General features: G+C 35.3%; 1 protein-coding gene across 1 annotated transcript; it reads left to right on the top strand.

Annotated features, from left to right (window-relative positions):
• The first annotated feature begins 11,959 nt into the window (after nucleotides 1-11,959).
• On the top strand, nucleotides 11,960-54,812 carry LOC129360249 (GDNF family receptor alpha-4-like). Its single transcript, XM_055030349.1, has 8 exons — nucleotides 11,960-12,313; nucleotides 44,712-44,987; nucleotides 45,186-45,266; nucleotides 46,150-46,495; nucleotides 47,037-47,146; nucleotides 47,863-47,997; nucleotides 51,955-52,106; nucleotides 53,652-54,812. Exons 1-8 carry the CDS (start codon nucleotides 12,271-12,273, stop codon nucleotides 53,790-53,792), a joined length of 1,284 nt encoding a protein of 427 aa, XP_054886324.1. The 5' UTR covers nucleotides 11,960-12,270; the 3' UTR covers nucleotides 53,793-54,812.
• Nucleotides 54,813-63,057: the final 8,245 nt, after the last annotated feature.

Genomic DNA, 63,057 nt, shown 5'->3' on the forward strand with positions numbered 1-63,057 from the left:
CAATGTATTATCCAGGACATTTAGGCCCAAATGGGTCAAGGAAATGAAAAGATCACTGAAATGTTTTCCCCAAATCATACAATGTGGAAAGCAATTTAATCAAATATCAAAGACATTTATGAGTTTTTAAAAGAAAAAACAGATCTATAAAAAAATATTATTATTCTGACAAATAGAAAAAAAATGTTGGTTATTTTAATAGAGCTGATTTAATGAGACATTATAGCAACAAGGGTACATACATCTTCATACGGTGTATATGGCTTCAGTAGGAATACTTCTTAAGTCCCTGTAGACACGTATCAACAGACAGCATTGTCACATCAACTAGCACTTGGACAGCTTGAAAATGACTTTGTGTACTTTCAGCGTTGCACCCATCCGCACTGCCAAAGGAGGCTAATTTTCTAAAAAAAATGAATTCATTTTCCTGATGAAAACTGACTCTAGAGATCAGTCGCTCACTTTGAAGCCTATTAAATAAGGACACAAAGTAAATTAATACTTCGGCTTGTTTCAGTAGCAATGACAGTGATGATGACAGTACACGGTCTGGGACAGAATGAATGAAAAATGAAAATCTATATGAGAAACCTGCCTGTGCTGAAACTCTCTTCAGCTTTGTCCTAAGAGTGCTGGCTTTTTAAAAGAAAGAATTAAAAACAATAAACCTGTGCTGTCAAAGTAATTGTGTTTTCAGTTTAAACCACTAGAAATAACACCACTGCTCAGCTGTTTATTTTACAAGAAACATTGTGAAAAGCATTAGTTTGTATTTTAACCTTTGTCCTTGCCAGATCTTGTCTTCTAATTAGTCAAATTGTGGTTATTATGTCTCTGGGGACACAAATGACCTGTGTGGACAACATCAGTGAAACAGTGTCCAGGTCAGGTCAGTGTCAGGACACAGCTCATTGTCTAACAGGAGTCCATTTTTTTATGCGATCCAGTAATAACTGTTCTGCACAGCATACTGACTGGAATCAGCACTCAGGTTTCTCTGGAGTTAAAAAAAAAAAAAAAAACAAGAAGCCTGTGAGGTGAGTAAAGGCTGTCATTACATCTTTCAGATTTTACACTGTCATGTTAGACTGTTCAGAGTTTTTCTCCATTTTATTCACTGTTGATAATGTGAAAGGAACTTTTGTTTTCAGCTTGTGCAAATATATACAGCTTCAGTCAGAAGCTTGATACAATGCACCAATGTCATCACATTGGTGCATTGTAATGACTTATCTCTTTATTGCATTTTAACAAGACATATCAGGTGCACAAGTTTAAATTTACAGTGGATTTTCTCAGTTTAAAGAAACAAACAGTGTGAAAAACTGAAATTCTCCCTTTGATATTCAAATGAAAGTCCCTTAGAAATTTGAAAAGAAGACAATTATTTCTAACAACAAAGTTGTGGAATAATTTACCTGGATGTTTGACCTCTTTTTTTAACTATGATAACATACTTTCAATACATTTAGTTTTTTAGCTGTAGTTCAGGAACTATCAACAGGACTGGGGTAAAAACCATTCTAGGAAAAAATAAAAACAATAATAATAATAATGATAATACAGACCTTTGGGCACTTAAATAACTTAGAAACATCATAATATGTAGGAGAAAACATAAAATACAGAAACCCTTCAGCTGTGAGTTTGACAATGTCTGATTTTAACTGGGATTCATCATACTGTGGTGGTTTAAAAATGTCAAACACTTCATCCAGCTTTCACACATTGTCAAAAGAAGGAATAAAAACATCTGAAAGGCTTTCAAAAGGCCAGTCCTGCTTGCACAGCATTTTATTTATTTACAGGAGACAAGATTTCAAGTCTGCTTCATGAAATCTGATATCCTTATAATGTTCATCTGAGACATATTTAAACATTCAACGTCACTAAAGTTTCTCTCCTTTGTGACAAATGGTAATAATGAACACAAGAGTGAACATAATTCAAAATTACACAAAGAACCCTGACTAATAAATGAACATCTGCTACGGAACTGAGGTTTGACTTAAAAGCATGGCTTCCACATAAGTCAGCCAAATGCCTTCTGGAGAAAAGTTTTTGGTTAACTAGGACAAGGATATTTGGCTATGGTGATAAAGAAATAAGTCTGGAGTCTATATGACACTTTCAAACCTAAGAAAGTGTCTTACCAATTGTCAATCATTGCAGCGTCTCAATCCTGTTCCTCAGTGTCTCCTGCCCTGCATATTTTAGATGTGTTTTTTCTCCAGCACACCTGCTTCAAATGATAGTATTAGGTCCTGCATGCCATCAAGTGCTGCAGAAGTCTGTTAATGATCAATTTATTCAGGTCAGGTGTGTGGCAGAAGGGAAACATCTTAAACATGCAGGGCGGTGGTCCCTGAAGACCAGCATTGAGAAACAATGTCATAATGACATGCGCCACTGCTGTTGGTATTTGGTGGATTGCAACAATTTAAAGTGCAATAATGGAAAAAATTCTTTAGCTTCTCTTCAAATAGCTAGATGAAAGAATCTTGGACACAGTTGGATGATTCAAACCGATAATGATCTCAAACAAACATGAGAACTGGTTTTGGTTTGGGTAAATAAGACTGACATCAAGCCTCTGGAATGTCCTTCATAAGTCCACTTTGCACATTTTACCAATTCTATATTCTTTCTTCTGAGGTGACCCTTCAGGTTGTGTAAGTAAACTTTTTAATTTAATGAATCTTTCAACAGGATACTGAAGCCAAAAAGGTCATATCTATGTTCAGAATGAAACTAAAGGCCTAGATTTATGATAAGATGGGCTACATGTTGAGTGTATGAAAAAAAGTGACTGTTATTGTAATGTATGTTATTGTAATATCCTGCTTAAACTGCAGATGTTAGGACAACTTGCTATTAAAGTTGTTTTTGTAGCCCTTAAATAAATAAATATTCCTTTACAAAGACTTGGAATGTGTGTGTAAAACAAAAAAACAACTTTTTATCCTAACACAAGGAGGCATAAAAAGACATGGGATGTGATCAAAAAAATAACAAGTCAAAACTAATATTATGCTGCTCTAAGAAGCCATTTGGCAAGATGTAGCACTGACAAAAATATGGCAGCACATTTCACATCTTTCAAGATGAGTGGATAAGCCAAAAGAGTTGAGGTTGCATTGAGAAAGGCATTTAACAAAAAAAATAGTTTCCAGTCAAATTTCCAACCCAGAGGGTTGCTCCTAAAAAAACATGTGGTCTTTAGTTATGTCTTAGTCTCGTTTGTTCTGTCAAGCAGCGAAATATAGTTTAGTACTTGGAGTTTCCAAGTGCAGTACCTTCAGATACAGTTTCACAGTGTTGAAAACTCTTTAACTTTAAACACACTGCCCTAACTCAGCTCACTGGATTGTATTTCATTGGTTCAGGGTTATTTACAACATGGTTGAACACATGCAGGTGTTTTCTGTCTGATTTCCAACAGCGGAGAAGATAACACCCGAAAACTTAACAGAACAATGTTTTTCAGGTTTAGTTACTTAAAAAAAAACCTTAAAGATTAAACATTGTATTTTCTCATTTAAATTATTCATTCTATTGTCACTTCAACTTTCCTACAAGTAAAAAACTTTCATTCTATTTAATGAAATTAGAATAAAACCAGCATTTAAATAAGTCAGTCACCCTCGGTGGCCCCATCAATTGGTGTTACCAAAATGAGATGTGGCAGCTGAGCGTCAGAGCCAGAGGCGAAGAGATGACAAGCACAAGCTTAAATTCGGCCTAATCAAGTTTACTGAGGTGCTTTTGTGCTGGAGCACATCTCTTCTCATTCTTCACATCCATTTTAATTCCTTAGCCTTTTCTACCCACAATGAAAACACCAAACATGAAGTTCACTCTGCAAGTCAGGAAACAAGATGTCACAGTTTTTAACACAGATAAGTTTAGTTGTCAAAGAATTTCAGCAATTCTGAAAATGTCTTGCTTAGCAGTGTAACAATTTTTGAAACATGTCAAACTCAACAAAATCAACCTGAATAGACAGGAAAAAGCTAAGATTTTATTTTAGTTTTGTTAAATGTGCAAAGAATATTTGCATGAAGGAGGAGGTTGGAAAAATAATAAAATATTATATGGATAAAAAAAAAATACTCTATAAAAAGTAGGTGCACCATTATCCCATCAGCATCAAGCAAACAAAACAAAAACAACAGCAATGATTTTCACTTTAATAGAAAGTATATTACCATGTTTCTCTCTTTGCCATTTTGAATTTTTTAATGACATATTTAGTATTTAAACTGATATGCAATAAAATTTCTGTTCATGAGAGCCGACAAAGTTCAGAGCAGATGACTAAGATCCTGACTTTTCGTTGCTTTTGAGTATTGCCAGTTTGCTTGATTTTGAAGAAAATCTTCCTTTGAGTGAAACTTTATGGAAGAAACCAGAACTGTGGTCATGTTTTCTGTGCCATGCATGACTGTGAGTTTATGGGATTCCTGTGTGGCCCTTGTTGCATAAGTTTTATCAGCAGAACGCATGCAACACTCTGTCTGCTGCAGCGTGTTCTGCAATGTGTTCTAACCATATGGACTTGTCTGCTGAATTTATATGTTGTAATTTGATGTTAGAGCATGAGCAGAATGCCTCCGTCTGGAAGCTGAACTGTGTCAAAAGATGGAATACATCTTTTATGGCATTCTGTGATGATCAGACATCAAGCAAACCCCCACAGACAGGAGACAAGAACAAAATTGGGACAGCTGCAAATATGTCAGGAGAAATGAAAAGACCTTGTGCCACTAAACTGCGTAACTTTAAAGTGTTGCCAAATGAAGGCTGTGAGAGGAAAATGGACATCACTTTTTTTTCACTGAATAAGCATGCCATTAACGCCTTTAAAAAATTGCAATGCTTTCAGTTGATAAATTGCACATTTTAAGAAGTTGAATCACTGTGTAGATAGTACTAAAAGAATAATAAATCAAAGAACAAATCTGTTGTTTTTGACCAAGAACAAGGACTCTTGGAGAATTGTGCTTTTGTATTCATAATGCTTGAACCTTTTCTTCCCTACAATTTTTCCTCATTAAACTAAAACCTGAGGTGTATTTTTAGGGATTTTTTAAAATAGACCAACACAAAGTAGTTTATAATTGTGAAGTGAATGGAAAAGCAAACATAAGTTAATTTTTTTATGGATAATATCGGTAATAAATTGGTCATGCCACCCTCCTGTCCCCATCTTTACTCTATAGAATCACCTGGCAGTTTTTCAGATTTAGTTTTAGAAAATTTTCTCCACCTTATGTTTCCGAAATAGCTCATGCCTAGTCATATTGCAGGGGGAGTATCTGTGAACATGAATCATAAACTCTTGCCATTTATTCCAAATTTGATTTGGGTCTAGATGTTGTCTGGCCATTCTAAGACATGAAAATTTTTTGGTGTACAGCATTTCTTTTAGACAGGTTCAATGTTTAGATCTGCTGTAACCCTGGAAGTGTGAACCTCTGTGCAAGTCTCAAGTCTTTTTCAGCCTCTTCTAGGATTTTCCCTGGATTTACCTCTTCCAATCCTCCTATCAAGTCCAGCCACCTCTTGGTTGCTTATTTAATTCTGTCTTTTCTGACCTGTAAGTTTAGGTTAACATCCATGTCTTGGTAGGTCTGCAGATAGTTTTTTCATATTATGAAAATGGATTGAACAGGCAATGTAAAAATCTATAATGATGCTTTACAACAAAAACTTACTTCAAACTTTCTCACAACTTTATTCCTAATTGTGTGCTTCTCTGTCTTTGTGAATTGCGTTCTTCACTAATAGTTGACACGAAGTCTCTGAGGCCTTAATGAATTTACATATTTAATTTAAACAGGTCGACTGTTTATTCAATGTGACTTCTGGAAGAAGTGATTGCAAAGCAGATCAGCATAGTTTTTATTTGTATTGGTACATAAGATCTTAATAAAATATATTGACACTTATGACGACAACCTGTTTTGCATAGAACTATATAATTTTCAAGTGTTTTAAATATATTTTTATTTATTTAGTAGAACTTTTTGAATGAACATTACACATAAAATCTTTACCCAAATACACCCACTACAACATTTTAAAAACAAAAACTGTTCATTTTAACCAGATGTACTTGCGGTAAAGCTGAATTTTGCTGTACAGTTTAAAGCTTTTCACTCTTCATAAATCCGTCGCTACTTGTTTTGAATGTGGTAGTGAGTATTTATTGAGTTTATCCCAAACACATTGCACACACTTCGAGAGCGTCTCGATATGTAGCGTGTATCACAGTTTATTTCCACATCACCACCTCTTCCTGTACACATCTGTTTAGGGCCTCTAACTTGAAAAGACAAGCGCTGTAAATTCACCCTGAAAAGTTGGAGGAAACTTCAGCTCATGCACTTACACTCACCCACACATTTTACTGTTTTCACTCACATTCACCAAACCCCTGGAGATAACTTAAAACAGAAAGCTGTTGATCCAGGTGCTATCTAATTGTTTTTGTCCGCTGGGAGTGACAGGAAATCAGTGATAGATGTTCCTGGATAACCTTATCACCCCCTTAAACCCACCACAGAGATGGATGGTCTCGTCTGAAAAAGTGGGAATGGATACATAAATTCTGCTGAAGTCAAAGGAAGCCGATTCTTCTGCTCCAGTGAACAGTAATGCTTGAACTGTAATGTGACATGAAAATTTGATTTAAAACATGTAAACACACCATCGAAACAATAGATCTGAGTTTATGGACTTGGCTGAGGGTTTAACCTCACACAGTTGGTGTGACAAAACATGTTTTTTTTTTGTTATCTCTCTGAGAAATTAATGCAAATGTATAAAATGTTTCCATTTCCTTTTTTTTTTTGCACCAATTTGTGTATCTGCTTCAGCGTGTCTCGGCACCTGTGTGCTCCAAATTAAGTTAGGAATCCACAGGGTAATGACACATTCTTCCACAGAGTCTGCAGCACCATCTGTTGCTGTGAGAAGTCACCAAGTCGCTGTCTGTGCACATAACCCACCCCACAGGCGGGTTCCAACTGAGCATTGTTCTGCTTGGCAGGGAACCTATATGATCGCTGCAACTACTTCCACCTAATTCTACATTAATTCCTACTTAGCCACATTAAACTTTTTGGAATATTTCATAAATCAACCATTAATTTACAAGCCTGACCAATATGAAGCCACTCAGCTGAATGGGAAAGGGGAATGGGGGAACAACCACCACTCTGTTTGCAGTCAAGCGTAGACAAGACGTCACCACCCTGGGAGCTGCATGCACGCGCTGTGACTGTTTCGGAGTGCACAGCCAAGTTTTGGACACATGTCAGTGGCGGCATTATTACAGCATGAATCACTTGTTACCCACCTATAGATCTTTAAGAGAATGGTCCTTGAGCTACTTTTTTCCCTTTCCCTGACAGCCAACAGAGGTGCCTTATTTATAACAATATTAACTAATAGAAGGTGAAGTAACGATTTTTTTTTTTTTGGTACATAATTCCCAGCTTGAAATATCCAATTTTTTTCCAGAAAACATCAGATGATTGAATGATTAAATAACTATCTTCTTTTTTCCCTATGAAACTGATGACTGAGTTGGAATACGGACACATTTGGATGTTTTTAACATCCAATGTTAAAAACATTGGATGGAACAACTACATCAGGTCAAATTAATCTTTTAGAATGGTCTAGCTGACTTAAAAAAATAAACCATTAAAACCCCCAAATAGATATGACATTCTTGCATCTTATTAGGACATCTGACTACAACTGAAAATCAAATGTTATTATATATTTGATAGCAAATGCAACGACATGGTAAACTGCAGATGAGGTGGGAATAACACTGTAAAATAGGAACTAGTCAGTGATGCAGTGTTAAAGGCAGAGGTATTATGTGTTTTAATTTTAAGATGTGCTATTGTGGCTCTTGGATCACTGTGTGGGCTTGCTGCTCCATGCAGTTATCTCAAGAGACACATTTTCATGCTAACAACAACAGCCGCTGCTTTCTTGTGTCTGACTAATTAAAAGGATGATATGCAACATTTACGATGGCTAAACTATATGTAGCTCAGGGGGTGTAGCTGTCACTTCTTCTGGAATACTAAAGCAACACATTGCCGAAAACATAGGTTTGCTTTGTGCACAAGATACAACTACCAATCAAACTTAAGGCTTGATTTTTGGTTGTAATTTATCATTTTACTAATATGCCAAAGTATTTTTTGTTCTTGTTTTTATCAGCTAGGAAATATTGGTCAAATGAGTGTTACAACAGCCAATGCAGGGGTGTAAAAGTATTATTTATGCTTTTATTTTCTCCTGCATATGTTATTGTAATAAAAATTTTATTTGCCACAATAAAACTTCTCTGAATCCATTGAAGCATGTCCAAATGCAGTTGAAACACTTTTATTGAGGCCCTTTAAGCGCTCCCATGTTACACCTTCACTGATTTCTCTGCACCATCTCTCTGTTCAGTGCATAATTTAGTTTCATTTGCTTATTTGAAGTTTTAAAGCCCGGTCCTGCTTTCTTATTCATTTCTGTACTAGCTGTATGTTATCACTGATCAACTGATCAGTGTTTTAATCTGTGGTGAAATTAAGTCTAAAAGTTAAAGTTGACAGAATGTTTGCTGTTGTTAGCCATCTCAAACTTTTCACCATTTCTTCTACTGTCTAAGAACTCAGTAGATCAAGATGCAATATAATACTCGTCTTTGAATTTGGCCGTTTTATTGATTTTATCTTTGCTTTTTTGTTACTTTTATTTGAATTTGCAAAATATTCATATGCTTGAACATTTGAACATAATATTTTTACCATTTATTTCATAAGATGCACAACTTTGTCTTGACTTTACATTATAGTTTGTAGCTGTAATACACTAAAGTTCAAAAGATTTAGATTGTTTTCCATTGTACTGCATGTTATTCAGCTGTTAGGCAATTTGTGACCAACCATCTGTTGGTCAGTAGCATTATCCATTTTCTACAAAAACAAATTGTCCTTGACTTTTTTATGCACAATTGGCCATCTTGAAATTTAACACGCTGGGTGTTATACCAGTCAGATTAAAGATAAATGGTAAAAATGTATTGTTAAATCAGTCAGTGGCATACTTCTGAATTGAAAAAGCCAATTTATAAAACACATTGGAAGAGTTTCTCTCTTCAGTGATTTTATCTCCAATATACTATTTTTAGATCCTGTAGTGACTTTTATTAAACATGTTTCATCTGCCACATGTTTGGGTTTGTCTTTTCTTTTTTAAATACTGATGGTTTCCAGGTGGATCTACAGCTTGAACCATTTGCTTTATCAGGTCATCCTAACTGTGTCCTGATTTATGATTAAAAAAAAAAGGACATCTACAAAAATGTGACTCTTTCATTTAAGGAGAAGAACATATTTGGATTCTGACAAGAAAGAGCAATAAATTTGAAAAACAATTTTAAGTGACTAATTTTTAGAAATTGTCAAACCTTCAAGAGGTATCAACGAATGAAAACATAGGAAGATTTATTGTTTCCTGCTCTTGTGGTTGAACACATACAAATATGTAAAATTACTAATCCTCTCTCCTTATTGCTGTGGCTCACAGAAATAGATAATCAATGTGAGTTTGCCTAAAGCAAGAGCTGAGAATCGTCCAATTAAAACTTTTATAGAGCATCTTGTTTTTAATTGAGAAATTATTAGGAGAGGAAGAAAATATGCTGGCATATGGATAACAAAATGTTTATTTCAAAACCCTCAGATTTCCAGCTTGATAAATATCCTGCAAAAGAGCTGGAGGTTATTCAGACCACGTCTGTTCTGCAGCTCTCTGCAACACAAATCCAGTGGGAAGATGCCAAAGTCTTTTAACGGGTTGAAGGCAAATGAAAACTTCCTCTTTAGTTTTCACTATATGTGCGTTTTCAATGTTTTGCACATTTTAATGTTTTAAATTACAGATGCACAGTGCAAATATGTGCTTTTCTGAGAGATTCCCAATGGGACTGAGTTGCTCTTTTAAGATTCAAAGAGCAGTTTCAGAATGTATCTCCCCTTGTTTAAGCACTTCAAGTCCCAACAGAGATGTTAATATATTGTTTCTGATATTCTTACAGAGAGCTTGTTAACGTGAAAATTACAACTACTGAGGCATAAAAAGTTTGTACAGTTACAATTCTCCCAATTTGATTCCTCAGCAAAAAAGTAAAACACAAACTTCAAATGATGAGACGTAAATTGGTTTGATTTAATGTCCCCAAAGTTGTTCAATGGAAAAGTACAGCAGAGCAGCCATGCAGGGTGTTGGGAATAACAATACAATTGACAGGCCAAAATGGCTTTTCTGGTGTCTTCAGTCTGTCTTTGGATAAAGCTGGATCATCCTTTTGGGCCTCTGGGTTGATCTGCAGGCAACATGCACATGCATACAGCAAAGCACACACTCTGAGCCTGGGTGATCCAACATGGAGACCAGCTGTTATCTGCTCCTCAGCAGCTTTGTGTATATTTACAAACTCCGCTGGCCATCAACTTTTTGAGAGGCAATAAAGAAATACACCAAAAACCATTGTGTGAAACAATGTTTGTGTCTAAAAGATTTTCTTGCTTCTCCAATAGATTTGTCCCCTTCTCAATAGAGACCTGCAGAGAGCAATACTCATTTATGTATACAGTTCTGTGCAAAAGTCTTCGCTCAGTTAATTTTTTTGTAACTTTACAACCAAAGCTATTCATTAATTTTATTGGATTTTTTTTTATTATAGTTCTTTAAAATAAAATGAATAAAAATATAAGTCTGGATGAGATTATGTGGCATTATTTTAAACCGGTTATTATATATGAAACCCCCCCAAAGAGGCTGAATTGAAGCAGCTCTGCAAAAATGTGGGGGCCCAAAAACGTTGCCAATTTTCACACCTGAAGGCGGTTGTGCCTCTAAAAATCTGCTTTTAGAGCTAGAGTTGGTTTGGATGTTTTTTTCCCCTTTAATAAATACAGAAAATGTAAACAGTTTATTTGGTTTATTTTTGTTTGATATTAAAATGTGTTTGATTATCTGAAAATGTGACAAAAAAGCAAAAAGCACAAGACATAAAAGGGAGCAAAAACTATTGTCCAACACTTTACAATCTGACCGTAGCTTTTGAACAAACATTTGTAATTGTAGTCTCATCTCAGACATGTTTTGAAACCCTAATAGAGGCTTGCCTTTTCATTATCATTGCCATTCCTTCTTTTATCTCTGTTGTCAACTCAAGGTCCACCATAAGTCATTCAGTTCACTTACATAAAATGATTCTTTGCTAAGAAAAATAGCCAAAGAAATAAAAAAAAGAGTTTGGTTCATTGTAAGTATAAGGATATACATACTGTCAAAAGACTTATTCTATGACAGTTTTTGTGCATATTTGTTTTTCTTTGCTATTTGACTCCCAACCCCCAATGTTGCACTTTGTGCTGACAGAGGTCTTACAGGGCACCCAGAAAACTAAACAGATGATTAATGACAACACAAGATAAAGCAGAACTATCGCCACAGACTTTCTTGACAAAAAGCACACTTTTTAAGCTTTTCTGTACTTTTTTAAACTGTGATTTAAAAAATACCTCTCAATAGAAAAAGGAGAACATACTTAATTGTAGATGATAACTTATAAGGCCTTGGAAAATTATCCACGTCCTTTAAGAATCTCAGGAATACCCAGTAGCAGCACACGTCAAAGGTTGGTATTCTTCAATGAAGAACTGCAGAATTCAGGAATTTTAAGATAAGCTACTTTTTGGATCAAAAAAGAAAATCGCGGCTAAGCAATCATTGTGACCAGAATGCCTAATGCCTCTCCAGCACAACCTCCTCTCCCTGCCTCCTCTCCCTGCCTCTCTGCCCCCTCCCTCCCGGCTGCTCCCTGCGCTCAGCTTCTCCTCAGCAGCGGACTCAAGGACTTCAGCGACCACGAAGACGCGCAACAGAAGGCTCTCCAATACCAGCGGACTGTTCAGCGCACAAGACAACTTTCTCTCGCAGCATCACGCATGGCTGTACCTTTGCGCAAAACTGAGAGAGCAGCTCGAAAGGAACTGGTGAGACTCTGAGATATAAAACGATTTTTACAAAATCAAGCGACAAACTACATTAGAGTGGCTGAGGACTGAGGAGGGGGGAAAAAAAAGCTCTTTGCGCAAACAAGGATACCCAAATGCGCATGAGGAATATTCCGCTGTAGATTTAAGCTCTGAGGTATAACCTGAAATTCCGACAGAGATGGATCAGTGGGGAGTTTATCTGTCTATGCTCCTAACTTTTGGTAAGTATTAACTTCTTCTTTTTGGCCTGTTTTGTAACCCGCTCCATTCGGGTGTAATGAAAAATATTTTTGCAACATTTTGCAACGTAAGCTTAAAATTGTACTAATGCAAATGTATAAGTGCGGCGTTGAAATGCGTCGCTAAAACGAGGAATCTGTGAAACTGATCCATGGCACAGTGTAATATGGAAAACCACGCAAAATAGTTGACTTGCAAGTGCATATGCTGAAGAGTGAGCAAGTCTGCCTCGGGTGCTTGTGTGCAGGGATGGTTTGACTGTGTGTTGTTGAATCGAATGAGTTGCTCGGAGAAATATTTGTTCTAATATATTTTCTGTCATTCTTTACACTCAAACTAAATATCAAGTGCACAGCTTTACATTTTATGTTGTAATTGCTTTATTATTTAGCAAATCCTTCACAAGCTTCCACTGGCAGCAGAACATCAGTCATCTGTGAAATATTGCTCTCTAACTGAATGAAGCTAGAATATTGATTTTTGTGGCAACCACAGTTGGGAGGAGAGAAACTGGTTCATATTTTCATCTGTTTTGTTTGGAAATATAAAGTTTTTGCTGCCTGACCACTGTGACGTCTTCTTTTCTCTCTTTACCTGGCTCCAGCTTTCCTTCTTAACAAAGGCTGGAAAATGCATTAATGTATTTCTAACCTTTGACATTAATTATTAATGCTTTTTGTTTGTGGAAGTCATTCGTTGAATAAATGAAAGGATATTCCAAGAAATGCTGAATGGAAGAATGTACTACTTGAATCAGCTGCTATGTGCGAAGTGAAATCAAATTAAAAACTTTTGCATGCTTTCATTGTTGTCAAATAGCTTGAAAAAGACAGACCCACAAATGATGTCTGGTGATGTGCTTAGAAACTGTGCCTTCAGAATGCATTCTCACCTGTTAACCTTTTCAGAGAACCACTTTCACTAGGTTTTTCCGTGACTTCATTCACATTTTAAGATTATTAAATGGAACCTGCCTTTGTGTTCACACCCTTTACTCAGATACTTTTGAATAAATGGCCTTCTTACAAGGACCCACCTACGTATAATTTCTTTTATGTCCTGTGAATGCCTCAAAGCTTTGTTTGGACATATCAAACAAACAGATGAAGACAGAGAAAACAGTTTCAAATGAATTTCCCAAACTTGCAATGTCTCCCAGAAGACCAAAAATGAAAAGAGTATGAAACAACTTTAAACCTGCTGAGACAGGGGGATCCATCTGAACTGACCTGTGGAAGAGCTGCAGTGATCCACAGCTGATCACATCAGTTTGTCCTTTTCCCACAAATTTAATCTTCGTAGGAACATGGAAAATGAAAATGATTGTTGAAAGAAAGTCACGAGAGGTCTACTATGCAGTTAATCCCAAAATTATTCATACACTTGGCAGATTTAGATTTAAAAATATTTTCACTTAGCCAGCTAGTTTGGTTCTGATTGAAAATTTGACAAGTATATCTGAAATTATAATAAAAGATAACACTTTTTAAATGACCATTTCACCATTTAATCCCGATTTGTAATTATTTACCATCTTTTTGCATTTTTTCTTTTCATTGGTGGTTGGTGGCCCTAAGTAGGGCGATAGTTTCTCTATCAGAATGATCCATCTCAAAACATAATAATTTAGATTCTAACATATTTATGGGTCAGCCAAAATCCACGCTAAAGTTCAACTGAGAAACTGTGGCAACGTTTGAACTTTGTTAAAACATCTAGCTGTACAAAAATGTAAAAAAAAAAAAAAATCACATTTTATGAACAGCTTTGGAAGGCACATTTACATATTTGTTTTTAAACATGCAGATTTTTGTGGAATCACAGTAGATATGATAATCCTCCTTATTTAGCTGTTTACTGGGATCAGTTACTATGACTATAAATTTAATGGTCAGTTTGTGTAACCTGTCTGGATTACCAAGCTTGTTTTTGCACCTTTCTGCGCAGTTCCTCTGCAATCTATATTTTATCTGGACAGATGAAATAAAATCACACATTTCCCCCACTCTCTTAACTACTTCAGTCACCTGCAGGCCACAACAAAATGGCCACAATTTTCCAGATCCAACTCTGAAGGCAAACATCAAGACTGCTGTTGTAAAAAGTGTCCAATAAATGTTGGTATTGAATACTGCGTTTCAGGAGAGCTCAAAGTCAGACTTCACTGTGTTCGCTTGTGCCAACAATGCTGCTGAAGGAACCCCCAAAACATTAACATTAAGAAAACATTTTCAGGGATTTCTTGCTATTTATCTTAAAATTGGAAAACGACTACCTGAAGTTATACAAGAGCTTTAAAAAGTTCCAGTTTTGATATAGTATCATGCTAATTTTTAATGATACTATTCTCATTGTTTAATTTAAAGTGATGCCAGAAAAAAATGTGTTCCCATCCCGTTTCTATCTCTGGCCAAGTAATTGGTACATTTATTGTAAGCTTTTGTCTTACAATCAAAGATCAATAAAGAAATGATATTGAATAACCTAAAAATGTTATGTTATTAGTTTCACATCTGTAGGCACTGAATCAAAATATGTTTGAACAATTTTCCTTTCAGTTTGTCAGTAACTGTTGTTATACCATCAACTCATCATAAAAATTTCATAACTAATTTAGGTCGATTACAAACACTTGTAGGACACCTAATGAGATCATTCTCTATGCTTAGATTATACCTATTTGTATTTCAATGTAGCTATCAAATAAAATAATTTGCTGCTCTGCCAGTTTTATCCATTAAGCCTGCATTCAAACTGCACTTCTTTATTATAGAGGTTAATCTCTAAATTGGCTGCAGAAAGGAGTGAGAGTCATCTGGAATTATATCTTATTTCCATCACTTTGAGCCTCTATGGTTGTTTTCATCCTCATGTGATGTGGTTGGAGCTGAAAACTTTAGCACTCGTGATGCTCAGACCAGGTTTGTGGGTCTTCAAGAAGACATTGAAGGGTTAACCTGTCCATTTAAATAAGCTGTAGTGTCAAACTGAATCAATGCTGCATCCAATGTTGTACGAAATAATAGCAAATAATCTGAGATAACTAGTGGACTGCCCAGGCTTTGATCTTATCTGCATGATAAATTTACACTGGGACTCACTTTGACAGATTCACACTGAAGCTAATAATTGTTTGAAATCGAGTTCAACTGTTCAGAGTACCTCATTTTTTATGGTTGATGAAGCATTTTTGTGCAACGTTAACTTAATGGAACTTTCACCAGTCAGATCATGTTTCACATCACAATGCAAGACCTATTCGTAGCACAAAGCTGATCACATTAATACTCCACAATAATCTAAACCAAAAGCAAAGCGAACATATTTAAATGGCACAAAAACCATTAAATACCTTGTAGGAGTTGCCAGCAGTATTTGCATTCGTCATTAGTCCTTTTAGTGTTAAGTTCAATCAAGATCAAGTGTTTTTTTATTTATTTTATGAAGTCCTGTCAGAGCTTTTTATCGTGATTTCAGCGTTTCTTAAGGATATAAGAATAACTATTTTCAACCCCATGTTTTTACAACAAAAGGCTTTGTCACTGCATTCTGCTTCAGCCATGCTGCTGACTTATTTCACTGAATGTTGTTGGTGTTGCGGGATTAAACTTTTTCTTCCCTTAACAAACACATATATGCATTGTTTGGTATTGTACTTCATCATAAACTAACTCTTGCATGGGGATTTGTTACAAAACCTAAACCATGCATTTTGTTTCATACACACAACCCAATACATGCTCATGCTGTGTGTGGGGACAAAAACAGATTTCTGCTTTTATAAAACTATGACACATGACAACTTCAAACCACTTTTCAGCCTTCAAACCACATTTTAGTGAATTATGTAAACATTTGATTTTCAGAAATCCGCTTAATTTAAATCTGTGCATAATAACTGATTATGCAGGATCTTACATAAGGCTTAAATGTGTTTTGTTTCTTTCAGCATTGTATAAATTATTGCTGCCATTATTTACCACACTTGTGTTAACAGTAAATACTATTTCTAAAGATTCCTTTTTGACCTTCTGAAAAATAAGTGCCGCAGCTCCCTTCCTGAAGGCATATTTCAGTGATTATGTGACTGAAATGAGCAGAAGTTATGAACCAATGGAAGAAATTATGGTTCCTGGTTTGTTTTGTCGGGTTTGAACAGTATGTATTTCTTTTAGCTTGACTTTGTCTTTTGTTTTGTAATTCTTTTGCTGTTTTGATTAGTGATTATTGATTTCTTTCCCAGTTGTTTTTCTCCTTTTTGCCAATTTGTCCTCTTACATAATTGGTTAATTTTTCTGATGTTCCTCATCTTTGTGTCTTTGTTCTGTGTTGTATCATTATTCCAAGATGAATTTCCTACTTTAATTATCCCAGTTTACAGGCCATGTTTGCAACTGAACCTCACATTATGCATCGCTGCTCTTATTTTATTAGATCCTTGTATCCGGATATATTTCAAGACAAAAACTGCATTGTTCTTCTTATTTGTGGAAACACCTGGCTTGTTCTCCATTGAAAAGCGAGTCTATAAAAAATGATAAAAAATAAAAAAACTATGATGAGTAATATCAAATCAGTACAGAAATAAAGAGCAATCTTAACATGTTGTGGATAAGTAGAATCTACACTACGGAGTGAGGTGACTGAAAAATTGACTTTATGATGGCAGAGGGGCTTTCTGTGTGTTATGCATGTTACTCTGTCTACCTGTGTGGGATTTCTCCAAGAACTAGTGGTCTCCCACCATCCAAACAGCTGCATGCCAGGCTAATTGGTGTGTCCAAATGTGCTGTGAGTGTAAACCCCATGGTGAAGCTTGATGGCCTTTGTCAGCTTGTCTCCAGGACCTTTTTGCAAAAAAAAAAAAAGAGTGAAAAAGGAGTAGAAATGTATTTCTGCAATAATACTTGGAACTACAGTTTAATTAAGCAGTTCTAACAAGTATTTTGGTGAAGGTTTTGAAGTGATTGACTACAAAGTGTAAATAATGCATCATACACAGAAGGTAAAACTCAAATTTAAATCCGAAAAAATGTCTTGTCTAAGAGCCCGGCTGCCGCAGTGTGTCTGCAGAACCTTATGTTTTTCTACCTTTCTCTTTAATTATTGAAATTTTTGAATCTGCACATTGAGATTCAGCTGATATCAATCAGTCTGATGTCTCTGACCTTTAATGGTGACATTTTTCAGTTTCTGACTTCCCTGTCTGTGTGTGATGTTAAAATATAACTTTAAACAGATAAAGTTTGGAAGTCAGAAGCTGCTTCCTGTTTTCAGTATGAAACACATAGACTGTTTGGGTGTGGGTGTGCGTGTGTGTGAAAGTCATAGACATGCTATTGAGTGGGAGTGATGCATAGCAGTGAAAAAAAAAGAGGTTTCTTCCCTAATCCATTATTGTAATAGTGTCAGTTAAATCAGTGTTCACTAATCAGTGAGAGTGTTTTGAGATTCATGTGATCAAATATGTTGTAATATAAGAAAATGAAAGGTGTATGAAAGATGGACAACACGTAGTTTATTAGGATTTTTAATTTTACTTAAATCTGCTCTAACCAATATTTTTATTTAGTTGGACAAATAAACCTTATTCAGATGAACTGTTTCTGAAAAATTATCACATACACAATCATGTATTATAGGCTTTTTATTAGCACTTTAATAGTTTTTCATTCTCTTTTAATTTTCCAGCCCTGAAAGAAAAAAGTCTAAGGTGATATTTTACAATTAATTATAAAGGACTTTAGATATTACCAGAAGATTTACTTTAAATTAGGAGAACTGAGGGTGATTTAAATGCTGAGGTTCCATTTACGTTTAACAGACTGACAGAAACTAGACTTCAAATTAAACACTTTGTTTTTTGGTATCTACTAAATGCATTTATAACCCTTATGGGATTGTAAAACCAGGCAATAAAGTTACAGAAGCATGGCTCAGTGGAAAGTTTTAGGAGCTCATTTTCCTCACAGCAGTGAATATTACAGATGCACACATTATTATTCATGCAAATGTTATTTCACAGCCTTTATGAGAAACCTTCTGTAACCTTTTGTAACCCATTCTTTCTTTCAGGAGTCAAAAATTTGCCTCTACGTTTCTATTAAAGATAGGGACAGAAATGTTACCCTGCTGTAAGAGGCACTGGGGATTTGATTAACAACAGTGTAATTTTCAGTCACTTACCAAAAGTATTTATACCCTTTGAAGAGAAAAGATTGTGGCACAACGACAAACCTACTAATGCACGGCCTTCAACTGCAACGCATATTTCGGCAGGAAAGGAGAACATTTATCAAAGAAAAGCCAAGAGGCCAATTTTGACCTCTGAAGGAGCTGGAAAGCCTGTTCCAAGCTGTAAAAGGCCTTGACTCAGACTAAGGTACACTTTCCAAAAGGATGATGCCCTGGTGAGAATGGCCTATCTAAAGTCAAGACCTCATTTTTTCCAAGCCTTCCCTATTTTGCTAACAGATTAACTCACAAATTTTATACTGTAATATTTTTATTTAGGGAATATCAAAGTAAAGAGACCTGACTTTTTATGCATGGCACATTTTTGTTTTGTTTGCACATAACAAACAAAACAAAACCAGTGTGTTTCTCTGCTACATAAAATTCACATAAAAGTCACTGTAAATTTTGAATGTAATAGGACAACAAGTAATTGTAAATGAATACTTGCAAAAAATGTGGCTTCGGGTTCAGCTCAGCTATAAATTACGGTTACTAAATTTAGTTGATCACAGAACAGGTAGCCTAGATACATGTGCATAAAATTAGAAGCTGTAAAGCATTGAAGATACTTGAACTGTTTTGTTTTACTTTTGAAAAATTCACTTCTGAGGATCTGCTTGAGGTTCACCAAAGCAGAAAAGTAGCATACCACATATTCTAATATTGTCTATTGTGCTGTAGTGAGATCTTCAGTCATGTTGATTTTTCTGTAATTAAAAATTGAAAACCTTGACTGGTTTTGAACAAAGCCAGCAGTTTGTTGGATCAAGTCTGGGTCATGCAACAACAACCACTGACAAAGGTTTTGGCCAGAACAGCCACTGTGGTTAAAATTGGAAGAGCAGTCGGGCTCCTGGTGAAATGTTCTGTTTGTGTAGGAAAGACTGAACATTCTGCGGTTTGTGCATGCATCTTCGAAAAAGCACAGTCTGTTTTGTTTGCATGATTTCCTTTTAAAGCTTACATCGTGCTGATATCCTTGGACTCCTAGTTGTTATGCAGCGTGAGATAGTGGAGATTTAGTATAATAAAACAGTGAAACTTCAGGCATACACACTGAGAATAAATATTTCATATTGCAACATTTCATGGAAATGTAGAACTGGCTTTACCCAATTGTGCTTTTTGGCCAGCGATTTAGATCTCTCTCTGTATTTCTCAATTGAGCAACCATTCAAAAGAAATCTAATTTAGATATATATGAAATCAATATTCAGAAATATATCAGATATGCAATCATAAAGATGTAAATTAATGTACATGCATTCTATTTTGATTCAGTTTAGAAAACAACTGAATCTAGTTTACTATGCAGAACATCACATTTTTGTGATTCTATTGAGTCATTGATTTTGCAGCAAACGCTCCTGTGCAATCATGTAGCATCAGCGGAAGGGAAGAGACTCTTCCTTATAAAGAAGAAACTTCATTTTTCGCTCTACCAAGAAGCATTGATTTGATGCTAGCATTTAAAATTCAGGGACTGCTGACCCTTAATGTTTGAATCTTTCAAATTGGCCAACAAACCAATCAAAGCCTGATGATTTTAATTGTTTCAGAAAGGAGGTTAAAACTATACAGTAGTTGCTCTCATATTTCATATCTAATTGGATAGAGGCCATCAGAAAACATTGTTTCCATCAAAAAGTATTTGCAACAAATATAAAGCTTTGATAAGTGGGATGTGTTAAAGAAACATCTATGAATGGCACCGCCCAAGGTTTTCTATCCGAATGTTACCAGACTGCTTTTGCCATTTTCCAATAGTCCAGCTTTGTGTAAAGTGTTGTCCAGCTAAATGACACACACACACACACACCTGACCATTCATGTAATATACAGTTTATTAATCCAGGAAACCTTCTTCCATTACTTTTGGCCTAGTGATCATAACATACTCATTTTAGATTCAGGGTCAGCCTGACTGGGCTGGAGAAACAACAAATTGAGATTCAGTGTGTCTTCTGACACCACCTTTCTATCAGAACCAGCATTAACTTGTTCAGCAATTTAAGCTTCAGCAGTTCATCCAATGGATCAGACCACACAGGCCAGGCTTTGCCCCCTTTGTGCATCAGTGAGTCTTTTCTCCCCGTGACAATATCTGTGGGTCACTTTTCCTCTTTGAGCCACATTTTATAAACTGGTAACATCCCACGGGAGTTCTGGTTTTGGAAATGCACTAACCCAATTATTATATTTGCTCTATTTAGTTGATTTAATAAGCTTTTTTTTCCATGTGAAATATTTTTGTGGTAACTTGGACCAAAAACAGCAGTTGTGTCGAAGACATATTTTGCTCTAATTTTGTAATACTTTAAGACAAATTTGAATTTGACTTTGATTAACAGTGGCTTCTTTCTTAGCTGGGAAATATGTTCTTGTATCTTCTGTCCCCTTTTTTGTTTTCCAGTGAGTGAAACAGAAGGAAAATACATTCCTATTCATTTTTATTAGTGTTGTGGTGCAGCACATCCATATGCATGAATTGCAAAAAAAAGCATGTCTCATAGGCCATAAAAGAGCTATGATAGCATTGCTTTTACATGAGGGATGCTGATTTTATTTTTCTGGCTGGCAGCCGGGGAGGCAGGAGAAGCTCACAGACTGAACTGTTTGATACATCTGCAATTAACACGATTCAAACAATGGCAGTGCAATGTATTTAATTAATATTTAGTTGTTTATTTACATTGTCAGGGAAGTGAATTACTGCAAATTGGATATTTTGTTATCATAGTTCTCATTTTGAAGTGTGTCAGCTGAGTTATGGCAGCAAGCAGCTTGTATACAAAAATTGATTTATGAATCATTTTGGTATGGCATGTCTGGAAGGATCTCTTCAGAGGAAGCAGTTTATGGTTTTATCTTCACCACAATGGTTAAAAAAAAAGAAATGACTGGTGATGGATGTTCGCACATTACATAAAACTTAATTATAATAAGGGCTTTTTCACACAACTGCTGCATGCTGGATATTTTCTTTCCTTTTTTTTGCTGTAAACCAGAGATTACAATTTGTGAAATTTCCACTGTTTATGCTGTTTATTTATCTATGCAGAGCCAGTGTACGATATTTTATAAATTTTTTAAAAGGAGAGATGTTATAGGTTATAGCAAAACATTTTTATTTCCACCCATTGTCCCTGAACAGGTTTATGTGATCACATATAATTTAAATTTGTGAAAAGTCAGTTTAGTAATTTATTACATGCATTTTTGGTAAGATCCTCAATGTCTGAATACTTGAACCAGCCTCTCTGTCCTTTCAGCATTCTGATTTTAGATTTGACCTGCATCACAATTCAACTACAGAAGTTACCTTCACCATATTTCCATTCTAAATACTCAGAGTTGCTACCAAGAGATTTTCTGACTGACTTTTTTGTTAGCAAGTAATAGAGAATGCTTACAAATGGCTCATATCAAAATGGATTAGTTATTTTACTTGGGTGCATGTCTGGTTTCAGTTTATTTTTCCATGTATGCTGAATTCAATGCTAATTTTCCAGTGGCTAATTCTTATCTAGATTTTTTATTTCCGAAATATCTTAAATTTTATTGTCTTCAATAGTAAAGTTGTATCTCAAAGTCACATGTAGGGGACAAAATCTTTTCTAAACTTCATCAAAATATTCAAAGCACATTTAGGCTACAAACATGTTATTCTACAGAGAGTCCTCTTTTGGTCATTAATCAGGCTTTGTTGTACAACCTTATAATGAGGAGAACATAACAGCTGGACCGAGTGTTGCTCAAGAAGGAAACACTAAGCAACAGAGAGGAACCACCTGGAGGGCACCTGTCTGAGTGAGCTGCAGTAGATTTACAACATCTGCTTCATGCAGGATAGGATGTCACCTCCGTTCAGCGCCGCTTGATTAACCGCCTCAGACGAGGGTGTGACACTGACAAAATTGCTGCAAATTGCAAATAGATCTCATTTAGAAGGTAGACTAAGACAATAAAAGTTAGGAAATCCTTGTTTAGGAGTTTTTGCTTAAGCTATGCGTCTTCTTGGGAGAAATTACTTAGTACATGATGATTCAGAAGGATTATATCTGTTTAATGGTTAGTTTGAGGTAAAACATTGGCTTAATTTGAAGAGAGCTTTGATTCTGTCACTACTTAGTAGTAGCAAATCCCTTTCCTCTCCATGTCTTATTAGGAGCTAATTAATTGGATCAACAGAATGCCACTAAGCATCTGACAGTCTGTGTGAGTGATAGCTGTGAAACCTGAGCCAATTTCACATGTATGTGCCCCAAGAGAGGAAGCACTCCATATTAGGTCCATTGACTCGATGCCTCAATGGTTCCTGAGGGATTCAACACTACTGTTGTTGCGTATGTGTGAGATTATGTCTTCAAGTTATTTCCATTCCAATACACTTCAGTCTTTTTGTTTTTCTTTTGGCAGACCTGATAAAGAAGTGTGAAAATAATCTTAAAATTAATTCAGCTTTATTGCAATAGCAAAATGCAACTTTATCATACATTTGTTTTTTTTTCATTTTGGAAATGAAATTGATGTTTCAAGTCATACATTATCCAGCCCATGCATAACCCTTACTTTAAAATTGACTCTTTTTTAAAGACATCTGAATCTCTAACCTAAGCACATTTATCCCACAAATGTAAGAACTGATTTTGCTGCTTTTCAAAAAAATTACCAGCTTTACGCTGATCTCTTTAGGTCAAGCAAAATCCTGAGTCCTTTCAAAGAATTTTTCCTTTTTCACTCACAGCACAAGTTTTCTACAAAACTTTGTCCTTGTGAACTATTTCTTGCTTGATTTGGATTTTTAGAGTTTGTAAAGAGGTTATGAAAAAGTGTACATGCATTGGCACACTAAAAATATCTAACAGTGGCATGACTAACACTGGACATTTCTTTATTGAAAATGCAATATAGAAGCGGTCAGGAAGGCTGCCAAGTACTTGGTAGTTGCAGTGAAGGAGCTTTGGGAATTACAACTTAGATATAATTTTTTTAACCTATGATGCATGACATATTGACTACAGTATACAGTTTTCTATGAGTGAGTCTTTTTGGACCCGTGTTTAAATCAGTGTGTTTCTATGCTACTTTTGTCATTTTGATTCAAAATAATGTTTAGTGTGATACTTTCTGCTGTGTTTTATTTCACACAAGTACTATTTCATGTTTGAAATATTTTCATTTTTCACTTTTTAAGCCTTTTTAGAAGAAATTGTAGAACATTTGTGACGATTTGTAGAACATTTTTAAAACAAATTGACAACAACAGCAAGTTTACAACAGCAATGTTGGAACAATGTCAGTGTCCGTCCGTCCGTCCATCCATCCATCCATCCATCCATCTTTCATTTATCCAGGTTGTGGGGTAGCAGCCTAAGTAGTGAGGCCCACAGTTAGCTCTCCCCAGCCACTTGTTGCAGCTCCTCCGGGGAAATCACAAGGCGTTCCTTGGTCAGCTGAGAAACATAGTCCCTCCGGCGTTTCCTGGGTCTTCCTCTTGATCTCCCTCCAGTGGGTCATTGCACCAGAGAAGCGACCAGGAGGCATCCTAACCAGATGCCTGATCCTCCTCAACTGGCTCCTCTTGACATGAAAGAGCAGCAGCTCTGCCCTTATTCCCTCCTGGATGACTGAGCTTTTCTCTCTAAAGGACAGTCCAGACACCCTAAAAAACTAAAACTAATTTCGGCCCCTTGTATCCATGAGCTCATTCTTTCAGATATGACCCAAAGCTCATGATCATGTTCAAAACATTTTAAAAGGCATTCGTGAATTTATCAAAATCAGCTCTGACCTTGCGAATGATGGTGCACCTTTTACCCAGCAGATAAGATCCTCTGTTTGAAAATTCATGACTTTAGTATTTATGTATTAAAGTTTATAAGTGAAGATAATTTGAGACATTTGACATTTTGATGCATTCAGACGAAAAAGGTTCAGGCCATGTTTCGGTGAGATTTGCCTCAGAGGACAGAAAATTTTCACTTTCACTGGTCACACATTTCTAAATGTTTGAAGAGAAAAAAAAAACATTCCATTTACTGCAAGAATTTCTTCTGTGTGTAATTTTCAGATCACCTTACTCTTTGCTCTTGTGGATGGAAATCCATTGGTGTTCATATTAACTCAAAAATCAAGCTAATATTCTCCTTTACTAGGTTTTTAGTGTATAGGTTTCTACGGGATGTTTAATGCATTCTTACTGCCTCCTGATTAGTTGAAACAGAGGCTTACCTCCTCACTCATGTTTTCTTCTGGAAATCTTTCGGTGTTAAGTCCCTTGTGAAAACTGAGACTAAAACAGCATTCCTGTGGAAAGCAGCTATGCACTATTTATAATTTGAATTTTATAAGCTTTCCTTAAAAAAAAATTATTTTGTCAGTGTAAAAACTGTAGAATTTGTCACTGTAGAAAGCATCTTAAAAATAACTCCAAAACTGTTGTATTTCTATTATTTGCTGGACTAAACAAACATATAGTGTATATATATATATATATAATATTTTTTGCACATTTTAAATTAATGGGTAATAGTAATTTATATTCTACTCAACAAGATGTTTTTGCACCTTTGCGTCCTGTAATGATTACTGAATCACAGCATGTATTCTGAAATGCATTGATTAGTCGTGATAATAAATTAGGAGCCAATGGAAACTGGCGATTTAATGTGTGGAAAAATTACATTGTTTTCTGTTTTAATGGCTAGAAGCATTGAAGAAGTTATTCATTTTCAGTTCTATGCTATCTACTGCATTGTTTCAACTTTTTTCATGTTGACCCATTACTCTGCGCTTCACATGGCTTGCATCATTACAAGGCACAGCTTGAAATCTCTTACTTGATCAGTCACCAGGGCTTTGAAGAAGGAAGGAAGCTTCTTAATAAGCTGGGAGTGTAAGGAGGGAAGAATGAGAATGGATGGATTGGTGTGTGTACTTTAAAACACGTATCTTTCAAAGTAGGTTGAACACCTGTATAGACAGTGAAGGGATATGGTGGTGATGTGTCAGGAAAAGCTGATGTTCCTCCTTATAAGGCCATAAACATGATTCAAAACTGAAGATGCTTCAGGATTCAATCATAATCCAAGAGCTGGATTAAATCTGAACTCTGCGTTATGCATTTGGACAAAACAAAACATCCTATATTCACTTATTGGACTTTTTGTGTAAGATATGACATTAAGAAGTCTTATCTCTAGTATCATTTTCTAACATTAAATTGTATTTTATAACTTTTGCAATATGATGATTAATGAGCCTCATTTTTGAAACAAACACCAGTGAAATTAGTAATATTGGTGTTATCTTAAAAATATGGTTATTATGTAAAGATAGAATATCAATAAGGAGCTATTACATGCTGCTTGTGTTAGCGTTTCTGTTGAATCTGTTTCTTAATGGGTGCTGTTGGTAGCAAGTGTAAAAAAAATTGGTAAGAAAATGTTTGTACCCGATTATTCGTGGTAAACTAATTTATTCCACCCTAGATTTGATCATCAATAAAAGGTAAAGCTACAAAATTGTCTATTTCCAAGAAACTACAAACATCCCAGAAGTGTAGAAGAAGTGAACTAAGATTGCGCCTATTTCTCCTCAAAAATGTCACAAAAAATGTCTTACTGAAAATAAATATTAGTATGAAAAAGGGTTGTGGATAGTTGTTTTATTTTTGTGCCTGTGACTGAATTTTCCTCTCCAAAAGTCTTGTAAAACTGTTACAGAATACTTTTCTGCAAACATGTTATTTTCAGTTTGTCAGTCATTGATGTAGTAGCTTCTTGTTGAACAAATTAACCTGAAAATGTTAAAATCCTGTATTTTTTAGATGATCATTGTTTTTCTTTTTATCCCCACCCAAGTTAGTTTTTCCCTTCTGTATTTTCTCTTCCTCTGTTTTTATTTGTATTTAGGAATGTTTTGGAAATTAATGTGAGAGTAATGCGATTATTTTGCCTCCAGTGCAAATACTGAGAGCAGGTTTCACAATAAATGTATTATTAAAGCTCCAATTCTAAATCATTGCAGCCTTGAGGGGGTTCTGTGTTCTGTGTGTTAATATTAAAGTGTCAAGTGACCTTCGTCGTCACTGAATATATAAACCAATGCACAAGACAACAGCCCTTGCACACAAAACAATCTTTAAAAAACATTATTTTCTAACCTTCCTTGAATCTGGTTTATTGTCACAGAAAAGAGCTTTTTTATTATGCATGCAAATGAACACCTTTATGTGAGAGTATGCATTCGGTTTTTCAGCAGATTAACACACCAGGAGACCTTGAACAGATTGTTTGGAGGTGACACACACTGCATTCAGTATGAGCAAGCCTTGACAGTCTTGGTATTCAGGGACAAAAGAAAGCAGGAAAAGCAATCTATGTGATTATCATACAAATAGTAATGTAGCATACACTATAGCTCAACAATGTTAGCTACTGTTACAGAGTACTTTCACTGGTTTTACCCATGTAATTTAGCATACCTTGTTCTCTTCGACAAACTCTTGAATTTTTCTCTTTGAGTCACTAAAAGCCTTTTTCTTACTGGAGGCACACCTATCACAATGTAGGCATTCATTTAGAATAGACTTTATGTTTGGTTGCCAGTGTTAAAATATCACTTTGATTTTTTTTTTCACATTTTGATACATTCACAAACTTCACTGTATTTTATTGATATGTTATGTGGTAGAGAAACATAAAGTATTGAATAATTTGGAAGTTGAGGGAAATGGATACACAATCGTGATTTTTATGCTCATTCTCGAGCTGCCAAGACAGAGAGACAATTACCCAAGTGAAACAATTGTTGCTGCCAATCAATCTGGGAAGAGTCACACAGTGATTTTCAAAGATTTACAGCCTGTCATTCTTCAAATTTGACTTTTTTTTTTAAAGGACAACATTTAAGACATTTACCAAACTTCTTAGCAGCTGATGTTCCAGTAGATTTACTCAAAGGTCAGATTACAAGAATGAGGAAAAGACTGAACAAGTATTTGTATTTAGGGGCTGAAGGAGAAAGCGGCTTCTTTCTTAAATATATATGGCAACAGAATGTACGTTTCTCAAGTTCAGTAATTACTTTCTTTTAAATCTTCAAATAGAAATATTAATAGTGCGGCATGCATTTGTTTTCAGCCCCCTTTGACAATACTTTGCAGAACCCAATTTTGCTGCCATCTAATTGACACTTCAAGTCTTTTGAAGTGTCAGTTTAAAACCTGCAAATGTAGAGACTGAAACTTTGTTGTCATCATTGCAAAATAGTTTAAGCTAATACAGATGCAGTTCAGGTCCAAAACGGTTCAAATCAACTTTTGAAGAAAAGCCAAAAACTTTGTGAAGATTTGTCATCATCTACAGTAAAACATGTTTTGTACTGAGTTGGGCTGAAAGATTATTCAATGAATAGGAAGCCATCACTCCAAAAGAAACATAAAAATGCCAGATTGCAGTTTGCAAATGAACACTGGAACAAAGACCTCCATTATTGGTTTGATTAAGCTGCATAATGATCATTGCTGACCACCAGCATTTAGAGGAAAAAGAGGAATCGCCAACACATGTATGTCTGTAGTATGAAATCACTGCAACTCTGATTAAAATATTTTATCTGTGACCCAATAATAATTTTCTTTCAGGTCTGCAACTCAAACTGATTTTTCTTTTTATTTGGCTAATAAATTTCTGACCAGTTGAGGGAAAGTTGAGGATCCGTATTTCAATCCTGGGCCGCATCATTCTACACCAATTAAAGGTTCTTTACAATACGTTTTGTGATACATGAAACCTTCACCATGTCATCCACAGGATATTGTTCATGTTTAATCTGCTACTGTTTTCTGTAGCTTATTCTTGGTAGAATGTGATGATGTTATGGGCTATTATATCCAGGGCTAAATTCAAACAAATTTTGATTGTAATCTTTTAGACATGAAAACTGAAACTCAAATATATGTGGAATCAAAAAAAGAGAATCAAATCTTTTGAATACACCAAAAACTTCTAAGTTATAATAACACAATTTTATTATTACGAGAAAATGTTTTCATAATTCTTGTTTTACCAAGAATTATGGACAGTTTTGGGTAAAAACAGTTTTATGGCCATGCTGACCCAACAATAGCAAAAAAAATAAAAAATAAATAAATTTTTAAAAAAAACATTATTTTTCTTGTTGCAAGACTCAACAAGATTGTTTACTTTGAGTTAAGTGTGTTCATACTCAGTCTCTTCAAGTTTTTCTCTGTTGTGGACATTCGTACAAATTTCTCTGTTGTGGACATTCGTACAACTGCATTTGCTAATGCAGTGGTTTTGTATTGAGTCAAGGTAGAACCTGGTTAGGTAACTGAGGATAATAAAATAATTCTAGATCTTCTCAGAAATCCATCATGTCCGAATCTTCACTTTGATTGTGTGCAAATGTGTGAACAAAGTGAAGTTTGTAAGGTTTTTGCAGATGCTAGGTAAATATGAAAAAGAATAAAAATGCTCACAAGATCCATATGCTTTGAGTTATTCTGTAAAACGTTAAGACTGTAATCTGGTGTGGGGTTGCTAAAAAGGAACTCCACCATTTGGTTTATAGAAATGTAAATAATCCACATGTTTATTCAGATTTGAAGCGTTAAAGGGGTCCCTTGGGACTTGCTACTACCAGATGTGGACTGATGCACTGAAAAGAAGTCCATCTGTGATGGGATGAACCACAGCTCATTTTATTGCCAAGTCTAACAAGTTTCTAAGTGTATCTTAAACACCAGACGAATTACCGAGTTGTGTTTGCATCTCCTAATTATAGCTTGATCTCCCTTGAAGGAGGCAAATTTAACGGGGTATAAAACATTTAGAAATTCTTTGTTGTCTCATTTCATTTATTCATGTGAGTATAAAGAGCTGTGGGAGAGTTAAAGTAACTCTGAATCTGCTGGTCCCTTAGTCTTCCACATCTGAAAGTTAAAGTTGGCATTAAACACAAGGACGAATGTTTACATTAATCAACATTTAGATTTATCTTACATTTCTTAATTAAGCAAACCTCTAAAAGTGAAAGCCAACATTTCTAATATTTTTTCTAAGTTTCAGTTTTGTTGATTACAATTAGCAAGTAGCCATTGTTTTTATGAGCTGACTTTGGCATATGATTTGCAGCTTTTGATTTAGCTTCACTTATTTAAGCTTTGCCTTGAATGCTTTAGTCATGCAATTACTTGCAAATTGATAAAAGATTTAATATAAAATAAATAAATTATATGTCATCTCTAAAGTTTCAGTTAATGATTATGACACATCAGAAAATTTATTAATTTAAAAAATGTGAATTATTGGATCACCAGTCTTTTAGAAATGCCACTTTTCTGTTTTATTAATGTTGCTGTTTTTTCTCATGCACTGCTTGTTCATACTCTCCTGGCAGTCACTTGTTTAATTATCCTTCAGCTTTGGTTGCTGATTGGCCCCGCCAGCTACTATTCAGACGGCCTGTTTGACAGCATAACTAGGAATTTCAAAGCTAAATTTAATTAGACTGTTGTTATGGTTTACTGCAAGTGGAAGTTGAACTGAAGTGGCTGAAAAAGAAATTTCTAATCATCTCATACAAAGTGGTTTTGCTCATGAAGCAAGAACAGGATTTTCATTCGAACAATGGATGTCTGTTTCTGTCATTCTCTGGGTATATTTTTCACGCTAGCGACCAGAATATTAATCTATTAAAAATGTTGACTTAAAATTACAACAACAACAAAAAAATTAATTGATTTTAAATTTTGTGAAATGGGTTTATCTTGAAACTTATACAATAGTTGTTTGTGTGGTATTTCTGTAGCAGTTGCATCTTTTAGTTTAGGTTGTTGATCACTGGGTAAAGTTAAGGATAGTAACTTTAAAGAAGCTTTCCTAAGTATGTTCTAGAAAAAACTCTTTCATTTATCAATGAGTAATAATAATAATAATAAGTAGAATATAGACATGTGAGGCAAAGGATGAAAAAGGTCCTTAGAATAACCAATGTTAGTTTTGTACCATCTTTAGCTTGTGTGTTCACTGAAGGCTTATATCTTTTCAGATCTCTAGGCTATGCCTTTTGTAGTCTCACATCCTTCTGCAGGCTTTCATTTAAGCTGTGTTGCTGAGCTATTGCAGATCTCCTTGTCTTCCCCATGGGCTTGCATGATTGAGTCCTCAGCTCCAGAGTCTATAATAATGGGTCATGCTGACCCATTTTTCACGTCCTGTCATCATAATGTGGGCTTTAGGTGAATAATAATTCATGTTATCATAAACAGAGTTCTTGGTGTTTTGTATTGTAGATATAAGTAAAACATAGCCTCAAAATCAGTCTGTGATATAATCTGCTGCTGGGTTGTAAAAAACAAACAAACAAAAAAAAAACCTAAAAAACAGCATGTAACATTTGTATGATGCAGAGATTAAACCAGTAGTCCCTAATTTCAGAGAATAACATTTCCTTATCACTAATGAATTGAAGAAATACTATGACAAAGAAACTGAAAAGCAAAATGTCAAAAACCATATTATTATCTTAAGCATATTATAGAACAAAGGCAATATATTGATTAGCTCCTGGCGGAGTTTGAGTTAGATTGGTGGACTGGTGTGCGGTCCATAGTGATGCAAGCCTTGTGCTGGTCTGACACGATGAAAAGAGAGCTGAGCGAAAAATGTAACTGTCTGCTACTTACAGTAACAATCATAAACATTATAGCTTTTGCAAAGTGCTATAAAACACAAATATATAAAGATATTTCTTTTTATATATAAAAATAAAGTAACACCCTTGACAAATTTTTAAAAAATTTCCACAAAGTGGGTGATTCAAAGAAATACCGAGGGTATTTACTATTGTAAGTGATCGATGGGGTTGAGTGGGGCTGCGGTTATAACAAAAAATACACCGTTGCCAACTTATCCATTTTGTCACTATGCTAAGCGTCTTTTCAAACCCCTCAAAAAAAATTTTTGAAAAAGCCTCTGAAAACATTGGAGGTGTACTGACAAAAACTTGACTTGGGGGTTAGTTACGGTTTAAGAAAACCGCTAAACACACAGGAAGTGATTACTGACTTTATTTTCTTGAGCTGCTAAGAAATTTTATTTTATTTTTTTTCAGGAACCAAATGTACTGATTGTATATTCAAATATATTACCTTTTCACTGTGAAGACAAACTTTATAAAATGTTTTATTTTGCAAAGAAAATAAATGTATCCCTTTTCTGGTAAGTCTATATAAATTGATCTTAACTGATCAATAAGATTAATTATTTATGCACATATAGTGTAACATTGCTGATAGGCTGCCTTTTATGTTCTGTGTATCCTGAAAACACAAACACCCTGTATGGTAAGGCTGGGATGAGATGATGGAGCCATGCAGGCAGTGTTTGCCAACCTGTTGTAGTTTACACACACAGAGATGGATAGATGCTGCTTAAATATAGAAATGAAGCTCTATGAAGTTTCTTGAGATACTCCTTATGCTACAAACTAAAACTAAGTTTGAAACCATAGCAGAAATGTCCACATTGTGGGACAATGGAGGATATTTATATTTTGAAAAATCCTCCTCACTCTTTGAAATTTTCTGTCATCGTTAGTGTGAATTCTGCTCACTGGGTAATGTTCTCTACAGTGAACATCCATCAAGGTATTCAACTAAACTGATCTTGACATTGTGACCAAAGCACAGCATTATGTAACATGTTGTAACTTTATGATGGCATCAGAAGGCAATCTTATTTTGCCTGACAGACAAGACATATACTGCTGTATATATGAATACAGCATAGGTTATGGAAGTACTAGAATGTAGTAATTAAACATTGACATTATTCATGTCTACTAGATCTTGGGTCACCCTTGAAGAAGTGTTAATGTGATGTTAAACATTACCCCAGTCTTTCAGTTTGTTTTTTGCTTCTTCTTTACTGATTTTTAAGAATTAGAAACTTATACTGAAGAATACTTGACACATCTCATCAAAAAGTACAATGTAGAAAAAAAAAAAAAAACTTTGTATTGTAGAAGTGACATATCAAGTTTCTGAGTTTTATTTGTACCTGTTCTGACATAATTTTAAGTTAAGAAATCTCTAGTTGTTTCATCTATTCCTGTGAAACCCATAGAGAGAATCTAGCAGCACTGAGAACTAATTAATACAGACATTTATCTTGCTGCTGGCTGTTTATGAAACTCTCTGATCTTGTTGTTAAGCCAAGATTTAATTGGCAGCCGTCTTGTAGTGTGACATATATTACGAATCAGACTAGTGTTGTCTCCAGTGCTGCGTTTTGCTCACGTTATTTGATAAGATCCTTTTTTTTTGCATGCATTCGCTGGCAGGTAAGTCTTGCTCAGTGCTGCAGTCAGGCAACACTTAAACTCTGGAAGAATAAGGTGATGAATGATTCTCTCTGCATACTTCCAATGAATCACATATGGATTCATTAACAAGATGATTTACCCAGTGTCACAATTCTGGAAAAAATACACAAGCACATACACTTTTACTCCTTCAGTTTTGCCTCTCAGTAATCACAGCCTATATTTTTCGGAAAAGATCTAACAAAATTAATACTGTTTAACTTTTCGGAGTGAGTCTGATCAAAAATACTCTGCATATCAAAAGAGTCCTTTCATGACTTTTTGCCTCATTACTGGTAACAAGGTGGCCCGAAGACCTACACATAAATCCTTGAAGCTTGAAACCAACATGTCTCCTCTGCAGAAAATTAGGTTTAAGAATTCACAACTATTAGCAAGTCTATTTATGACTTTATGATGAACTGAGATTCAGTTTCATTAAAACCTACATTTGCTGTTTGAAGAAGGAAACATTCACTTATTGCTGTTTAGCTGTGAACAGAATCTAAAGATTACTATAAACCCCCCTCAGCTTGGTCTTAATTGTTCTCAACAGGCATCCATTTCTCTCTGTCCTACTTTGGGTTCAGGTTTTATTCTCTCTTCCCCTCCTTAGACAAAAATATTATATCTCACACTGGGTAACATTACAGTTGCATCGAAATATGAAAGATCTCTCCTAGGTATCATCCTGCCTTTAATTAAGATCTCCAGTGAAGTTATATTCCCACAGAGTCTTTGTCCTCTAGCCTTTCATTTGACTCATCTAGAGATAATAGGCTTGATGTCAGTAGTTCTGTTCGTGTCAGCATGTTGTTGGTGATACAATTTTGCTTTCTGAAATTCAGCTTCAGGGGATTCAGAAATATTGGACAAAGATGGAGGGTGGTAAAAGCCTCTAAGGACTCATGTTGCATAAAAAAGATGCAAAAATCTTTTATGTTTTCAAGAAACTTTTCTGATACTTAAATGGAAGTGTATTTACAACAAAACAACAGTTTGTTGGAAAAGCAGAAGAAACACCTCTATATGGGAACACATCCCAAAGTCTGCTCTGACAAATGAAAAGCAGACTGACAAATAAAGTCTGCATTACTTTTTTCACTTCTTGATAATTGCAGTTACCACACTTCAAACAAATGTGTTAGTATTTCTTAGAAAGTCATTTTTTGCCATTGTCATCACTATCACAGCAAATATATGTAGCTATGTATTTGTATTTATGATAAAGTTTCTCAGTAAGTTGTTAGGGCAGTCTGTGCCATGACATCTCAGAAACAACTTCAATTTGAAAGAGGACATGCAAAAAACAAATAGTTCTTTTAAAATAATCTTTTGTTACATTTTCATTTTCAGTAACAATTCTCCTGACCAATCATCCAAGTAAGTTTATGTTAGTTCAAATTTGGATGATAGAAATTAAACAAAATGTTGATATCCAGTCAGTTTGAAAAGCAAAACGAAAACATATTTACTCCAGCACCATCTTAAGAGGTCTGAAAAGTGATAATCTTTATGAAACTTGCTAACCGTGCTTAATAATGTGATATACCCTTAATATATCTACTGAACTGTTTTCTCTACTTAGCTTCAGCTGCTGGAGGCTTAGCTCAACAAACATGCATTAAAAAGGCTCCACAAATTTTTATTCAGGGGGATTGAATACAAATGCACACCACATTTTTCAGCTCTTCAATTGTAAGAAACACACACACAACTTATCAATATACTGAATAATTTTCCACTCATTTTACAATTACACACTAAAATGCATGCAACATTGTTGTTGTTGTACCATGATACAATGTAAACCAAATTAAATGGGTATAAATTCGCAAGCCCCAGTTCTTCTCAGTCAGAACAAATTAAAACATGGAAGGTTGTAAAACATGGCAAACGCTTTGGCAGGATAAAATCATTGTGATTAGATTTGATCAGATGACATAATCTTTCTGCAACAGTTTAACAGTAATGTAAGCCTTCATATTTCCTATGTAGCAGTGACATTATTTCAATAATTTGATTTAATATGACTTACCCTGATGGAACTCACACCTTACAGCTTTTATAAATTAAATGTTTCAGGACTAACTTTGCCTGAAGCAAACTCTTGACTGCTAAAATGTTCACTTTTAGAGATTAAACCACACTCTGGTTTTCTAAAGGGTAAGGCAAACGAGCTGTTAATAGTCAAGTCATACCTCAAAGAGGCCAAACAAACTCTAATGCTAAGGTACCTTCACAACTATCAATCTGTTTTACAGCATTGGATCTTTGGATCGAAGTGGCACAGATCCTCACCTGAAGCAGCAGAACAAGTCATGAATACCAACCACAGTCTTTGTCTCATTCAGATATAATCTTTTGTTTTCTATTCTTTCCATTCACACAGCAGCTTTTTGAGTTTGTGGATCAATTTGCATGTTGCTTTGTTTTTGCAGTTTGGATCTGGGCTAGCGAATGTTTGATTTACAGATGAATAATGTGAGAAAGGGGAAAGAGCGCAGCATGAAACATGTCCATGTTGCAAAGAACAGTTGGAAGAAAGTAAACATCTTTGTCAATACAAAAGCCTTTGACTAAATTTCAACCAAGTCAAAGAAGAATTAAGCACAAAAATGGGAAAATGTTCATACAGTAGACATAAAACAAGATCTTTAGGGTAATTTACATAAATTAAAAGCTTTTCTGACACAACTTGATGGCCACAAGCTGAAACTTTTTCAATAAAGTTGTTTTCTATAACTTAAAATGTTGCTGGAGTCTTCACTTTTATGGACTTTTACATGATTTTTTTTTTGTTAAGTACTTTTCACAGTTCTAAATGAACTGTGAAAAGTAAAAAATCTGTAATACTAATCAGGTTCCCTTTTTAGCTTCTAAATTTGCAATTTGTCATCAGATATTTCTTTACCAATTTCTACATTGGTAGTGCTGGTATACTGCAGTTCAAAGATGGTTTTCATTCTCAGTTTAGCATTTTTATAGGAAGAAGGAAATGTTTAATTTCTTTTGTGTTCCAGGACAGTTCTCTTTATCAGTTATATACTTCTTTACAATGACACCTAAGTAAAAATCTCATGCACATAAAATGCAGGGAGGAGGCAGATGGAGTAAAAACTTTACTTCAAAAAGGGAATTCAAAGTAATTTGTCACAAAGAAACAGCCTGATGGGAAGAAAAATAAAAAAAGATGTTATCAGGAGTGATATTAAAATGGTTGAGTTTATCATTGAACAAGGAACAGGTGATTTATTATAAAAACGGTGCACTATGATGGAAAGCAAGTATTTGAAGCAGAACTGAGGATATTGGAGAAGTAGCTGAAAGAACACATAAGAAACAATGGAACAAAATATAAACTCCTGCGAAATACCAAAATAAAGCAAAACTCAAAGATCACAAAACACACACCTTAGGTTTCCACTGACATCTGGACTTCACAATTTAACTCATAGTTGTGAAGATTTAATACATTTTTTGGGACAAAATCCATAAAATGAATAAGGACTGGATGCTCAAATGCAGTCCTTGCAAGCTACTTTCCTGCAACTTTTGGATAGTAGCTTAATTCTCTTTTCAGCATGTCATACAGTTCTGCAGAGGCCTGATAACAAGACATTTATTTACTTTAAATAAATGTTGCAGGAGACTGGCTCTCAAAGACCAGACTAGACTTAAGGCGAAATATGGGCCCAGTATTGTAAAATTGTTTTACTTAAAAAGTACAAAGCAGTTTAAAAAGTTATTATGCCCTTGTTTTTATGTAAAACCAACTTCTTTACATGTGTTTATAATCTTTTAAAAATGATGATTTGCCTTGTTTCTTCCTCAGAACTTTGAAGTGTTCAATTCAGAAAAGCTGAATTCCCAGCAGATACTCTCTGTTCTTAACTCAAATAATACTGTTTAAAGGTCATTTTTAGATAAGTGATAGTGATTCAGTGAGAGTTTATATGTCTTCTTTTCTGTCTCCAATTCCTCTGAGTGAACACGTCTGTTAAATAGCCACACATTTCTGAAAAGCTGGTCTTGGGTGAAAATGGGAGATGGTTATCAGCGTTGTTACTATCTAGGATTTGATGCCATCTTGGAGACTTCTAACATCTTAGAAAAATAAAGACACTTAAGAGATTTACTGCACATCTGTCACTGTCTCCAAAATGGGGCGCATGTACAACTGCAGTTCTGAACAAACTGCTCAGAACTGGACATTACTGGACATTACTGGACATTACTGTTTGAAAGTGCAACAGTGCTCAGCTTATTCACAGTTTAATTTCAATGTAACTTCATCAATGTAATTAGGAGAAAGTGAGGCCAAAATAGATTAACAAGTACATATAAAAATACTTAAAAGACAGAAAACATAAAGGGTTTGTAGCAATCTTTGAGAAGCATTTAATTAATCACTCCTACCAAAATTGGAAACAATATTTTTATTTGTTTACTGGTTGAGATTTTAGTGATGGGACATATCTTTTTAGTAAAAAATATAGACAAAACTAAAAGGATATTGTACATTTTAGCATGAAAATCAGATTTTTGTGGTAAATATAGTGTTTAATTAAAAATAACTGGGAGAATGCTGTGATTTCATTGTGAAAACAGTGATGGCACTATTGTTATTTGTAATGATTTTCAGCCTCTTCAAATGACTTTTAATGTAATTCTTGCTCAACCAATCTCAATGGTAATTACAAACAAGCAAGTCTAACAGTTTTGCAATAAAATAAAAACACTTTTTTTAAAGCATCAGTTAAAAACAATCACATGAAGTATGAAATAATACATATTTATTGCTAAAGATAAATAAAAGAGAATTTTAAAAACTAATAAGACAACTAATATAACAAGTAACAAACTGAAAATGAATTGTGGAATTGAAATGGGACCTTCTTTTTTATGAAATAAAGCAGTTGTCCCACTGTCTCCTATTTTGTCATATTTGCTGCTGTTTTGAAATCCAATTTGATGCTGTATGTCATTGAGACAAGGTGTGTAATTTGCCTTTGAAGTAAAATATGACTATCCATTAGAAAAGAGCAGAAAAGGACAGACTCACTGTTCTCATGCACATTTAATAAATATGTGCAATGATCCAAATGTGCAACAAATAATCACAAATGTCTGATGGCTAATGAAGCTGAAGTCTTAATTTTTGCTAGTCAATGAAAACATGAAGAAAAGCAAAAATTACAGCTTGAGTTGAAGCAGTCAGAGTAGGACAGTATTTGACATGTCATCTTGGACAGGTCTGACTTCTTTAATCATCCATTGAAACCAGTCAGTCTTCTTCAGGATATAATATGACATTAAACCCCGCAGGTTACTAATGCTGTATCTCATATACCTTATTCGCTTGTGTGGTCATTCCTTTGACATCCTGTCCCTGCTCTAAATAGTTTGTTTTAATATGTTATTTTCACCTCTTTACACACGTCAGGGAGTGGTGAGTTAAAATACATGAGGATTAAACCTCAGTCTACATTAGAGCTCACAATATTTGTATTTTTCAATTTACATTTTGGAAGCTGGTTTTGTCAGAGGCTTGGTTTAAATAATTCACTTGTTTGTGTTACAAAGAACATTGTACCTCTATATAAGATACTGTTGAGGAGGAATTAAAATGAACTTATTTTAAAAGCTGTTACCTTATATTCTGCTGAAAGTGCAAATGCTTTTCTTTTCAAACACCTTGAAGTTAAATTAGAGAGGATCTCTGGGTCGTCTATTTGCTTGATGCTTGTTGAAAAGGTGGCGCTGACGTTGCCAGATCTAGATTTCATTGTCTCGTTTCACCAAGCCCAATCTGCTTTACTTTGATCTGTAAAGCTGCTTATTTATGCTGCAGAAAACGTAATATTGTCCTACACAGAGAACAGGAGCAATATGTCTTTGCAAACGAAGCTATATTTCGGTTATTAGGAATTATCTTTAAAGCAAAATGTATACAGCGGGAAAATACAGCACCTTGTAGTTATTCATAACCCATGAACTTCATATGCCTTCACATAACACACACACAAAAATAACTTCATCACTGCATGATTTCAATTCCACTACCAGTAAAGAGCTAATTTGTGTTGGTATATCCCATAGAATTGTGTTAAGAAATACTGAAAATCTTTCATTGTAGTTTGTAGTAATAATTCCATCAAAAATTATGCAATTATTTTGTATGAAATCGAGTGAGGAGTGAGGACCAAACAGAAAAATGTAACAAATAGAGTTGTTTGCAAAGTTTTGCTAGTCTTTTTAATGAGGAGCAGGGAGTTGGTTAAACCACAAAACTTTAATAACTTAATTATTTCAAACAAACAGATTGTGTTTCATCCATTCCAGGATCATGTAATCCACAACACATGTAAATCTTTTTGCCTCTGGCATGTTTTCAGTGTTGGATCATAGCAGCAGATGTAGAATCTAGTTTCAGAGCTCTGCAGACTATTAAAGCTGACTACACTGCAGTCTTTATTTCTTCATCATAAACACATCATAAAAGTATTTTAGATGGAAATATTGACTCTAATTATTTTTTGAATGTTTTCAAAAACATGCTCCATTGTGGTCTGTTGTCAGTCTGTGATGCTAGAGGCAACGCCAAACTAATTTTGAAATAAATAAATAGTTGTGTTCTGTTAAAGATCTAGATTTACCAGATGCAAAAAATACTGACAATATTTTATAATTTAAGTAAGAAATGTTGTTAATACCTTGTAATATGTTCAAATAAAGACATCCACTTATCACTGAGGATAATACACATTCAACCTGACTGTCAAACTGCATTACATTTAAATAGATTTCATCATCGCGAAAAACTTTCTTCACACACATTTAAATGACATATATATGTAGTTTAACATAATTGTCCTTAAATGTGTATCAAATAATAAATAACATATTTATTTTGAAATAAATCATGGTATTTGTGAGCTTTATCACACTGACATAAGAGTACAAATCAGTTAAACATTCCTAATGTGGGAAACTGTTTACCTATAAGGTAATGCAACACCGTATTAAGTATCCATAAGACTTTGAACTAAGGAGCTTTAACCAGTTAAAATGTGTCTGTTTCCTTTGATCCATTTATCCCCTTTAAATAACAAACTAATGCACAGAAAGAAAAAAATACCATGTGCACCAATAAACCCAATTTTTATCCACAACTTAACATCTGTGTGGGCAAAGAGTACATGAAGGTACTATTCCAGCTGACTTCATTAGGAACCGTTCGACGGTATCTGTGGTGAAGTGGATCATTATGTTGGTGCATGGAGGTACAATCTTGCAGCTAATCTTGCAGTGATTTATGTGGCAGGCAGACTGAGGACTTACTGAACCTTAAAACACAGCGATTACTGACACATTTAATAGGCTATGCCCACTGGTAGATTGAGACGACCTTATTGGAAATGTCAAATCAAGCAACTCATTTGCATTCATGATGTATGGCGCTGATAACAGCATCTGCCCAGGCAACACAAAGTGACACACGTATAGCCAGACAAGAAGGATCTCTGATTTCAGTCATGGATTTGCATCTGACCGTCTGGCCCTTGAGTTTGCATAGGTTCCCTCTCTGTCAGGATTGGATATGCTAAAGTTTAGCAGTTTAGCTGTATGCGACTCCAGAGCCACATGTGCCGACCCCAGTGCTAAACTATCCTGTGTTATCACTGAGTCAAAACACCCCTGTGGTTTAGGTAAAGGTCCAATCGTGTGTTCCTCCCATTATACACATATACTAGAAATGTATTTGATTCAAACTTATGTGATAGGTAGTGCATGATTATAAAGTTTAAGAAAAATAGTGGTGCATAGTTTTAACATTTTTTTGTTCATTCAACTCTGAAAAGTATTGTGTGCTTAAAAACCAACAATCCCTCCCCCGCTGTATTCAACATTTTATTGACGTCAAACCTGACAATGTTTTGTGGACTGATTGTTCAGAGACTGAACTGTTTGTCCATTCCATAAAACACATCAAGCTCTATTGAAGATTATCAATTAAATTAAGTCATTTTAACACATGAATATGCTATAATCTAAATCCTGGTGCTGCAAGGTGAGTCCTTGTGTCAGTCAAAAGTAATTTGCAGCTTCAACTGGATTTTGGTCAGAAGTTGAAATTTAACTCCCTCCATCCAAGTTCACCTCTGATCAGCTTCTATGTCCTTACTGAAGAGCAGCAAGCCCACAGCATGATGTTGCCACCTCCATGCATTGTTGGGCAGAAAGGTGGGTGCAGGATAGTGTACAGTGTTGATTTCCTTCTACATTTAGTATTTCGATCACGTCTCTGCACAGGAGTTTCTTTCCTAAGTTTCACTGATTTTATTTAAGGGTATTAGAGTAAATGGAGATGAGTACAAAAGTATGCTATCCTTTTGGATTTTTTTTGTAAAAAAAAAAAAACATTTAAAAAAGTATGTTAACTTTTGTTTTGACCTCCCAATTATGGACTATTTTGGGTAGGTCTATCATATAAAATACAAATACTTGATATTTGGAGCTGTAGCTTGACACTATGTGAACATTTTCAAAGGAGGTAATTTTTTATCCAATGCAATGTCAGTAGAGAAATGTCTGTGTGGAAATAACCACGGTGTAATCTTGGGGAAGATTTGTGTGAAATATAAATCTTTATACAGGGACATGGTAAGCAAAAATATAATATCTCAAGTAAACAAAAATATAACATGCAATTTCAATATTTGCTCAGCTTTAGGGAGATCGTGCCTAAGAATATGTTATGAGAATGATTTTCAGAATTGTAGGAGTGTGGGTAATGCACAAAGCTGCATTTCTTCAGCAACAGTAATCTTAACTAAAGATCTGCTTATTGGATAGTTGAACATTCTAGTAGAAGTAACAATAAATAAAGTCAGCTTAATTTGTGCCTTTCTGGTTTATAATTAACAGTAAAGTTAATTAATGTCTTATTTGAATAAGTGGAATATTACTTTTTTTAACTTCAAGAAATGATGAAGACAACTGTGGAAAGCTGGATCTCAGGGCAAAGAAGTGAGAGAACCAAAACTACGCAAAATAGATTAAAACAAAACAAAGTCACAGCAAGAATTCACCAACTATAACAAACACTTTAAACGCCTCCTCATATTCTTAATCATGAGAGAAATGTCTGATCATCAACCTTAACAATAAATTAAACTTGATGCAAGAAAATCCTGAAGATTTGAAATGGCAAAAAATGTACAGCAAATTAAAAAGTATGATATCCCAATTTCAGAGGGAAAATAACTTTAGAAGTGAAATATTCTTTCTAGCTCTTTGAACTAAAAATATGTAAAGGCGTTCTACATGTATTTATGCAAACCTTCATGATGAAAGATTGCTAACAGTTGCACTCAGGAGATTTAAATCTCATCTGTATGTTTTGCAAAAGTTTCAAATATACAGTGATGTTGTTAGTAGTTGGCAACTTGTTGGCACGAGTGATGGACGTATGGCAAGCTATTGTGTGATATATATTGCTATGTCTTACAGAAACTGAAATAAATGCATCAAAGGATGTTTAAAGAAATTAAATAAATACCACTACTACTACACTATTTAAATATATTTCACTTAAGGTTATTCTTTAACCTGAGTCATGCAAGACACAGCTTAGATTAAATTTCTAAAAACTGTTCAAAGATTAATTATTTTGCTGTGACGTGATAGTAATCTAATTTTACTTTGATGTGCACAATCTTTACTGTTAGAGCTTCAGAAGTAGTTTATTTGTGTGTTTATTTTTCTAATGGTATTGTGATTTTTTTCATGTCTTTTGCATGTTTTTTGACTTGTTCTGATACCTGTCTTTTTGTTCTATTACTTATTTATATTGATGAATAAGAGACCTTTTGTAATAAATTACATAATATCAGTTTGGAGGATTTATGTAGATTTTGGAGATGATCAATTTTTAATGAAAGTATTTTACTCAATGCATTAATGCCTACCCTTAAAGCTTGTGTTGGGTAACTGTCTCTGTGTTGAGCTATACTGACTGCAAGGAACAGACCAGACATCTGAATTATTAATGTCTTAAGAAATTTAAAGGAGTCATATAGTAAAGTTATAAATATAAATGTATCTACCTTTAATGAGCTGCTAAATAGTAAACAATGTTTTGTCTGTAAACACAAATGGCAAATTTCATTTTAAACGCAGTAATAATTTAGTTACTTTTGTCTTTTGTATTAAATATTTGTACATGACACTTTAAATTCATTTTCTCTGTTTTAGGTCATGGTCGTATATTACAGTCACATTTTCCTGGTACCTCAAAATAAAGGTAGAAATCATTAGTTGCTGGGGGTGCAGTTGACGTAAATTCACAGATGGCTGAACCAGATTTTAGAAAGGGCATAGATATGCAAGAACACAAGGACTATATGTACCAAAATATGAGGTTATTGTTTTGCATAGGTAAAGTCTTTTTCCAGGAATGATGTAAATAACTTTTATTTTACCATGTAAACAAGGCATGTAACACCTTGAAGTTAATGTGTTTCTAACTATCAATTTTGTCTTTCAACACAGGGTGCCACAAAATCCCAAATCCAACTTGGCAGACTGTACATGAACAGGTATCAGGAGACAGAGGCAGTCTCCTGATACTTGATTCATTTATAAAATGGCTTGATCAGGACCAATCTAAAACACCTAAAATTTAACAAAAAAATAAATAAACTGATGAAGTTTTCAGGAATCAGTAGTACAGCTCATTAAAGAAAGATTAGTGGCGAATGTCTTTCAACTTTAAAGGCCTTTAAAGACCGACCATCCATGTGTCTTTCTTTAAACTGTTCTTCAAAGCCATTATTCATCTCTTTTGTTTGATTAGTGAAAGACTACAGCTGCCCAAACATACACTATATAGGAAGTGAAAAAAAAAAAACTATACATCGGGATTGGAGTCACCACTCTTCTCACTCAGATTTTCCATGTGCATGTAAATGTGCATTTAAACTAATGTTTCTACTAAAGACCTTGCCGAAGACTTAACCCTTTTGCTCCTAGCCTCAAATGAAGATGTTACAGTGAAACTTAAATAAAATAAATAAATGATACAAAAATTATTACTTCTTACATATGTCCAGTTTGGATAACTTCAGACATTACAAATCCATTCATTTTGTTTCTAAGTTTAGTCCTTAAGAAAACTAAATGGGCATTTTTTCAGAATAATTATGAATAAATTAGTCTCAGTTAGTGAATAATTAAATCAAAGAGAATAGTTTTCAATCCAAGTTTTGCCAAAGTTAGTTGTTTGAAACTGCATGAGAAAAGGTGGATAAAACCAGCAATTTTATTATACACTTGTTAAGAATATATAACAAGTGTATTTTTGTATAAAAATGAATCATCCCACCAGTACTGCAGGATTTTTTTTGTTGTTGACCTAAAGCCAGTAGGATGTGGTGATTCAGTGCTCCACAAAGTTTAAAAACTTTAATATATTCCAGCTTTTAAAGATGAGCAGCACACATTACATTTTCAGCATGTTGTATGAGAGCAGTGGCATAATCACTGCAGGATTTGCTCATTTTTACAATAAGCTGCTGGCTTATTTAACACATTGTTCAGCATCTCCATAGAAAGGGATCATATTTATCCCTTAAAAGGCTTTTCACTTTTTGTTTTTTCAGCTCCCGAAGTTAATCTTGTTGTTTTACTTCGGACCTCAAATATCCTAATCCATCTGCTGTGATTTCTCTTCCTCTGAAACAGCTCTGCTAGACGTTTTACTGGCTGGAACTGACTGTTTGGTGGCTGGAGACTCGTGCTCCAGTGACGAAACTTGTAGTCCGCGCCTACGTACGCTGCGGCAGTGTGTGGCCGGCAACGGCAGCATGAAGCTGGGCCCCGGTGCCAGAAGCCAGTGTGCCAACGCAGTGTCCGCCCTCCTGTCCAGCCCATTACGCGGCTGCCAGTGCAAACGAGGAATGAAGAAGGAAAAGAACTGCCTCAGCATCTACTGGAGTCTTCATCAGTCCATCATTCATGGTCTGTCATTTTTGTTTTGTTTTGTTTTAGAAAGAATGTTTTAAAAAAAATAAAAGATCGAGTGACTGACCAAGTTACATGATTAATTTATGAATTCATCCTTTGGGATCTTTCAGTGACTAAATATAAACATATTTATTTTCTAAATGTTTTCTTCATCCTCTGATCATTAATTTAGGCCATCTGTTATTCTTTCAGGACTCAACCTTGTGGAGAGTTATCCCTACGAGACAGTGCAGAGGGATTATGATTATGTTCGCTTGGCATCTATTACAGCAGGTTAGCTAGCTTCCTCTTATTACCTTTCCTCCTGTTGTTTATAGCATTTCGTCCTTGAAAGATATTTTGTTGTGGGAATAAGGTACACAATCCACTCACTTCCCTGGAAAAATGCCAAAGACAAACAAAGTTGCAGTCATCTAAGAAAATGTGTAAATATTTGTATAACTTCCAAATTCAAAGTTATTTGCTTGGATTGTGAGTATTTTTGGATGCAAAGTTCCTTTATATTCCAGTCTAGAAAAAAAACATATTTATGTTTGTGTGTTACAGTGTGCTAATGGGGAATTTGCATGCTGTAACCATCAGCCTTTTAGTCATGCAGTATTTTAAATCCTGTGTTTCCTTCATAGCCTAGGGCTTTCTAAACAATAAAATCACAGAACATATTAATGAAACCAAAACAAAAACAGAGAATGTTGGACATTATATTTCTGGTAGAGACAAAGATTCCAGACAGATAAAAGTTAATTCTCATTTATTTTCTTTTACAATAATGTCTGGGACCCTCAAAGAAAGGATCCCAGACTCTTTTTGCTCTTTTTGCCAGCCCTAAAAATGCTATGATGACATGATGACACTTTTCATACAGAGCTCTTCTCAACTATTTTTGTGATGATAAATTCCTCACAAATGCTCTCACACTGAAGTCCCATGTATGTCTCAGCACTATCTGCAGGAGTCTTAGATGGCTGTGGTTTTTCTTCTGTTAATGAAAGTTTGCATGAAATTATTAAGTGAAGGAAAATATCTCAGCACAAATGATGAGTAATTTGAGTAGCTGCCACCGGTCATTCTTATTTACATAAACACAAAACTTTCTTGCTATATTGCTATTACCTTTCCACTGACTTCTTGACTTTGAGCTTGCTTTCATCCACAGACTCGGACGTTGGCATGACAACTGTGAATCGGTGCCTGGATGCAGCCAAGGCTTGCAACGTGGATGACTTGTGCCAGAAGCTGCGCACTGAATACGTCTCAGCTTGCATCAAACCTACTGCCAAATCTGGCTTGTGCAACAGGCCTAAATGCAACAAGGCCCTACGCAGGTTTTTTGACCGTGTTCCTGCCGACTACACGCATGAGCTTCTCTTCTGCCCCTGTACGGACACGGCGTGCGCGGAGCGTCGGAGGCAGACCATTGTGCCAAGCTGTTCCTATGAAAGTGGGGAAAAACCTAATTGCATTACACAGAAGAAGATGTGTGATGCAGACTATGTTTGCAGGTTAGGGCAGAGCAAAATTGGAGCATTTTATTGTTTTGCATACATTCTAGGCTGTAATAGAATTGCAATTCCCAGCTGTTTTTAGTAAGCGGTAACTGAAGAAAGAGTAATTCAATCAGTTGAATGGACGACTATTTTACCTTAAAGCTTTCTGCCACCATTCCATTAGCCACCCTAGAGAAAGACTGTCAGAATAACCTGTTAAATATTTAGTTCAGATAGAGAAGCAGATGGATCAGAGTTATTGCTCATTGCTATCTCCTGTGCAAGGCCATTATTTTTCCTCAGCCCCATTACACTCACAGAGCTTTACTAATGATCCCAGGTCTGGGGGATGAAATATATTATTCTTTCTATCACTTTCTGTCTACAGTTCAGTAGTTTCAGTCTCTTTAGCATTGCAAACAATATATCTTTCATGTCATATTAATTAAAGACAGAGTGACATAATTCATTTTAAAAAAACTGGAAAGATTCTGTATGAACTTTACCAGTTTCTGTCGTGTTCCTGCTGACTTGTACCCATGTTGTGCTTTTGCAGGTCTCGTCTGGCACAGTTTCAGTTTGACTGCGAACCCTCAAAAACATCTGCCAGTGGCTGCAAGGAGGGGAACTATGGAGCGTGTCTCCTCGCCTACACAGGGCTTATAGGTGGGTAGACATTTCAGATGTTACTCGGAGAAGGAAAACATGTGCAAAACGAAGCGATGTAAGAAATGCTGCAGGAGAAAATGGTGATGTATGAATGGAAGTGTGCACCATATGTTGTGTGAGAGATGGAAAGAGGTAAACAGATAGGAATGAGCAGAAGCTTGCTTGAAGAGGAATTAATGTACACAAAACACATTAGGAGTGAGTGGGAGACTTGATTAAAAAAAAAACTAAAACAAAACAAAAGTTTACTGTGAGCATCTCTCTAGGTGAAAATATAAATTCATTTGTTGAAAGGCCTTTTATGTAATGTTAGATGCAATCTTTTTTATAAGAAAGGAAAAGAACGACTGCCTCATTTCCCACACTGACCTAATGCATTTCAATAACTTTAAATAGTGCCCCTTAGCAGAAACACTCACTTGGCATTTTCAAACCTGCCTTGTATGTACTAAAGCAATTGGAAATCCACCTCCACCATGCTGATAAAAAACACAATCAAGACTTTAAAAGGTGGAATTAAAGTATAAAACCAGTGCACACGGTCTTAGACTTCTAATATTACAATGGTATTATCTCCTCCCAACAGAACAGGAAATGCAGTGTCCATTAATGTTTAGAAAAAAAATAAAATAAAGCAGTATGAATGCAGTGTAACAATTCTGAGAATAATGAATATTTAATAGTAATCGAACTCTGGTGCTGTCTGTCTGCAGGAAGCACCATAACTCCCAACTATGTTGACAACTCAACATCCAACGTGGCTCCATGGTGCTCCTGCTCACCAAGTGGAAGCGCGAGGGATGAATGCGATCGCTTCCTGGGATCTTTCACAGACAACAGCTGTCTCCGTGAGTCCATAGCAACTGAACACTTTTAGCATCTATCCAGAGAGCTTTGGAAACCTTTTCATTCTTCATCACAACCACATATTACACTGGGTTTATAGGGACTTTAAAGTCTTACATAAAGTAAGGCTAAACCCTGATAGTATTCAGACCTAAATTCAGTTAAAATTATTGTCACAGATGTTTTCCGTTCGATTTGACTGAGCTTGAGGTGTTTTATGAAACACAGGCAAAGATTTCCATCTGGAGATGTTCAAAGTCAGTAGAAAGTAAGACTGCAGCAGCAAAAATTGGTTCCACAAACAACTGACTCTTGAGAGCAGTGAACATATGAATGGTCGGCTTTTCAGATTTTGATCTTTTGATCTCTATTGTCTGTCATAATGTGTATTTGTAACATGACAAAATTGGAAAAAAAGATTATTAGGGTGTGAAAACATTGTAAGACTATATACTCTCATTTTGTCTATTTTGGTGAGAAATGAGACTACATATACTTTCAATAGATTAGAATATTACAGAAAAGCCTATTTATTTCTGGAACATGTATTAATTATACACACATAGATGTTTGAAAACCTTGTTAAATATGATTATGTTCCTCTTACAGCTAATGAAAATATAACATTTAATATTATATTACTACATCAGACCACTAGATCACCATATTTAATACAGAATTTTGGCCTTAGTGACTGACCCATTATAGCCATTTGATTTAAGTCATGCATCCCTGTTTTTTTTCATCACTTTCTTTCAATCTTAAACTGCTTAGTTCTGCCATGAATTGTAGAACTTTTGCACATGGTTTATTTCTGTTTTGTTCTGACTCTTGCTGTTTATTTTCTGGCCTCAGGCCTTGATGGTTAAACCCCTTTGGCTTGAACTGACTGTACCTAATTAGACACAAAAGTCGACAAAGTGAATGGCATAGGATATATTTTGGTGAAAAATGTGATAAAACAACCCTGAACTGATTTATGTATGCACCAGGTTTCTTAACTACAACTTTATGGTAATAAAATATTTGACAAGCTTCAGTTTATCCACACTCAAAAGACCTTGAATCTGAAGCTCTCCTCACAAACTTTGCTTTACAGAAACTCCATCGTAAGCTCTCTACAGTCATACTGAATGATTTACTAAGCTTTTTGTGACTGGTGGAGAGTTAGACAGACATTGTTCTATTAAGAATATTACAGAGGCAATATTATTTCAACCCTGTTGAAAATCTGCTGCTGATCATTGCATAATTAGCCCTTCAACAGTAACAGCTAAGTCAGAGAATGGGCAGACAAAAATAGCAAACTCCAGCTACAATTCAAACAGATTGTGACTGTTTTGATTAGGACAAAAACCTCCTGATTTTATTTTAATCAAATTTTACAAAGAAATAATGTAAAGCTGCCTGAAGCATTTAATTTGTTTATGGTGTATAGCTTCTGGACATACTTTATTATTATGTATGATAAGCAGCTACATAGAAACAAAAGGCAACATGTGATTTTTGTTTGTATAATATTCTTTTAAATGCATAATCGCACTGCAGAGCAAATTCGTTTTTTGAAGGAAACAGAAAAATCATATTCACTAATCAGAGTGAATCGTACAGATAAGCTGAAACAGGAAGGATTCAAATAAACTTGATGTGAAAATCAAAAAGCGTCTGTGGCTGCAAAAAGTGATAGGACGAAGTTGTTTGGATTCTGCTACGCAGATGTTTCCCAGCAGGCTTCAACAGAAGCAAAACGAGATATATTTAAATCAGGCATTTTGTGGGTTTAGGAGCATTATCAGCGTGCGTTTGCTCTCTGTTTTCCATTTATATGCCCAGTTTGTCCTCACTATTAGTATCCCCCCTTGTCTGCTTACCTTGATAATGCTACCCGAGAGTTCACAGAGTCGGTTCCTATGAATTACAAGTAAGTGACCCTGCAAATGTGAGGTCACTCCATATTTTCTCCAACCAAATGTACTGATTTTACTTTTTCATTTGAAAAAAGAAAGTACAGGAGTATCCCTGGTGATTTGAATACTTTTTAAGTTCAGTCATTGAGTTAGTTTGTTATCTTTTGTCTGTCTGAAAACTGGAAAAAGCTGGTGTTGCTCTTGATTTGAATACTTATGATTACAGTAACAAATGGGCCATTATTTTACCCTCATTTATTGAGTCAAAGACAGCTTGTCTGACTAAACCAGGGTTTCTATTTTTGCTAATCTGCAGGCTGAAAATGACTGGTATAAATGACAAGTCATTTCACTTTATGCTGCTGATTGCTGTTTAGCACTGGGAATTTAAAAAAAAAATTAAGATTATTTCCTGGCTGGTGCCTCAAAGGTATAGGAATTGGGGAAAACTCTGTCCGCAACAGTCTTTAAGTATCATCAATGTGAATGTGCAGTTGAAAGTTTTATTGCTGAAGAATCTTGTGCTCTAATGAGATGTAATTCATCTCCAAACTGAGCCACAGATGACAAGCATTCAGTGTAAAAACAACATTTTGTTCTTTTCATTTGTATCTGTTTCTGCTTAGCTGCAGAACTTTAATAGATACGTGTGATTGAATTAGGTTCAAAACAGGGGGTCTCATTTTACATGTTTAAAAGGAACAAATGTAATATGGTCTTGTATTACAACTTTGCGGGCTGCTTTTAATCTTTATATTGCAATTCAAGCCATACCTGTTCCATTAGCTCAGTTAACCTTTCGGAGTCTCAGATAGTTGATGTGCCATAAAAAAAACATTCATAATGACTAACAGCGTCCTGCAATCAAGGTCATCTTATATGTGTGCTCCTGTGATTTAACTATACAACGTTCCCATGAAGGATGGAACCATTGTTATGTCACTGAAGTAATTTGACTGCTTTCCTCATTTTATCATCAGGTGATGCAGCCTTTATTCATTCAAGTGCAGGTGACTAGGAAACCATTAACTAAAGAGCAACACATCATTGTGCAATTGTGACAAAAGAGATAAATCTCTCTCTTCAGTGTGCAACACCAAGAACTATTTTACAAAATAACTGTCTTTTTTAGTCTAGAAAAATCCAGAGTTTGCATTTCTAATTGAAAACAACTATGACTATGATGTGAGCTCAGCAGACTTGTCTTTTTTTGCTTTGTACCAAGCAATTCAGTATTCTTACAGTTTATTGTGGTTTTGGCTGTATAGCTACCTACTGAGGTGGAGTGGACCGTGATATTCTTTGTTGTGACCTTTCACTTGTTCTTGAGCTGTAACTAACAATTTTGTAGAGCATGGGGGGAAAAGACGGATCAGAAAAGGCCTGAAAAGAATTTGCGAAATAACACATAATGTCATAAGATCAAACAAACATTCATTTGACAGACAATAAAACTTTTAATTAGCATTTCATTACCTATCACAATTGAAAAACAATTTTCAAAGGATGTCATAGTTAGCAAAATAAATTATTTTAATTTAGTTATTGAACTTTTAAAGTACTTTTTTAAATTAATGGCATTTTCGGTTCTTCTGCTGTATCTCCTCAATTTTCCATCTTAGTTGCTTTAGCTTTAGACCTCTTATGACCTATTCCTTAAAGTGTAAATAATTAATGTCCTTCTTACTGACCTATGTGAGTCTTTTTTTTTCTTTGCTTGTTTTGCAATGATAAATCTTTGGGAACTCTTTTTCCGGCCTCCTGCCTGGAAAAGACAGAGAAAGAGGGATTTCAGCATTATTTAGCCAGTCCCAATGGTTTAACAGTTAATGAGGTCAATGCGACGAGGCAGATGCAGTCTATATACTTTAAGACTGAGTACTTGCTGATTTTTCCCCTTTGCTGACCGAAATTGTTTTGGCAACTAGAAGTTTTGGCAATTAAAATCAGAGAAATTTGGAGGTGAAATTACTGAATTAAACTTTCAGGGGAAGAGTAAATAAGACAATAAATCGATTAACTCTGATAATGCTTTATTATATTCTGTTTCAGAAAATGCTTTAAAAATGTTTGGAAGAGAATCAGAGGAACAAACTTCTCTGAGCACACCGAGCCACAGTGGAGGAGACAGATGGAGCAGCACTTCCCAACCACAAACCACTGGAACTATGGGAAACATTCTGGAACCTATAATACCTACACAGGTGTGCACACACATTCTGTCATATTCACCACAGCAGCACTTCACTGTGTCATGACCAAAATCTAGGATTAATACAAATTAATTCTAGATTTTGATCTAGAAATTACAATTCTAGACAAAGCATACACCTACTTCAACAAACGTAATACCTGTAGTGCATTTACATAAATTTGTTTTCATCCTGGCTAATACAGCAAAGATGTTGTTAGGCATTGCTGTACGATAAATTATTGCTGCTAAGTTATCTGTTGATCAAAGTATAAATTTCATCTCTGAATATCCTCAAGATATTCTTGGAAAAAAAAATTGCTGACCTGTGTTTTTTAGGTTTACAGATGTAATACTTTCAGCACCCAAAGTTGCACAGATAACCCCAACTGTGTGTATAAGCTAGTGTTTATAGTACTTCAAATTACTTCCAATACTCAAAATCAAACCATCACCATTAACAACATTATTGGTGACAAGGTAATATGCAATAGTAGGTGCTAGCAATATTTTTAGAAAAAAAAAAATGAAGGTACAATTTTAGTTTAAAAGCATTAAAATCATAATAAATCACAAATAATAAAATGGTTTTTAAAATAACCTCCATTTGTTTTGAAATACTCTATATTGTAATATTCATTTGCAGGTTAGACAAGTCTATGAACTGTATTTTATGCTTCTATGCTTTTTTAAAAAAAACTAAGAAAATGCTAAAAATTAAATTCTGTCAAATGAAAAAAATTATAAATCTTAAATCTTTGACTAACTTTAAAATAATTTCTCTTAAATTACATAGTTTACCTCTGGTCAGTGTGTGTTTGTTCACTTGATCAAATGCAGTCTATACTCATTAAAAACTAGGAAACAGTCCTTTACTTAATATTGATTGGAGACTCAGGAGCAGATGGCAACGATAGCATCACTGGTGACGGTTTTCCTGTTGCATAACACAGTACTAAAAATGTTTCCACACAAAACACTTGAAAGAAAATGTGAAATTTTAAGAAAAAAAAATAGCTGAACCAAAATGACTCAGTGAATATCTTATTTACTCTTCATAATCTCATGAGCTTATGGAACCTTTATATGATTATCTAATAAACTATTAAGCAAAACATAGTAGGTAGTTGTAGGACTCTGTTTCAATACAGAAAAAGAATAACGTATAAATTAATGACTTCTGGATGGTAAATGAACAAAAGCACACTTCTCTTTTCCAGCAGCCATTGTACTGTTAATACAGCAGTAAAACCAGCTGACCAAATGTCGTGGCGGTCTGATTAGGTTTCTAGTTGACGGGTTGAGCTTTGCTGGGGTAGCTAAGTAACCAGCTGGGCTTCCCAGAGGCTTTTGTTCCTGCTGATTTGTGACGTTACATCCCAGAGGTTTTTGAAACCAGTCATTTTTCCAAAAATTGGCTGAGTAGTTTTGAAGTACTTGTACTTGTTTTTAGAAGCAGCAAAGACCCAAATGGAAGTACAAAATCATGCAAAATGTGAATTTTGTATAATTTGTCCCCTTCAACATTATACTATATTTACATTTTTCTCCATTTCAGGCTCTGGGAAATGAACTACTGGTGGGCCATGACACTCTTCCCTCCAATAGTCTCCCAAATTTGGCCCCACGTCTCAACCAAATGCTTCAGGCTGCCTTCAGCATTCTGTTGTTGCTCCTCCATTGCCTCTACGGACATTAAACGCTGCAGGGAAACTCACTGAGGACCCTTTAAGCAGATGGAAGAAACAGAAGAAAACTGACATGGACTATTATTCCTTCTTCTAAACATGAACAGTGGCACAGTTTTCTTCTTAATTTCTGTGTCAAAACAGTCTGCCTCCACACATGTGGGCAACCTTCTGCAGTCAGGCACCAGTGTGTACATTTGTACATTGTGTTTAAGCAAGCTGAAATGAAATTAAAATACAATTTCATGGACTAACCCAGCTGTGTAACAATGCTACATATAACACAGATATGTGTGATAATGTACCAAGTGATTAAATATATACCTGTAAAAATATTGTTTTTTGAAATGAAAAGGGAAATATCTGAAGAAAACCAGTGATCTTTGTGTCTGCTTTAACTGTCCTGGAAAAGATGGAGTTTTCCCACTCTCTTTAGTTGGCTCAATAAGGAGCTTTGTTTCTTCACAATGCTGGAGTAGAAGTAAAATAGATTTTGTTTACACATCCTGAACTAAAGCACAGACTTCAAGTCCAGAAAGATCTACAAAAGATGCCTCCAGCTGAAGTGCATAAACAACTCTGGCATAGTTATTGCCATCTCTGTCAAGACTGTAGAGCTTAGTAACAGGACTTTCCATCAAGCCTGTTGTGCTTTTGCGATAACACCTCTATTTATAGAATATATAGGTCTGTGGTCTTTATCTGCAAAGACATGTTGTTGGACTTGAAGGGAAATAACCAGAAAAGCTGTAGGTCTACCTGTAGCTGCTGTGCTTTGTGTTTGTGACTGTAATACCCTTTTATTTCTCATTGTGTTAGTGAACATTGCTATAAGCTGCACACTGTTTTTTTTTTTCTGCCAAAGAAGAAAGTGAACAAATTTGACATATTTAGTTTTCACCAACACCAGAATGGAGCCTATTAGATATCTGACAGTAAAGGATGATTATGGGTTTTGTGTTCGGGGACCTGCAGTGGATTCTGAACAGAGGCAGAGTTGTATTAAATAAAAGTTCTCAGATACTTACAGACACCTGTTTTGGTTATTTTAAGTTACTTTTGTATAATAGCAACGGGGACAATATTCTAACACACTATTTATTTAATAATTTATTCCGTGTATTCTCCTTGCAAAAAAGATAATGCCCTGGCTCCTGAATGAGCAAATGTTTTTTTTTGTTTTTTTTGCTTGCTTGGGTCAAGATAGGTAGGACAAACGAAAACAAAATTTATTGAGAACGATTGTTCTGAATTTTAAAATACATTTTCGTCTACCACTTTACTATTGAACTCTGTTATGATCTGCTTCTTAAAAGTTTTTGGTTAGACAAATAGGTATTGTTTTGTCCTCTTATAACCTTATAAAAAAGGAAAGATTCAAGGAACAATGTGCAGCAATAACACTTCATAACACAAATTTATGTAGAATCTTTCAAAAATTCATCCACAAACATTTTATGCCATTATTTTTCTTTGTAGAATTTATATAAAACTAACTTATAAAAATTTCAGTTTAATTAAAAGGGGTGCATTCCATTAAAATAATACATTGCTGTATCAATCATGTTATTAATTGTTGATAATAAAAAACTAAACATACAATAGTAAAAAGTTGGAAAAAACAAAAACTTTATTGGGGAGTAATTTTTTTCCACGTGGCTCTAAAATAACTAGAAAAGTCATAAGTAACTGAAATCTGGATAAAATGAAAGTTTTTTTGTTGTTGGCAGTAAGTGAAGCTTAACTTGAAATAACTTATCAGCTTAATAGACTGAGATGGGGGGACAAAAGAACAAGCCATATTGAGTTGAGCATATTGATGTTTTTCCTCTTAGATAAAGAGAGAAAAAAAATGCATTTCAAGAGCCATAAATTAACAGCATACACCAATAAAGTTTTAATAGATTGTTATTCTCTTCTAAATGCTTCACCTCCTCACAGCCATTCAGAAAATTTTATTTTTTATTAGATTAAATTTCTAAGAACAGGGGGTTGACCAAAAAGCAACAAAGCCTAATTCCCTAGCCAAGCATATTATTCCACCTCAATGCAACAATTCAAGTTTAAAATCTGAACTTCCTCAATGTTCATTAAGATATATATCTAAATACATGTTTAAAATGAATGGAAGATGCCTGTTACTAGATATTTACATGAAAGAAAATAATAAAAAAAACAATAACCATTTTTATTTCAGGCAGATTATAATGTCATTTAGGTTTGCTAAAGTTATGTCTATTTATATAATAGCAGAATAATCAAAGTTTTTCAGAGAATTCCATCCAGCCATCCTCTTTACACCTTTGTACCTAGTGGGGTCGGGGTCTGATGCAGATGCAGAGGGTACAATGGACTCCCAGAAGATCCGGAACACACATTCAGATGGAAATTTGGTGTAGAACCGGATCTGGTCATCAGAGGCACAGTAGCGACTAAAAGTGTGGCAGACAAATCCACTTTTTAAAGTCTGGCCTCCAACTCCTTGATGTAATCCAGAGCTTCATCAAGTGCACCTGTAAAACCACAAAATAAATTAGCAAAACATACGGTTAGCAATACGTTTTAATTATATATTTGAAACATTACTTCTGTGAAGATCAATACATGTGAGTCAGAGCATGTATGTATACAGCCATTGACTTAATCTCTCCACAAAATACATAACCACATAATCTCATAATTTCATTATTATGTGATAATAATAATAATAATAATATAGCAACAGTTATATTTTATTGAAATTATCTTACATGAAAAATATATACAATGTACTATCTTTATTAAACGTTTACCTGCGGGTGGATGTGTCGTGTAGTCACGGTCCGCAGTAGCATCTTCAGCCTGGTTAGCTTTCTGAGAGGACAAACTGCCGTTTCTTAGCCCTCTCGAAAGCAGACTCTCTCATTGCCGGTGCAGTGAAGTTATTCCAGGCAAACAGGGAAGGAACAGCTCCACTTCTAAGGTGGCTGGTGGTGGATCCGCCAACAAAATCCTCCGTTGTGAAGTGGCGGCTACATACAAAAGTGCTCCCCGTCTTTATGCAAAAGTTCGGACCTTCGTCTCTTCGGATCGCCTGGATCCACTGCCTCCGTTGGTCCGGGATCGTCGGGAACGCATGATATAACAGATATGGCTGTTTTCTTGCCCCACATAAACAACCAGGGACTGAACAAAACCAACTGCGCCGAGACTGAGCCATATTCCTAGCCTTTTAATGCTAACGCTATAGCCACCGGAAGTTGTCCAACCCCACATCCGCTTTATTTGTTGTTGCGGTGAGCCGCGCATGCGCACAACCGCCCCGGCCCTGTGGCGCGGTGCGGGCAACCGGAAGCTGTATCTGAAAGGGCTGTGGCACTTCCTGTTTTGGTGACTGGAATTCAAGTACTCTGAAAATGGCTCTCCTCCTCCGGTCCTTTTCATCGTCCTTACTTAATTTGCCAGCCCTTTCTTTCGCTGATGCGGAGGAAATCGCAGCGGCTAATTCAGCTGGTTCCATCCAAATTTGGGCCTGTGCCACAGGGCTCACCAATGTCTTATCAGTGCCCACCTGAAAAGTACTCTGGTAGCATCATTCTGCACCACATGGCTCCAGACTCCCCTTCTCTTCCTTTGATGCTGCATAGTCTTCCAAATATGTGCTTTGTGCCAACACTTGGTCAACTTATGCATCTTCATTCTCTGCAAGTGTCACTGGAAATGCCTTATGAAATAGAAGCCAGAACAAGAGAGCAGTCCAGATGTCCTTACGACCTGTGAAGGCTGTCCCCAGTCTCTCATTCAGTCTTGCAACATCTAAAGGATTAGGAGATTATAGAAAAGGCATTGAAAGATGAATGTTACTGAGTTTACTTAATGTAAAAAAATAATTCCTCAAGTCATCTGATCTAACTTGAGAGAGAAATATGAAAAATTTAAACACAAATCAGTACGAAATGAATGTCTTGTCATATCTATCTGTCTTTATTATCTCGTACATATTGTGATATTAAGGTATTTGGAATTCATAAATTAGAATACTTTGCATTGTGCAGATATTGTGGAAATAAATTTTGACATAAACTACGGTGTATGGACTTTACTGACTTTTCCTTTTATGTATAACAGAAACATCCTTGTTTCAACTGTAAACATGGAAATATTTTCCATTCATTGATAAAGATCAGAACCTTGCACATGGAGTATAATAAGATAATCTTTCCAATATTGCTTAGATAAGCTAGTAGCCAAAAAACTCACAATCACTACAGCTTTAGAAACTGATCCCTCGGTTTTCAAGGTTCAGCCTTGGTTAAGCTTTGCCATATAAGCAGGTTTATATAAATATGCAGTTTTAGCTCAAATACAGCCATAGACTTTGCAATTTGCTTTTGTTTTCCACTCCCGGCGGGAAGAACCTTGAGACAGCTCCCTGTGAATAAAGTCATTACCTGAGACAGTGCAATACAGGAAACCAACAAAAGATAAGCCAACCCGAAGCTCTGAACTCCTTACCCTTTCTGACATTTCCGAAATGTCATCCTCAATCAGAACTTTGGTTTAAATCTTGTACAACAATCAAAAATAAATGGCCATCATAAGTCTTTGTAAGCCATCTGTTTGATATTTGCTAAATAAAAGTAAGAAGGGATTGTAAAATCTCAGTTCAGTAAAGCTCATTACAGTCCCAAAGTCTGCAGAGAAAATCTGAAATCTTTAACTTCCTCCTTAAAATTTTAGGGACTCATCAACTCATTTTCAAAGAACATAATTCCTCTTTGGCTAATATCTGTTAGAATTAAGGGGTGCATAAAGCCAACAAAGGCAAAGTTGTTAAGATTGCCATGCCACAGACTGGTTTAAATTTGACAGCGACTTCAATTTATTTTGAAAATTGATAATTTACTCTGAAAAGCAAAATATTTTTGCTCAACCCTGCAGATCAGTGATTTCAGGTGTTTCAATCATTCTGTGTTCACATAAATATAAAATCCAGCACCAGGAAGCAGACAGCCAACCGCAAAAATTGGTGACATTTCTGGATAGAGGTACATTGGACTTCTCGTAAAGCTGAAATCCACAATCACTTTGGTGGCAAATCTTAAATATACCTAACTGACCTCCATTTTAAGGTTATATTAAAGTAAAGACTCTGAGCCAGGCTTTCTTGTCCAGCATCTGTGTCTGACCTCGCAAATGTGCATCTGTAAGAATGGCTAAAAAGTTTCATAAACACATTCCAAACCTTGAGCAGTCCCTTCCAAGACAGGTTATAGTTTTAGAGGTGAATTTTGGGCCAATGTCATATAAAATTTTCTGGAGATGTAAAAGAAGTTTACATGTGTGACGTAAATTTGTGGCAATGTAGTACACAAACAAATTCATGACTTCAGATAGTCTAAGTGAGTTGAAATCATGAAGGTCAAAGGAAGAGCCAAAACAACTGGGAGAGGATGGTGATTCATCTTAATGGAAGGACATTTTGTATACAAAGCTAAAAAAACAGACAAAAAAAACATTTCAAGACTATTGAGACAATTTTTAGGAAATGTACAAGTCATTCAAACCTGGTTGGCTGCGGTAAAAAATAATTAATCGAGTTCTTAGCAACCTAATCAGGACAAGTAAGAAAAACATCCATATAAAAGAAAACACTTTATAAGGGCAGATAGACGGGCTTCTGCAGCAGCTATAAAACATGCACTACAGAAAAAGCACTGTGGATGGACTCCAAAACCCAGACCATTTTGGACCACAAGGATTTGAAGAGGAGTACAGTGTTTTGGGAGAGAGCTCTATGGGCTGCAGAAACCAGCCTGGAACTTGTTGGAGTTATTAACCACAGGTATGCGTGCTTTGCAAACAGCCAAGCGCTTGACCTGAGCAGCCTGGCCAGTCACCAGATTTAAATGTGATTGAAAAAGTTTGCGTGATTTAAAGAGGGCAGGTAGAAAAACATCAAACATCACTGAGTCTGAGCTCAGAATCTGACTCTGAAGTGTTTGAAGCTTTTCAACACTTCTTTAAAAAGTTGTAAAGCTAAAAGATGCCTTGAACTCGAGGATGTAACACTGTTACACAAGAGGTTTATATTTTACTTTAAACTTCAAAGTTTAACGAACTTAATACTTCATCCACATCATCGCCACAATGCCTTTAAAGGGGACATATTTTAATATTTCTGATTGCAAGTTCGTATACCAAAATAAGAAAGAAATCAGGAAAATATTATGGTATTGTATAAATAGCAGGTAAAATATTTTACTACAATTAGAATAAGTCAGTAAGAAAATGTGGGAACTGATGATACATGGCAAAGTAAAGAGTATTCACCTATTAAAGTGTCGTCAGGTTTTTCTTGTTTTAACATTAAAATGTTGAAAATAAAACAAATTTTAATGAGGGTTAGCAGTTTTGAATTTTCTTTTCAAAACGGAGATACAATTTTATTTTCCAATGTAAAATGTATATTACTTCCTCTTTATAAATTATGACCTAACTGTGACTGTCCACATTTTTTTTGGTTCAGTATTGAAATGCAACTCTGTGGTGGACTGTCAGCCGGTCCAGGATTTACCTTGCCTCTCCCCCAAACACTTCATGCCCTGAGGATCTAAAGACATTTAGCACAACTTACTGCTCAATTTCAAGATTCCAGCAACACTTTACCGTACGTACTAAAGAACCAACATTATTAACAGAGGAACATGTTCGGCTTAGGCATTCTTCACTGCAATATCTTTGTCCTTCTCCATGCATCTTGGAAGGAGGTGAAGTTGTGCTCGAAACCTTTAAATCATTGTCAAAATTGTTTGAAGCAAATGTAGACGTTTTTAAAAGAGTCTGTCCTTTAAAGACACCTCCATGTTGATAGTATGATGGTGATAGTTGTGATGCTGATTCAGGAGTCTGAATCGGATATTTCTAAAGGAGAATATTTAGCCATTCATTCATGATCTGCAGCTCAAATGTGATTTGATTGTGCATGGGACAATGATACAAAGCACATAAGTAAGACTGAGTGAAAACAATTTTGGAAATAGATTTGGATTGGATATTTTTTCCTTTCCATTTTTTAAAAATAATTTCTGTACACATGCACAGCTTTAGAGGCAATTTCTCAGTCTCATACCTTTGAGATGAAACAATTTTATGGGGTAATTTTCCTATTAGCAGAGAATCTTTTAGCTATAAGCTGAAGAACCAACTTTATGTGCTTGATGCAATTAGTGAAATAGAATAATTAACAGGATCTGTCCAAATGAAAACAATCAGCAATGTACATCAAAAGATATGCATCCTATTTCCAGGAGTTATGTAATATTATTCATAACGTGTATCATCAGAAGAACTTAATCTCAAACACATTGATGATAACTGATAAGTCAATGGTTAACACAGTTCAGGAAACATCTGCCTGAAAATGACACTGCGATGTTTGATAGAAGTACTGGAGTTTATTTCAAGGTTTTCTCAATTTGGTCCAACAATCTTCACTGAAAACCAAATAAGCATCCATTGCAGCACTTCTAAGTAACGACCCTTGGTGTCTGTAATGATGAGTCCAATAACTAAGATAAACAGACAGATGTTCTGACGAGCACATTTCAAAGAACATGTTTAGGATAGAGGAAATTTTCCTGGAATATATTGAACATTTTAAATGGGATTCAATCAATGAAGTTTGCAGAGCAAACTATGAAGTTTCATCTTTCACTTCAACTCTTTCTGTAAAACCACATTCATATGAAAACAGTCAGCAATGTTTTCATACTGTATCTATTAACATGAAGAAAGTCTCTTTACATACGTGACTTTATGCAATCAGTTTTTATTCCCATCAAACTTAATGTGTTGGGTATTATACTTCAGCTTGATAGTGAACATAGAACTAAGTGCAATTAATTGAATGGCCTGAATAAAACAGACCCTTTGATATTTTAGCAAAATAGTAATAAAAGAAAAAAAAATCCTGATTATCAATTAAATGAAGTGGCAGCTGAACTGGTTTAAATGTAATTGGCGAGACATTCAAGAGAAAACATGAGCTGTTATCTTTCTTTCAGTTTAAAAAAAAGTACTACTGTTGACCTGAAAGCTCAGATGATTCAATCTGTTAACCTTGGACCATTTCCACAACACTAATGTATCTGAACGTTTCTCTCTGCATTTCTGCTCTGGTGCTAAATGAGACATTCTGAAGGCAACGGGCTGGTGGGTTCAGTGTATGGAGATGTCATTTCACATCCAACTCTCAGACCAGACTTGCCCTCACTCAGTCACTATCACTGCATTGAAGCTGTTCAGACTACACCAAGCAGCAATTTAGCCTGAAGAGAAGTCTTGGTCTGGGCAAAAGACTCTCCGTCTGTCTTCTTTCCTGAAGATATCCACTAACTTTTCTGCAGATTTAGGTCCAGATGCAGATCACGTCAACACCTGCCTGTTGGCAGCATTTCACTTGATCTATTTCAGTAATACCTGAAATAAATAATACCTCTTATTCTCTACAACATAAGAAGTAAAAAATAGAGAAAAGAAATTACATTTAAGTAAGAGTTCACAGCCTTTGCCGAACACTTTGCTAAACCTCTGGCAGAAATTATAACCTCCACATTTTTTGAATACTTTATGCTGCTACCTATCATTGCCTGATCTCCCTTGAAGAAGAAATTGTTCATTTGAGCGTTGAAATTATTAACATCAGCACTTACTTACTGGTCAAATGATTATTGAATAAATAAATAAAATTGTCACAGCTTAGCACACCCATCTTTATGCAGTTCGACTCCAGCTCCATCATGCTGGGATGACAGACATCCTTCAGTCAATTTCACATCTTTCCAGATGTGTTGAGTCAGACTCACATGGACTTGGCTTGGCCACTCCATGACATTCACAGGCAGTTCTGAAGCCACCCCTTTAAGATCTTGGGTTGTTGTCCTGCTGACAAATGAGCCATTGCCTCAGACTGAAGACATCCTGCAGCAGGATTTATTCAGGATGTATCTGGACATTGCTGCATTCATATTTTCCTCTGTCCTAATTAGTTCCTGCTGCAAAAAATGTCTGTAGAATGATGTTGCCCCCATTCTCCAGATGACGAGCCCTGCCCTGGTTTCTTCTACACATGACATCTGACATTCACACCAAAGAGGTCATTATTTGTTTCATCAGAGCAGAGCATTGGGTTTCTCATGAACTGAGAGACATTATATATAAAGGTGTGCGTCTTTCCAAATCAGGTCCAATCAACAGAATTTATCACAGGTGGACTCAATTCAATCGCTAAAAAAA

The sequence above is a fragment of the Poeciliopsis prolifica genome, unplaced genomic scaffold (genome assembly GCF_027474105.1).
Source record: "Poeciliopsis prolifica strain line A6 unplaced genomic scaffold, Auburn_PproV2 SCAFFOLD006, whole genome shotgun sequence".
NCBI lineage: Eukaryota > Metazoa > Chordata > Actinopteri > Cyprinodontiformes > Poeciliidae > Poeciliopsis > Poeciliopsis prolifica.

What these genes read in the sequence shown, in the direction of transcription:
- LOC129360249 (XM_055030349.1), top strand. Translation starts at nt 12,271, where the DNA reads ATGGATCAGTGGGGAGTTTATCTGTCTATGCTCCTAACTTTTG. An exon ending in GATGCAGACTATGTTTGCAG is followed by an intron (nt 46,496 to 47,036) that starts GTTAGGGCAGAG and finishes GTGCTTTTGCAG; the next exon opens with GTCTCGTCTGGCACAGTTTC. An exon ending in AACCTATAATACCTACACAG is followed by an intron (nt 52,107 to 53,651) that starts GTGTGCACACAC and finishes TCTCCATTTCAG; the next exon opens with GCTCTGGGAAATGAACTACT.